The 72,089-nt window shown below is 33.3% G+C and overlaps 7 protein-coding genes and 1 pseudogene across 8 annotated transcripts in view; 5 read left to right on the forward strand and 3 right to left on the reverse strand.

The window, feature by feature from the left end:
• The first annotated feature begins 1,294 nt into the window (after positions 1–1,294).
• LOC129889639 (glycerol-3-phosphate acyltransferase ATS12, chloroplastic) lies at positions 1,295–14,760 on the forward strand. 2 transcript variants are annotated; one of them, XM_055965035.1, is made up of 13 exons: positions 1,295–1,864; positions 5,637–5,734; positions 6,663–6,749; positions 6,893–6,990; positions 8,647–8,704; positions 10,081–10,182; positions 10,271–10,332; positions 10,418–10,528; positions 11,208–11,286; positions 12,524–12,643; positions 12,720–12,830; positions 14,102–14,280; positions 14,394–14,760. In XM_055965035.1, exons 1-12 carry the CDS (start codon positions 1,513–1,515, stop codon positions 14,234–14,236), a joined length of 1,413 nt encoding a protein of 470 aa, XP_055821010.1. In that variant the 5' UTR covers positions 1,295–1,512; the 3' UTR covers positions 14,237–14,280; positions 14,394–14,760. The 2 variants fall into 2 exon arrangements, with proteins under 2 accessions (XP_055821010.1, XP_055821009.1); XM_055965034.1 differs by having other exon boundaries at positions 1,296–1,864; positions 14,386–14,760.
• Positions 14,761–18,945: 4,185 nt separating this feature from the next.
• On the forward strand, positions 18,946–22,100 carry LOC129889641 (plastoglobulin-1, chloroplastic). The gene is made up of 3 exons (XM_055965038.1): positions 18,946–19,661; positions 21,184–21,379; positions 21,622–22,100. The coding sequence occupies exons 1-3, from the start codon at positions 19,132–19,134 to the stop codon at positions 21,928–21,930; spliced, it is 1,035 nt and encodes a 344-aa protein (XP_055821013.1). The 5' UTR covers positions 18,946–19,131; the 3' UTR covers positions 21,931–22,100.
• Positions 22,101–22,757: 657 nt separating this feature from the next.
• LOC129889640 (probable polygalacturonase) lies at positions 22,758–24,328 on the forward strand. Its single transcript, XM_055965036.1, has one exon. The coding sequence runs from the start codon at positions 22,827–22,829 to the stop codon at positions 24,255–24,257; it is 1,431 nt and encodes a 476-aa protein (XP_055821011.1). The 5' UTR covers positions 22,758–22,826; the 3' UTR covers positions 24,258–24,328.
• Positions 24,329–31,045: 6,717 nt separating this feature from the next.
• Positions 31,046–34,097, forward strand: LOC129889642 (probable calcium-binding protein CML18). Its single transcript, XM_055965039.1, has 2 exons — positions 31,046–31,966; positions 33,834–34,097. The coding sequence occupies exon 1, from the start codon at positions 31,457–31,459 to the stop codon at positions 31,946–31,948; it is 492 nt and encodes a 163-aa protein (XP_055821014.1). The 5' UTR covers positions 31,046–31,456; the 3' UTR covers positions 31,949–31,966; positions 33,834–34,097.
• Positions 34,098–36,444: 2,347 nt separating this feature from the next.
• LOC129889643 (uncharacterized) lies at positions 36,445–40,196 on the reverse strand. The gene is made up of 2 exons (XM_055965040.1): positions 39,815–40,196; positions 36,445–37,277 (listed from the first exon to the last, which is right to left on the reverse strand). The coding sequence occupies exons 1-2, from the start codon at positions 39,943–39,945 to the stop codon at positions 36,812–36,814; spliced, it is 597 nt and encodes a 198-aa protein (XP_055821015.1). The 5' UTR covers positions 39,946–40,196; the 3' UTR covers positions 36,445–36,811.
• A 16,013-nt stretch (positions 40,197–56,209) lies between these two features.
• LOC129888459 (uncharacterized) lies at positions 56,210–57,559 on the forward strand. Its single transcript, XM_055963436.1, has 3 exons — positions 56,210–56,652; positions 56,728–56,772; positions 56,974–57,559. The coding sequence occupies exons 1-3, from the start codon at positions 56,343–56,345 to the stop codon at positions 57,114–57,116; spliced, it is 498 nt and encodes a 165-aa protein (XP_055819411.1). The 5' UTR covers positions 56,210–56,342; the 3' UTR covers positions 57,117–57,559.
• Positions 57,560–68,852: 11,293 nt separating this feature from the next.
• Positions 68,853–69,739, reverse strand: LOC129888460 (agamous-like MADS-box protein AGL61; annotated as a pseudogene).
• A 2,033-nt stretch (positions 69,740–71,772) lies between these two features.
• LOC129889644 (binding partner of ACD11 1-like) overlaps positions 71,773–72,089 on the reverse strand; it is a 5,411-nt gene continuing 5,094 nt past the window's right edge. Inside the window, exon 5 of the mRNA XM_055965041.1 lies at positions 71,773–72,089. This exon is cut by the window's right edge and continues 469 nt beyond it. Within this exon, the coding sequence (XP_055821016.1) occupies positions 71,983–72,089 (107 nt within the window). The 3' untranslated portion in view covers positions 71,773–71,982.

The following is a 72,089-nucleotide window of genomic DNA, read 5'->3' on the forward strand; positions in this document are numbered from 1 at the left end:
CACTCTGATAAACAAACATGTTATTGTTATTACTGAATTGTGTAATTATCATGCTGTGTAATTACCATCTAGTAATTACACCAATTTCAATTACCAGGTGGCTTTCCAAACAGTCCCTTAGGAAATTCATCCTCCTCGTTTCTAAATAATTTATTTTCCTAATGAAAATGTTTAACAAACCTTTCGATCAATCAAATATGGAAAAAATAAAAATAAAAAAATTTCTACATAGCAAACACACTAAGGTGTTGGTTGGTACACATTAAATTATGTTGGGATTTTAAGTGAAATTATAATTCATAGACTAATTTGTCCTGCCCAGGATATGGGAAAAATAATCTTATTTGGATGATAAATTCATACGATCAACCAAACACAATGTAAATTAATGTCTGGATCTCTTACTAACGCATTCATTGAGTATAACAGAGCAAATGATGGTAGAGCAATGAACATCGGTATCTCAATCTTATTCTTGAAATATTCCATCTTGTTTCGACCCCTTAATGGAAATGATTGCATCAACAAGAGTTATAGTGGAGTGAAAAATATTTTTTCATTCTTAATCAAAAATTTCGGGTTCGATCCCTTTAGATACATAATCGTCTTTGTTAAAAAGCGTTTTATCTCAATGTGGAACTTTTCAAAGAAAATTCGAATTAAATCGGACTCCAATGTGAAAATCAGACACCAGATAAAAAACCAAAAAAAAAAAATGATTGATACCGTTCTCTCATTTTTTTTTGTTAAAATAAATGGCTTAGAAGAGTTTTAAGAAATGACTTCCCTCTTCTTGTTGGGGACTTTATTTTATAAATTATATTTTTTTTCTAAATACTTAAGTAAGAATATAAAAATTTCATGTTATTTTTTATTTCTCACTCGATATATAATATCCGCATAAAATTCAACTAATCTGAATTCCTTTTGAATAGGGCTTCATTCGGGAGTAAGTTACTCCCGACTTCACATTAAAAGGGTAAGTCCATCCATTGCACCACTTGGTGGTGCACCCCAAGTGAAATGGATATCATTGATATTTAGAAAATTTATTTAAAATTTTAATTGTAATGCAAATTCTTTTATCTTTTTCTTCCCAAAGGGTTTAATTTGCAAAACAATTGAATAGTGGTAGTACTTTTCTTGTGTTGGAGAAAAGGTAGACCTATAGGGTATTGCCAAAAGAAAGGCGTATGGTTATTACACGTGTCCAGATAAGTCTAGCCTATTTCCACAAAAGCCAATGAGATAAATGAAAAGGAATACTCACATAAATAACCAAAGAAACAAAGGAAAAAAAAAGAAGAAGAAGCTCAAATAACTGTATTACACACACAATTGGGCGATGGAAAACACGTGCTCCCTCTCCTAATAAAAACACTCTCTCTCTCTCTTTCTCTCTCTCTCACACACACGCTCATATTCATTTCCCTCCTCACCTTTCTTTCCCGAGCCCCTCTCTCTCTAAATGTTCGTTCACTTTCTCTCTCTAAAATCGTCCAGTCTGTGGTGATGTTGATCCTCTCTGCGTCTTCGTCTTCTTCTTCTTCACGCATTCCGAGGCCGTTATCTTCATTTTCAACTTGTGTATCAGTAGGAGTAAGAATTGTTTCTTCTGCAGCAACTTCGAGGCTATTTCCGATTTCCTGCTTCGCCGTGAAATCGAGGAGTGTTGGGATTCGGAAGTTACCTTGTGCCGTGTTTTGTGCTTCGAAGGTACGTGGAATGGCGGAAATGATTGAAGATAAGAAGGAATCAACTTCAAGTACTGCTGCTGCCGCCGCCGCCGCCATGACAGTTTCTGCTTCTGAGAGCCATGAGCTTCCGCACTCCCGAAACTTCCTTGACGCACGCACTGGAGAAGGTTTTTCTCTAGATATTCTTTTTTCTTCGATTTGAAATATCTTGTGCATTTTGTGTTTTTATATCTCTACTCTCGCGTATTTTCTTTTTGAATTTGAAGTATCTTGTGCGTTTTGTGCGGTTTATTTTCCCTTTACTCTTGTTCGCTGTTGAAATATCTTGTGCATTTTGTGCTTTATATCTCTACTTTCACTTTTTTACTTTTAGAATTTTGAAGTATCTTCTGCATTTTGTGCTATTTCTGTGCGGCTTATTTTCTCTTAAATCATTCTCTGTTGAAATATCTCCTGCATTTTTGTGCGTAACATGTTCACGCTACGATGTCGTTTTCTTTCGAATGCATTGAATTTCTCAATATTCTTCACAACTAACAATGCTGAACAACGAGGCGCATTATTACATTCGCGGAAATGCATATTTATTTTTTATTTTTCTCATATTTCTGTTTCTCCTACTCCTGAACTTCCCTTTGTTTGTTGCTATGAAGAAAATGCGTTGAGCCCATAGTTGAGTAGAACTAATAATGCATTTAGCATGGAGTTTACTTTGAATTTTATCAAGTAATAATTGCTTTGCCACATAAACTAGTGAACTCTATGTCCAAGCTAAAATAAAACGATAGCTATCTAAGGTTTATTTACTGTTTGTTTTTTCCTAATAGTCCTATCAAATAGACTTGTAGGACAAGAGTCCATTCTAATAGATGAATTGGTTGGTTGCAAAAGCAGTTTGAGTAGTGTATTTATGAAATTGACGTGGGCATAAAATTGCAATAAGAGTACTTATTTGTGGAAGCATGCTTAACAGTTCAAACACCAAGTCAATGAATTTTTTAACCTTGATGCATCGAGTATAGTATGTTTTTATTTTTCTAGTAATCTTTGATTATATCTATTAGGACAGACTTTTACAGTAAGTTCAATGATTGTTTTGTTTTTGATGGTGAATGGGATGTGTTGGCTATGAAGCACATCAGTTGGGGTTTGTTGCTTTTAACTTTATAGAGATATCTCAAACAGATAACTAGCAAAACTATCAAACGGATAACTAGAACTACACTTGAGGAACGATGCGAGTCCATCTTGATGGAAGTGCTCGCTAACCTGAGGATGGTGAAAGACTCTAGACAATTATAGTGGATGGGGTGATGGGGATGATATAAACTGAAGAGTAAGGCGAAGTAACGATTAGGAGGTGGAAAATCTTGTTATGAACACCAAAATAAACAGGCAAATAGACTAACAACAGTGGATTGTGAAAGAGAATTAAGACGCTTAGTGGTTTCTAGTCACTTCTGCTTACTCTTTTTGGCCCCCTGTTTGGTATGAAGGAGTTAATTGCTGTGAGGTAGAAGCTATAGACTGGTTTGCATTCTTGGAGATTCTGTAACTATTCCAATGATGGGAAGTTCGAGTTAATTGAGATTTTTTCTTGTAATTGGAAGCAGTTACTAATTCATGATATGCAATGTGCATAGTAAAAACTTCATTCTCAGATTCTACGAGAACTTTTATTGATAATTTTCCAGAAGTTGGTTAGGCAACAATCCTTTTCCACAGAAGTACACTTTTGTTTTGAATAACAAGCTTTCTCTTGACTGTTTATCACATTTGACATTTATTATGAGCACATGTGAAGCTTTTAATGGTTGATTCTGGAATCACCAATTTGCATATGTCATATTTGGGACATTGAAGTCACCAGTTAAGACTATGGATCGATTTTTGACATCTGTGGTAGTATCTCGTTTTCAGCACTCTTTACAAAAAGCTATTGTTATGGATGAAAACCTTGGGTGCTTTTTTCCTTTGTCTTTTTGGGTAATCATGATATAACCTTATCGTGTTTTGTCTTTCTTTTTGGGCTGTGGTTTGTGCCTCGACAGACATCTGTAGCAGTTCTCAACCAGCACTGTCTGTCTTAGGGGCTGGTCATCTACATGAAATCTTGCAACGTAGGGTCTTTAAAACATGTCATGCCTTAGATGCTAGTCATCTACATGAAATTTTAAAGTAGGGTCTTAAATACATGTCATGTTGTTGGCTTATATTTTTGACAGGTGATTTGGGATGAGTGTAGAGTTTATATTATTTAAGGAAAAAGGCTTAAATGCCCTCAAATTATTAGAAATGGTACAAAAATGCCCCTCATCCATCTACTGGGACTAAAATATCCTTGACATCCACCTTTAAGTCTAAAAATGACCTTTTCTTTAACGGAAAAGGGCATGAGGGGCATTTTTGTACCATTTTCAATAATTCGAGGGCATTTTAGGCCCTTTTCTGTAATTAAAATTCTATTAAATAAATTTTGATTTATAATTAATTTTAAATAATTAAATTGTAACCAATAGATACCGCCACTTGTTTAAAAAAATTATTCAAATTATTTAATTAAAATTATGTCAAAGAAATTTTAATTTATAATTAATTTTAAATAATTAAATTGTAACCAATAGATGGCCGCCACGTGGTTAAAAAATTATTTAATTAAAATTATGTTAAAGAAAAAGTCGTTTTTGGACCTAAAGGTGGATGGCAAGGGCATTAATTTTCAGAATTTTATATGATAACCATCCACCTTCAATTCCAAAAATGACCTTTTCTTTAACATAATTTTAATTAAATAATTTGAATAATTTTTTTAAACACATGGCGGCCATCTATTGGTTATAATTTAATTATTTAAAATTAATTATAAATCAAAATTTATTTAACACAATTTTATTTGAATAATTTTTTTAAACACGTGGCGGCCATCTATTGGTTACAATTTAATTATTTAAAATTACTTATAAATCAAAATTTATTTAACAGAATTTTAATTACGAAAAAGGGCTTAAAGTGCCCTCGAACTATTGGAAATGGTACAACAATATCCTTTATGTCCTTTTCCGTTAAAGAAAAGGTCATTTTTGGACCTAAAGGTGGATGTCGAGGGCATTTTAGGCCCAATAGATGGATGACGGGTATTTTTGTACCATTTCCAATAGTTCGAGGGCATTTTAGGCCTTTTTTCGTATTATTTAAGGATTTGTTGGTTTTGAGGGTTAAAAGAGTTGTGAAACTGGTGCATCAGTAACAGATGTTTTTCTTTCTGCAATGGTTTGTTGTTTTCTAGAGTAAAGTAAAAAGCTAGAAAAACCTAGTATCAAGGAGTGTTTTTTGGCATTGTAAGAAGTGCCACATCTGTGGAAGGAAGAGAAAAAGGAAGGGAAATATTTGTTTCTTTTTTCCGTTTGTCAAGGTTATCGGATTGCTCGAGTCTATTATATGTTGTCTACTTAGTACTTCCTTGGGATTTGAAGTATCTGATAGGTTTTTTCGTGGTGTCTAGTTTCCTTTGGATACTTGTATGCTTTAATGTTAATGGGTGCATTGCCATCTAGAACTTTTATTGATATTGTTTACCGGTCAAAAAGAGAAACTGTGGACATCTGAGTAAGGGTTGGTATTGCAAGTTATAGTTCTAGAATGGTGGAATTGCTGCAAAATTCTAGAAAACTTTGTCTCAAAAGGTTTTAGAAACCTACTAGGATGTTTGTGGCAGTTGCAAGTGTAACTTTGCTGCCGATGCTTATCTAGTCACCTTGCTATCTTTTAGTGTCTTGATTTTTCTCGATTTTTTTGTTTGTTAAATTTAAACATACTGCTCAGCAGATGATTCCCTTGTCCTTGTGCAGAGACATTATTTTGGTAGATATATTCTAATTGTTCTGATTGAATCTTTTTCTGTCTTTCCCCCCTGCATTGAGTGTTCTATTTCCTGTGCAGACTTGCTATCTGCTGTTCGAAAAGCTGTGGAAGATGAAAAACTGCCGCTTAATATTGCTGAAGGAATGGAGGAATTGTATCAGAACTATCGGAATGCAGTAAAATAACTTTCTTCGGACTTGTGGATAAATGTACTTTTAAGTATTGGGTCATGGGTGCTTTGTTCTCTTAGATGTGTTTGCTCATATGCAAGAATCTTCTTGCATGAACATACTTTTTGGGTTATAACATGCTTTCTTAGGTTACTAAAGAACACTATATAATAGATTTAAGATGATGGATATTTTGTTTCTTTTAATGTATTTGATCATTTGGATTTTAGTGGATGGTATTATATAACTACATGGTGTTGGTATGAAAAAATAAGTTCGCGCTATAGATAAAACTCTTGAGCTGGAAAAGCTAAAATGGAGAGAGAAGCCACAATTTGGCATGTCATGACTTTTTTGTAACCAATTATGTGGAAAGACATTAGTACGGGGCCAAGTATTTTCAGAAAATGACCTGAAGATCATAGGTTACGCCCTTGTGAAGATTCTAAATATATTCTCACACTCCACATGTTCAGTATCATTTCTTCCTATAGCATGGAAGATATGACCTTGGGATGGCAAAGCAATAATAAAGATAAATCATGTTTATATTTGTATGTTTGTCTTTGCCTGATTTTTCCGCACACGTCTTTCTTGTTTCTTCTTCTCAAGTATTCTCAATTTAAATATCTAAGAACAACTCCCCTACTCGCTCCCTCTTTCCAGCTAAAATGTAGAGAATTTTATTTATTTCATTCTTGGAAGACTACTACTTTTAGACTTATCATATTTGGTAAAGTAATCAAATCAATCTTTTATACATATCATATTATCAATCTGTTAGGATTTACTTTATTCATGATGCTCATATGCTTTGCTTTGAGAGAGAACAGTTTGTTGAGACCTGGAATCATTTGGCGTTTTCTCTTTTGTTTATTTGGAACTTTTGGTGGTCATGTGCCCCTCATGATTTTTCCTGATTGTTTTTTTAAAGGTTTTACAAAGTGGAGTGCCCAAAGCAGATGAGACCATTTTGTATAACATGGCTCTTGTATTGGATCGTGTTTTTGTGGATGTGAAGGTAGTCCTCTGCCGTGTGGATTTTTCAAATTCATGCTGGAAGTTTCCCCTATATCTTTGTTTCTCTTTACTTCATCCAAGCACATGTATTCTATCAAGTTGTTAGAATGTAACATGATAAATGTAGCAATGCTCTTATTTCAGGATCCTTTTGAATTCTCGCCGTATCACAAGGCCATTCGCGAACCTTTTGACTATTACAAGTTTGGTCAAAATTATATCCGCCAATTAGTTGATTTCAGGTGAGTCTCAGTTTTCTCTCTGTAGTGTTCAGGATCATGTAATAGTTTGACTAAATTAAAAACTGAGTGTTATTCATTCAATCTGGTTAACGATTGAATTCACAGGTATTATTTGAGTAAACAACTTAAATATATCCTTTGATCCACATCTTTTTGTCACTGTAACATTTGCTTGTTGAGATCAACAAATTCAGACCTGGCATGCTCTATTTGTCCTCTTTATACCTTGTAGATAATGGAATGATGCCTATATAGATTTAGGTACAGATAAGCTGGTGCTAGTTCTATTTTATACGAGGTGGTGGATGAATATATGAGATAATAACATGTTGGAAGATTGGGTTTAGGGCAGATAGTAAAACTACTGAAATCATTTATATCTAATGGGGAAAGGGATTATGTCATGTTAGAATAACGTTCTAAACTACTAATGGCCAGCATAAAATTATTTTGATCATTGATGAAAGGGATAACTAAATCCTTTGCCTTTATGTATAGGGAAAAATAATTTTGTTATTACCCTAATTATTTCTTCATTGTGATTTAGGTATAATGATGCAATTTTCTCAATTGGTTGGGAAAATCCTCCGATCTACTTTTTTCTGAAAGAAAGAGCTAAGTGATTGAACTATTCTGATGAATAGTTCGTCATGCTCTAGTGTCTGTTCATTATTTTTACCCAGTGATGATCCTATTAAATGCCTCATTGCAATCCTGTAGTTCGAAAGGAAAGACACGATTCAAAGTACTGGGTGTCTTTTAAAGTACTGGGTGTCTAACAATCTAACTATCCATTCATCAGACCTATTCCATTGATTTTATGATCTAAATATGGATATTTGAAAACGACATAAAAAGTATTCTAGTCTTTTAAAGATAAGGATGTAATAAACCTCCTGAAAAGAGGAACAATTAGCAAATACTTACAAATTGAAGTTCTATAATCATTGTATGAACAACTTAATCACCATACAATGTTGCTGGTATTTAAGTTGATTTCTATTTGACCGTTTATTAGCTAGTTAGTCTGTGTAGCACTTTGCTGAGTTGTGTGAGTCGAGTTACACATGAAGCTTAGCTTTTTGGTGTAAAATTACTATGATGTAGGGATATATTTTACTCCCTCCATTTCAATTTATGTGTCTTGGTGTGACTGAACATGTTGTTCAAGGTAGGGAGATTTTTTAATCTTGTGATCTTAAACTAAAGATATAGGTAATGTATCAAAATGATCTTGATTCTTGTATACTCAAACATGCTATGCAGGATGTTGGAATTAAAGAGTTAAGCATACCAAAAAGGAAAGTAAGAAACATATTTTAAAACAAAGGGTGAAGTTGCACATTATTGAGTAGTGGATAGGAAATTCAAAATTTGTAATTCTTTTGGAGAAGTATGGTGTTAGAGGGTTGTTTGTGTTGTTCAAGGAATTCCCTGCTTTACCTCTGCTAGGGGCGCTGGCGAACAATATCTCCATTATGGACAAGCATACTGCTGCTATTGATTTTTTTTAATCAGCTTTAGAGAGTGCATATCAAATGTGGTTATTAGAAATTGATCTTTCTTTGGCTCTTTGCATTTTAGTAAATAGCCTTGTTCCCTGCATAATTCATGATTTACTTCGGACTCTAACCTATAGTATTTTTGAGTTCTTAGGAGTTCTTATGTTGGGAATATCTCAGTTTTCAGTGAAATGGCAGAGAAGCTTAAACAGGTTCGGCATTTGAGATTGTCAGAGTGTTTCTATTTATTAGTTTCTTCTGTATATATGCTAATTGGTATGAATAAGGATAGCTATTCCATGATCAACTGTTTAAAGTGAATCGGTTGAATCGAAACTTTATTTTAGGCATGCATGAGATCTCACTGGACAACTGTCATGAAATAATACACCAAGCATAAAACACTTCTCTTGTTCTTGTACTGGTTGGGGATCATGGTAAATCAAATGAAAAAGGTTTTGCTAATTGATGTTTGTATCTGCTTAATGTGGGTCCGCTTGCGTTGATATGGGTTGTTTGGAGAGAGAAATAGGATATTTTTTTTGTAGTAGTTTCCGTTCCCTTATTTTCTTTTGGTACACACAGAAAGTTCTTGTTATACAGATGATTGGGTGGAGTTTGTACAGAATTGTATCGTTTTGTAGATTCTTAGCTTTTGGTATACCCTTTGTGTACGACTGTTTATGACCATGTATATGAATGAAAACACTTTTACTTGATCAAAGAAAAAAGATCCGCTTAACAATTCCTTGCCTAATCAAGCAATGCTGGAAGATTTTTCTAGAGCACATTCTCAAAATTTGAGCTTAACATGACCTTTCTTTTCAGACCCCCTTACATGAAGATCCATATTTTCTTCTTATTCGCCTTATTGGATGTACCAGATCACTTTTCCTAATTTCCACTCTATTCAGCTGCTTCCTTGATTGGGGGATAAATGTACATAGGCTTTGTAACTCCTCAGCTTTACTATATTATATGATTGAACCTCAAAAAGATGGTAGAAACTCCAAAGTAGGAATATTGACATATTTCCACTTCCGAACTTCTGTAATCTTTTGCTTGGCGGTTTGTCTGTCTTCTTATTGAAAATATTTAGGTATCTTTCTTGCTCTATGCGTTTTGTCAAGGAAAGTTACTTGCCAGTTAGATGTATGTGCTCTTCTTATCCTCAAAATTATATGCTCACTATTTAAACAAGATCTACAAATAATAGTCTTGGCTCAGAATGTTGTGGGTGGACTAACTATCTCTTTATCACCTGCACGGCCACTGGTTTATGTCTAAAGGATCTTCTTATAAAGTTGAATATTCTTCTTCGATGCTGTATATCACTAACTATAGATGGAGAACTCTTGAGTGCTTACCGTACACTTTATCCAAAAAAAGAAAAGCAAAAAAGAGTGTTACTGTAGAATTTTAATTCTCTCTTGAAATTCATTTTGTTATTTCATTTACTGTTAATAAAGCTCAAATTTAGTTGTTGATATGTTTGCCCAATTCTTTTGTTGCATGGCTTTTTACACATTGTCTTGATCATTATTCCTGTTGCATTTACTGAATCACTATCTCTTTATACTAATTTCAGGGCGATAATGTTGTCTTGATGTCAAACCACCAAAGTGAAGCGGATCCTGCGATTATTGCACTCTTGCTTGAGTCAAAGCACCCAGATATTGCTGAGAACATTGTTATAACTTTTTTCTCCCTATTGCACTTTATAATATAATTATTCCTCAAGTAGCTTAATTCACTAGATTACGCTTACTGGTAAACAGATCTATGTTGCTGGAGATAGAGTTATTACTGATCCTCTTTGCAAGCCATTCAGCATGGGAAGGTGCTTACTTAGATAGCATTGTCAGCATATGTACAGAAATCATCATTTACTACTTTTAGACATTTGACAAACTTAATATGTCTAGGAATCTCCTGTGTGTTTATTCGAAAAAACATATGAATGACGACCCCGAACTTGTTGAGATGAAAAAGAGAGCAAACACAAGAAGCTTGAAGGAGATGGCTTTGCTATTGAGGTACTCATGCAGTTATGCTGCTATTGCTTTGTCTTTCTTGGAGTATTTTGGTGAAGCTTTTACTTTGCAAGTTGTAATGTTAGGCAGTCTCGGGGTTTTATTCTGGAGGCATTAGTACACAATTTTACCCTGTGCCAATCTCTCATTAAGATATTTTCTGCTTAGTTTTACCGACAAAATGGAAGATTCTCTCTTCTAAGCTCTAGGCGTATTGAACATGATTAAATGGCAAGCTAAGCCTAATATTGCATGTGTACTCTTCATCTTCTCTAGCTATCGGAAAAGCTTGTTTGCTCAGATGTATGATAGTTCTTTCATGTGGAGGTTCAACCCTACTTGATTATTCTGCATGGAAGAAAATCATAGAGCAAGTTGCGGTAGAAATGACTAATATGAATGTGCAGAAGATAATACAGATATGATAGATGGAGGTTTTCTCATGATCATGGATGTGAAATTCAATCATCATCCACTATATGCACTATATGACGCTTTATCAGATTCATACTTCCAAGTCCTAGTTAACTATTGGTTTTGTTAGCACAATTATAGAGGAGGACATCCAATGATACATGTTTTTTTGGCAATTCGAGATAGCTCATTTTTGTTCTTTCTGATATCCCACTATTGCTCTTTTGATGGAAGCATACATCTGAGGGTACATGTACTTGTGATCCAGGAGTGGATCAAAAATAATATGGATTGCTCCTAGTGGTGGAAGAGATAGGCCGGACCCTGTTACAAAAGAATGGTATCCAGTAAGATTCCTTTTTAAATTTAATTATAGTTGTCTTTCCATATATTTATCTTTTCATTCTATTTTGATGGGCGTACGTTTACAAGCATGGCCAACATCCTTCCCTTGACAAGGTATTTTCTCCGTTTCATTCATATGACGGTTTGTACAGAGGAGGGGGTTTAATATGTTAATTTGACTCTGTATTTTATTAGTGGTAGTATAGAAAAGAATTAAATAGTAGTTCAAAAGTTAGTTTGATGAAGAAAACACTGAAACAAATTTGAATTCTGGAAAGTTGTATAAACTAATAATCTAAGTGGAGTGGTGAAAACATTTTGGGAAGTCCCAAAGTAGAAAAACTATCATAATTTGAAATGGAGGAAGTAAGTGTTGCTACCTTATTCTTTTAAGTGATTCTTAATTCCTTTGTGGGCTGATGTGCTTTCCCTGCCTAAGAAATAGGGTAAGGCTCCCACATCTTCTGGATTACATCTGATGCCAATTTACATCTTAAGATTTTCTTCCACTGACTTAATTGTCTACTGTTCTTGATTACTTCTTGCTAGGTGAACTTCATTAGGGGGGTAAGTTAGAGTTGTCTGACCTGTTGTTTCAATAATATGTGTTCCTGACCAATAGCCGTTTCATAGGTGAGGTTGTTTATGACTCTTTAAGAGAAAAGTCATCTGCAGATGTGTGCTGGGGCATTTATGATTCAGTGCTCAGAATATGTTGGCATTATTTGCCTGAACTTTTAAGGGAGAGTCAATTGTTCGTATCCTATTGAGATTTTGCATGGGTACATGCTATGGTTCACAGCTTCTTCCTATTGAGATTTTGCATGGATACATGCAGTAAACTTCTCCATTGCATTTTCCTTGTGACAGTTCCAGGGTGATGTTGATAAGCTGTGATAATATCTCTTCTTCTCCAGCATAGTTCTATGTATATGATGGACAGTTAGTTTCAAAAGTTTTGGTAGTTATGCTTCGCCATGATGCTTAGTTAAGAGCCATTTTAAAAAAAATAAATCAATATATTGTTTCCAAATTAGCCAGATTCAAGGAACAGGTATTCGGTTTAGAGAACCCATAATTTGCCTTAAAAAAGGCCAAGTATTTTGCATTGGAATGAAATGGGCCTGAATGGATATAGAGGAATCATATAACAGATTCCAACTGATCTGTGACTGATGGATAGTTGATTAATTGATTTTGAGCAGCTTGTGGTTGAACATTTTGCTTGTCTTTCTTCAGGCACCATTTGATGCTTCCGCGACAGACAACATGAGGAGGCTTGTAGAACATGCTGGTGTCCCTGGTCACATTTATCCTCTAGCAATATTGTGCCATGATATTATGCCCCCTCCAGCCCAGGTTGGTCACTGTGTCAATTACTTTTGTTTCTGTAATGACTTTATGATCTTACGTATCCCTGCTTGCTTACGTACAGGTTGAGAAAAATATTGGAGAGAAAAGAGTTGTATCTTTTCATGGAGCTGGCATATCCATAGCACCCAAAATTGATTTTCATGAGGTTGCTGGTGCTTTGGAGGACCCTGAGGTTAGTTGTTACGGGAGTCCACTTTGGTTTAATACTTAAATTATTGTAAGCTTTTTTTGAAATAAATTCTGCAGCCTAATGAGAGGTTTAGTGATATTTGTTGGGGAACATGGGGGAATTCATTCTATTTAATAGAGAATGAAGGAGAAGAAGAAAAGTTGGACCAAACTCTTTTGCTTTCCATATTTGAGACCAAAATGAACAGCTATTTGACCTTTTCTGAGAGGGGGGTGGGTTCAGCAGAAATTTTGATTCCTTCTGTTGAGCTATTCTCCTGGTCGTGGAAAGTTAAGAAGTAAAGCTCTAAAGGAACTTTCAATGTGCAAGTAAAACATTCATCTAATACTGCTTTGTTTTATTCATTTTTTGTCAAGTTAATTCTATAAACTGAAGCTGAATATGCATCTATAGCTTGCTGAGGATAATTAAAGCTGTCACTATATCAGGGGAAAAGAAAATGAAGTAAAGATGGAAATTTTGTGATACTTCTTTACCTTTACAAATATGATGGATTCTTACCTTCCAATGTGCCAAAAAAGAAAAATTGTTTTCCATGAAATTCAATGGATGATGAATTTGCCCAGAGTGTTGAATTATATCGGAAGTTGGTTGATGAGACTTTCAGTAACACTAATTGCCAATATAAAGCTACCTCCTATAGGTGTAAAGTGACATGTTTGGCTGTCATCTGTGTTTTCTCCTTTAATTTTAAGCTACCTAAGCTCTGCTGTGCTTGACAGTTGTACTACTAGTTTTTCTACCTCCAACTTCTGTAGTTTCAGTAATTCTTCTCTTCCCAGACCCTTTCAGACCTTCAGCTCAAGCATTTTTCCTTTGCTTCTCTTTTTTATCATTAAATAAAGAAGATAGTTCAACTAATTTCACTGCCTTTCAGACCTTTAAGCTCAAACATTTTCCACTTGCCTCTGCTTCCTGTTGTTCACTAAAGAAAATGGTTTCACCAATTGGGTCTTCTTTCATTTCACTGTAAAAATTCTCTTTAATGTTCTATTTCCACGGGGTTCTCTATCTTAAATCGATGTCCCATTTCACAGCCACAGATTTGCATCTTATTTTTATGAGATGCTATTGGAACTTTTGTTTTCTTTCTCCCCATCTCCTCCCTCCTCCCAAATAGATGGGAAATGCATCGCGGCTGGTCTTTTTGATCAAGGAAATGAGAGATGAATCCACGAAAGCTACAAAAAACTGCACACCAAAAAAGTTAATTGCATCTAGGGTCTTAAGGGTATATACTTTTCTTAATGCAGGCTAAGATGGTATATACAAAGGCACTTTATGACTCTGTAAACCAGCAGTACAAGGTGTTAAATTCTGCTATACATGGCAAACAAGGACTGGAGGCATCAATACCTAGTGTTTCATTATCACAACCATGGCAGTAGCTTCTGTTCCAACTTTATTTTTCATACCTTGTTGCTGTAGCCAGGTATGTACTTCACTCGCAATAGATCTGTTGAGTAAATTTAAAACTGGAACAATTGGCGTCATTCCTTGCGTCTCTGATTCTTGTTTTGTGGGTATATATTACTAGTTTTGCAGATGTTTGTTTGGAAGTTATAATCAAATCACAAGGATAACACTCACAATCTTTCCACATACCATTCTTCATGTGGTTGGTCTATGCAGAAAGTTGATACAAACAAGCAATTCTCGTAGTTACAGGAAACATAACCCGAAGGAATTTTTTGGCAGGGCTTAGATAATTCTTTTGACACGAATGTACAGTTGCTTTACATTGTATCTACGAAATGTTAGATCCAAATTTGTTAGTAATGATAGCTTTCAAGTACAGTCAATTCTGACTTTTTAAGGTCAAGTGTAAAGTAGCTATCCTAGATTTGCCCATCTTGCCTTTGAAGTGGTAATCCAATTTGTTCGGAAATATAATAAATGATGCTCTGCAACAGTTCCGTTTGTGTTGTAATTTCTGTAAGCGTGAGATGCTGTTTGATGTAACATTTGACAGTGTCTTGTGTCAAATGCTGTCAGGTTTAGTGTCTACGGTAGTGGCTATTAACCTATTTCCTTCAATTGACTTCTCTAATTTACTCTACAAAGAGGTAAATTAAGGATGCAAAACTCCTGCCCCCGTAGTGCGGTTTAATGTTTGGTCCTTTTGATCAATCTAAGTCACATTTTTATTTGATCGAGTATTCACCATATCATGGTAGCTACAAATTACAATAATCCAATGTAACTCCTAATGAAAGCAGAACTTGAAAGGTCCTTCGGCATAATGCCTCCCAAATCCCAATAATTGGATTTCCCAAGATGGCCGCTACAACAAGCATATTCTTACGGGTTCTGCTGGCCCATTCTGTTCTCTCCTTTGAATTTATTTTCTTTGTAATATTTCTCCACTTACGCTTCCAGTAAATAGTCTTTACATTCCTGTTGGCTTTCCTCTTATGTGCTTGAAGTGGACATGTTTCTTCGATAACTACCTTTCGGGTGTCAGTTTCAACTGAAGATATTGTTTTGGTGAGGCTTCCATTTATTTTCAAATTGTGCTATTTTACTTTCAGAAAGAGATGAGACAGCCATATCTATGCATTCTAAGAACTCCTTCACCAGTGTATTCGTATATAAGCGCTTCTTGTTTCAACAGTGTCACTCTTTATGCACTATGATAATGATATACTCCCTCCGTTCCTTTAGATGGACATCTTATTAAAAATAATTATCCTATATTATTTGATCACTAATATTAATTAAATTTTTCTCATTTTGCCCCTATAATTAATATGATCTTATGAGTGTGAACAATTTTCAGTACTAGCTATTCTTATACTTTATGAGTTTATGTATATTTTTTCTAAGTTATTTTTATGTACGTTAATATAAACATCGGGCAAAATAATAAAATTAATCACTCTATAAACTATTTGTAAGTTACAGTGTAGCATTAAAAATGCTCATCTAATATGGTGGTGGTGGTGCCGTGGTGTGTGTTGGGTGTGTGTGTGGGTGGGTGGGGGCAATAGTATTTAATTCTCCCTCTATTCCATATTAATTGAATTTTAAAGGTAATGCACACATATTAAGAAAAACATTTAAAGATAAAATTTGAACCATATTTTTCTGTATTACCTTTTTGTTTAATCAAGTTCATAAAGATGATTAAATGTGAAATTATAAATACAAATAGTCCCTTATTAGAGTATAACTTTGTAAGTAGTGTAGTTTAACTCTTAGAAAATTACAAAACTTTATTAATGCAAAAGGTAAATATGAAAAAAGATTCAAATATTTCTCTTGAACTTTGAACAATTCAACTATTTTGAACAATAAAAAAAGTTTTAGAAATTCAGTTAATATGAAATAGAGGAAGCAATAGAAATATTAAATACTACTCTATTAAAGAGATATAGTTTCCATTAATTCGGAGAAGTATTAAATACTATTCTATTAAAGAGATATGGTTTTCATTAATTCACCTTCACTTCCTGCCCGTTGTTTTGGATCTACATTTTAAAAAAAATAAAAATCATTATGGAGAAAGTGTCATAGAAATTAGAATAATGCATTTGGGACATGTACACCCACTGAAGATAACTGGATTGTTTTATCACCTCGTAATTGTAACAATTTATTTATCTTTTTTATAAGAAAGCAAATGGATTTCTCATGGTAGTGAAATAGCTTACATGTACGTGCACTAGATATTTTTGTAGTTGAGATAAGAAACATGGACTAAAAATGTAAAACGGGATATTTTTGTATTAATTACTCTGTGTTCGGATTAGGTTATTTGTTTTTTTTAACTCTTGTTTGATACTTCCTTCGTTTTAAAATAATTGAATTGTTGGAATATAACAAAAAAAATAAAGACATAAATTAGTCACGTTTTTTTATTTTTGCCCTTTTCAAACTCCATGTTAACCTCTCAATACTCATTTAATTCATTCTTGGAACTCAATTTTGAAGTTTAATTAATGAAGGGTAAAATTGGAAAAAAAAATCAACATCTATCTTGAATTGTGAACACTAGAAAATACTCCAACAATTCAATTATTTTGAAATGGAGGGAGTATATTTTTACCTTTGATTAACACATATATTCAACTAAATTTTCATATAGAAATTTTAGACATATGCGAAAAAAATAAAATAGGAATTATTATAAATTAACAATCCTTGAAAACTAGAATTATTCGAAATGTTTTTTACTCTACTATTTTGTCTCCTTATTTATTCATTTTTCATATAACTCGAAGAAAAAATACTTTTTATATGCCAAACTAAATGATATTTTATCTGTTTTCATTTTATTTTAAAATAAATAGTGTTTAAAATTTTTAATAAAGAATCAATTTTATTCTTCTAAAATCCTTATTTTAATACATAGAGTTTTACATTATTAAAAAAATATTTTAATTTTCTATAAATAAAATATTTTTTGAAAAAAATATATACAAATTAAAAACATCACTAATTTTAAAACGGAAGGTTTACAACGTAATTTTCACTTTCCAAAATCATATGTCAAAATATCAATTTCTACCAACAATTCAAAGACTCAAATACATTTTTCAAAGATATTAACTTAATATTAATAAATAAAGAATATAATAAAAAAAAATTATCCTTTTTTAATTTGTCAAAATTGACAATTAAAAAAAAGCAAATTAGGAACGAAAAAAATATTTACTTATACATAATTAAAATTAAAATTAAAAAACATAGATATCAGTTAATGCCCATTAAATGACATACTTATTTATTATGCTAAACATAAATGTTCTCTTCCTTTGCCAGCACAACTGAACATTTCGGCTCGAATTCAAGTCCTTCCTCTGTCTTTTCTTTTTCTTGTTTATATAATGTTTTTTCCTTATATGACACTACTTTTTGCTAGAGGCGGAGCTAGACTACAATATATGAATTTATGGAAAATTTAATATTTTTTTTATAAATAATGATAGAATTAGAATTTTTATTAAAAAAATTTAAAATGAAAATAAAAAAACTTGATTTGTGCATGTTGCATGTTGGCGTGTGAAGGTAGCGATGTATTCCTATAGAACATCCCGGAAAAAGTAGGTTCAATCGGACGACAAATTCTTACGTGGTCCAAAAAAATCAATCAAAGGAAAATACGAAATCTTTCACTTTCAGTAATCAAAAAAAAAGAAAGATTTTTTTGTTAGTTTACTTGCGGGGAAGAGAAAGGAAAAGAAAAAGAAAAATAAGTAACCAAAGGAAAATTAAAGGAAATTCGTTTTCCTTTCTGTTTTCTGTTAAGAAAAGTCTATTTTTTCCCCCTATAAACAAAGCAATATGTTGCATACACTTCTCCACTACTCACCTCCATGCATCATTGCACATACCAAACAACCATTCCATTTTTTCCCTTTAAATATTCCTTTTTCTATTTGTTAATTCTCTCATAGCTATCGCTATTGGAATCAAAAAATTTTAATCATATATAAATAATATAATTTTTCGTTAAAAAAAATTCGGATAAAACCCCTGCTAGCCCCGGCTCCACCCATGTACTAGTCCTTTAATTATAGTGTGTCTAAGCTTAAGTCAATAAAATCAAATCATGTGAAAATATCATTTTCTTCAATTATTTTATGATTTTTTGTTACACGTTCGATTAATCAATAATGTCACGGTTCTTTTTTCCCCTTCCTTATTACTATTTGATGTGTGTCAAATCAATAAATATATTACGTGTATAATTCTTTTATGTACGTTCTTATTATTTTATTGTGATTTTCATAAAATAAAAATCAAAGAAAAACTTAAATATCATCAATTCAAGAAATATATTACGTGTGTAATTCTTTTATGTACATTCTGATCATCTTACTGTGATTTTAGTAACATAAAAATTAAAGAAAAACTTAAATATCATCAATTCAAGAAATATATTACGTGTGTAATTTTTTTATGTACATTCTTATCATTTTACTGTGATTTTAGTAAAATAAAAATTAAAAAAAACTTAAATATCACCAAATCAATAAATATATTACGTGTGTAATTCTTTTATGTATATTCTTATCATCTTATGATTTTAGTTGAATAATAATCAAAGAAAAACTTAAGTATCATAATTATAAATAAAATGACATGTGTCCCTCCCTGACAACAAAAATTACACAAATTTTGTGCAGCAGAATTTAATTCAAAACAAAATAAAACTTTCCAAATCCATCTCCACCATCTATAAAACCAACGGTCTCAAATCACCGTCGACAGCCACCGCTTCCGCCACAGTCTCCACCGTCCACCGCCGCAGGACGCCTATTTCCAAAAGCAATCAACTATGTCCACTCTCTACAATCCTCTAATTTTCACCATTAAAAACCCAAATATCACCCTTAAACCTCACACTTCTCTTCCTTCTTCAGTTCCGACGCCTAGGCTTCGAAGTTTTCCCAATTTCTCAGTTCAATCATCCATTTCCTCATCCAATGACCCGGAAAAGCCGACTTTTACTACACCGGACAATGATAAAGCTGACGATAAGACGGTCGAGTTCGTTGATGAATGGGGACAGAAGTCGGAGCCGGAACCCGGACCGGTTACGAAGTTAGCGGATTCGGATCCTCCGAAGTATGAAGATGAGTGGGGTAATGGAAGTCCCGGAGTTGACGTGAGTGTTGGAGAGGACGAGAAGCTTCTAGAGCTGAAAAGGTGCTTGGTGGATTCAGTTTACGGAACGGATTTAGGGTTTCGGGCTTCATCGGAGATTCGAGCCGAGGCTTTGGAGTTCGTTTCACAGTTGGAGGCAGCCAATCCTACTTCAGCACCAACTGAGTCTCCTGAGTTGCTTGATGGGAAGTGGCTTTTAGTGTGAGTTTTTGCTTCACTGCTTGATTATTCAGTTTTCATTTACTTTAGTTCCACCATTTATTACCTTTTGTTTTTGTTTTTATAATGAAAGTAGCTGAGTTTCGATTTTTTCCGTAAGCATGCTGGCTTTGGTTTGTCGAAAGAATGGGTGAGTTACAGGACAATGCGAATAACGATTTCTTATAAATTGATATTAATCTCATGGGGGCTATGTTTAAGGGTAATTGGTAGTTTCAGGTAGTCAAATTGACTTTGATTTCATTCTCTATGGGATAAGGCATTGATGGAATGAGTAGTGGCATGCTTATCTTAAGCATTGACACCACAGAGCAAGTTGCTCTCCTCCAATTCCCGGTACATGGTAGAAGTTAACCATACAATATAGGCATTGCACCCAAAGAAGTAGGTAGAACTTTATGGTGTGAGGTGCATCATAATAATTTTAAGAGGGAACTCGAGATTGGCCTCTAATTCTAAATATGCAGCTTATGAAGTGAGCTGTTAGCCTGCTACTTGTCAATAAGCTTGCTTTCGGCTATATCCTTCACTAGGATCTATTTAGTGCAAGGAGTATTGGTCCAAAATTTGGAATATTAACTGGAGCTTGAGTTCATGACTTCATGGTTCACATTCATTCTATGGTTCTCCCATTGGAGTTTAAAGCCTCCTAATTGCTGTTTCTATCTTGGGAGGAAAGTTTCACTTGGCTTTGCTCCTGTTAGAGAGAGCACTTCAACAACTAAGAATCATGTTATCACTTTACCTACCATTAAGATGTCCTTTGTCAAGCCTTTTCTCCTTGTAAAGTTTAATAATTTTCATTTTCTACTCATATCCATATCTGGTCTTATACCATAAGGAACAACTTAGGACCAAACTTGCAACATATTGTACTGAGTTATTAGCCTCACATAAGCGCAGAACCCAACCATTAGAGCATTGGTTGCAATATCACCTTTGATTTATCATATTGTTACTTTATAGATTGACATGACTGCATTTTTGAAGCTTTATTCTCGAAGCAAGTTTCTGAAAGGAACCAAATCTCCATCCTCCTTAAGGAAAAAAAAGAAAAGAAATTGCCATCGATAGTTCCCAAATTTCTTGTCATTTTAATCAACTTCTTTTATAGTATAGAGAAGGGTTTTAACTAGCTTCCTGTGAAAAGGTGGACTTCACGTTTGCTCCTATTAGACACTTCCCATTCAAAATTTTGAAGAAAGCTTGTGCGATTGTTCTCAAGCTTCCATTACATAGATAAGTTAACCACCTAAAATATGTCACCTCCTTTAATTGTACGCATTAGTCTCAATAAGCTGTCAGGTCTATTCCAATTGATGTTGATGTATATAATTGAAGGGATGATTTTGAATCTTAACCCAAACTTAAGGGACAATTTTGGCTCTTCCTCCTGAACAATGTAACCTTTCGTTGTGAAATTTCATGCAGAAACTGATTTGAAGTAAATGCTAAGTGATGTATTTGCAGCAAATAATCTTATGTTTCTTCCTCAATTTGTCAGGTTCACTGCATTTTCTGAGTTGTTACCTCTTCTTGCTGTGGGCAACATTCCTCTGCTGAAGGTAGAAAAGATTAGCCAAGACATAAATACAAACAGCTTGACTATAGAGAATGCGACTACACTATCAAGCCCTGTAGCCACCTTGTCCTTTAGTGCTACTGCCACTTTTGAAGTTCGAAGCCCCTCTAGAATACAGGTACCTTTGTTGACTCCATTCTAACCTCTTCAGAAAGGTACTTGCAGCAATATTCTGCACAGAGAAAGAAAATGAGTTAGTAGTTCAGCCAAATGTTAATTTGGAATTTAGGAACTAGTTATGCAAGACATTGGGAAATTGTTGAGGGTGATGATAGTTTTCTTGGTAAACTTCTTTAGAGTATGTTGGGAGATTTTTAAATTTTCCTACGGCATTTGGCTGACAACTGCTTACTTTTGCAGGTTGAATTTAAGGAAGGGAATTTTAAGCCTCCAGAAATAAAATCAAACATAGACCTGCCGGAAAGTGTGGATGTGTTTGGGCGAAAGATAAGTCTCTCTCCAGTACAGCAATCTCTAGGTCCTCTGGAAAACGCTGTGGCAGGCATAGCACGAGCTATTTCTGGTCAGCCTCCTCTCAAGATCCCAATTCCAGGTGAAAGGACAAAAAGTTGGCTTCTCACAACATACCTTGATAAGGATATGCGAATCTCCAGAGGGGATGGTGGGATTTTTGTGCTTGTTAAGGAAGGGAGTTCCCTTCTATATTAGTAGAGGCACCCATCGTCCTATGTTGTGATTTACAGTGGTCTTGGGAACTGTGCGGTGGTATATTCTGCTACATCGATTTATTGGGGAATGTAGAATTTAACCCACCTTAACTGTAACGTGAGACACGTCTTGATTTTATTAATGAGATTCTATTATAGCTATTACTTGCAGATTGAAGGTGGCAAGGAAGAATATCCACATGAAATGTCATTTGTGTTCGTGATATTCTCATAGAATTTGGATTGAGCAGTTAAGAGTGTCTACCTTGCTGTGCTTTCTTTTTGATGTCAAATCTGTGTTGAATTGCAAACTGGTAATCTGTGTAAGGCAGACGCTCTTTTAGGACTTGAGTATTAGTACTGAATTATCTCAGGATCAAGTTGTGAGATTTGTTCTAGTACAAGCATCTGCTGAAATAAAATGTAAAATAGCTTTGTATTTTCATATATAGTAAGTTAGCTGACGATTTCAAGTTATGAGTATTTAATCATTTAGAGGTCAATAAGTAATTTCAGCTTATACTACTACATCAACATATTATATTTTATGTAATTCCACAAGTGACATCTGAGAAGGTTAGTGTGTATGTAGATGAACTTTCGGCAGTGTAATTTCAGCTTATCTGGAAAGATGAAAACGTAACAATTACATTTGATCTGAACTTGAAGCTAATCCTAATTTGGAGATTCAGATAAATAGAAATAGTATTAGCTTAAGTAATTGTGCAGGTAAACAGAGTCTAAGATGTGTGGCACACCACAGTTTTTCTTCAAGAAAGACAGAGTGGCTCATTAGTGCAGACTTCATTTTTTTAGGGGATAAAAAGTGAATGACTAAAAACCCTCCACTTCCTTATTTCCATTTTTCAATCAAATCATTCATTTCATTCTCAAATTATGTTTCAACTTCAATTACTCCTCTCAATTCTCACTTGGTCATTCGCTATCCAATCATATTCTTCCACGTCACAATTCTCTATTCTCCAATCCAATCATCAACCAAAACTCAACCTCTTATCCATCTCTGTCACCGGGTTTGGCGCTGCTGGCGATGGCGTCAAATACGACACCGTTCCAATCCAGAAAGCTATAAACGCATGCTCGGCCGTCGGATCCAAACATCGCCGTCAATGCCACGTTATCTTCCCGCCGGGAAAGTACCTGACGGCAACAATATTCTTGAGATCCGGCGTCGTATTGGATATTCACAGGAAGGCAATGATTTTGGGAGGACCGAAGTTGGAGGATTACCCGAAGGAGCAGAGCAGGTGGTATGTGGTACTGGCGGAGGATGCGGTGGATGTTGGGATCATCGGAGGAGGAGAAATCAATGGACAGGGACTGAAGTTTGTAGAGAGATTTGATGAGAAGAAGAATGTGATGGTGAACTGGAACCATACCGGAGCTTGCCTTGGAGATGAGTGTAGGCCGAGGTTGGTAGGGTTCATCGGCTGCCGGAATATCAAGGTTTCCGACGTTAGACTCATCGAACCTGCTTATTGGTGTTTGCATATTGTACGAAGTGATAAGACATCAATCTGTGATGTAACCATATATGGGAACTTCAATTCACCCAACAACGATGGTATAGACATAGAGGACTCTAACAATACAGTTATCACTAGATGCAACATCAATACTGGAGACGATGCTATCTGTCCAAAGTCATCAAATGGACCTGTCTACAACCTCACTGCAACAGACTGCTGGATTCGAACAAAATCTTCTGCTATCAAACTTGGAAGCGCTAGCTTTTACTCGTTCAAGGATTTCTTGTTTGACAACATTACAATTGTTGAATCTCATAGAGGCCTCGCTCTACAAATTCGAGATGGAGGAAATGTTAGCGACATGACCTTCTCAAACATAAACATCAGCACAAGATACTACCACCCATCATGGTGGGGAAGAGCAGAGCCTATCTATGTGACAACCTGCCCAAGGGATGCTAGTTCAAAAGCAGGTTCAATTTCCAATTTGCTATTTGTCAACATCACAGCAACTTCTGAAAACGGCATCTTCTTATCGGGGTCAGGAGGTGGAGTCCTCAGCAATCTAAACTTCATAAACATGAACCTGACTTACAAGAGATGGACAAAGTTCCCAGATGGGTTGGTGGATTACAGGCCAGGATGTCAAGAACTTGTAAAGCACCAAACTGCGGGATTCATGATGGAGCATATTGATGGTTTGGTTGTTGAAAACGTAGTCATGAAATGGTCTAGTGATGAATCAATGAGATGGAATAATCCATTGGATTTCAGGCCAAATACTGTAAATAATATTTCTTTGCTCAATTTCTACTCCAGATCCTACCAACAACACTGAGGCTGAGGGGATAAACAGGAAGCTGCAAGTAAAAGAAATTGTTCTTCACAAAAATAAAGCTTCAAATAAAACCCTTCCCTTTCCAAAACTCCAAGGATTTATGTGCTCATTATGAATGCAAAGTGAACTTGTTTTTCCCATGGCTGAATTGTTGTTAACCAATTCGGTTACCTATTTTGACTGGCTACTTCTTAGCTACTCTGTTTAGCAAATAAATAAATAAAGACTATCTTTTCAAGAATGGGCTGTTCAAAGCAAGATTTGAGCATCTCCCTCCAGTCTTGTTTATACTTGTGGATTTGAAATGTGACTAGGAGCCCGTTTGAGGGTCTTATAGGTTGGTCAAACGGTGTTTGAACTTTAAGCCATAAAGTTTTTAAAGCAGCTAAAAATGAAAAGTTAGGATTTCTAACTTTTTTTTCTAAGTGCTTAGAGTCATTTTCGATCGTGGAATTACTTTTATATCCCTTATATTTTAACTAAATTTCCAAACTGTCCTTTTTATTCTTTTAACCCTAAAATTCACATCATTTTTCTCATTTCTTCGGCATAAACACTTTTATTCAAACACTCAACTGTTTATTTATAAAAATAACTTTTAGCACTTCAAAATTCTAAAACCACTTCATACATAATTTTTTTTTTAAGCCCATCCAAACGGGCTCTAGCTCTGAAACATGTTTGGGCATGGTCCCTTTGGATCACAAGAGAGGTTAGTGAGATAAAGTCAAAACTCAAACGTGGAGGAGGTCTCTAAATAATTCCTTAAACTTATAGATTGTTCATTCAATAGTAGATTAATTAGTCACATATTTTCCAAGATCTAAATGACAATACAGGAAAACTGAACTGTCCCCGTTTTGATAAATTTTATCAAGTGAAGCATAAAAAGTATTAAGAACATTTTCTAAAGGGTGTTGAATTGGTAGCTTTTTGATTAGTGGTTCAATGATCTGATTTTATTTTTTCTAATCCAACGGCTCTTTTGGCAGCTGCATTATGAAGACGTTGATTTATTAGTATAATTAATCGAATAGAAATTAAGAAAAAAAATGAATAAAATAGGAAGTCGCACATCACAATCATATGCTGTAGCATTAATTAGCAGCTTCATTTCACAAAATTTAGTCAACCTCACCCCCACCCCTACTCCCACACACCCCACCCAACACCAACCCCCATAGTGTCAACATAATTCTTTCCATTGTGTTGGTGTAGTTGATATCTCTTTATGCTTAATTACATGTCTGGTTCAAGCCTTTGCAAACGGAAAAAATTCTATTGAAAGTGCCATCTTGAGAAAATATGGCCCCTATAATGTATGAATTTAAATTTAATTAGATTTCAATACAAATATCGAAAAAAAAGAGAAGAAAATTCTAATCAAAAGCTACCAACAATCATAACAGTAATTTTTTTGTCAACAACTCAACATACTTAATTCAGAATCATTGAATGCTAACTCACAAACTACCAAATGTCCTACCAGCAGGCTCGTTCTGTTTGAAAACTCTCTTCAAATAGAAAACGCCAACCGGCCAATACAAGTCAAAAGCACAGATTTTATTGCAGTTCCCACGAAAATATGGTTTAATTCTCCAAAATTACCTACTAGCTATGTCCCAATTTATGTTATACTGTTCGAATTTTGACTTGACACAAAAATAATTTTAAAAATTTAAGATTTTTAATATTTGCGGTAAGAGGTGTAAATGTGTAATATATATATATATATATACACATATTAAAAAAGTATTTTATCTGATTATACAGTGTAATTTTTCGACAAAACGGTGTTGATTGTCATTCCTCAAGTAGATACGGCTCCACCATTGTACATATCTATAGATAATGAGTGTATATATTGTGTATACGTTGACCACTTTTATACATATTTTATAAATTAATTGTCTAAATTATATATATTGATAAATATCTTGTCTTCAATTATATATTGACTTCTCCTTTCGTAATCAAACTTGCCATCGACCCTGTGGACAACCTATCATTGTAACTTTTCGATCATTTGTGAAAAACATTGAGCGTTGCTTCTTCAAATTATTTGATGGAAAACAATGGGCCAAGCTAAGGTCGCAAGGGTTCACTCAAATCTCATATTCTAAAAAATTATACGCGATATATATAAAATTAAAATAATATATACAATATATATTGATTTTTTTAATTTCTTTTTTGTGTTATTTTTAAAAATCTTGAATAGGGGAAAGTCTGAGTTAGCCAATCGGTACAATCACAATCACAATCTACTTTTTTTTGTTGTCATAAAATATTGAAAAGCCAAAACAGGCCCACACGACATGGGGAATCTCCCATGCCAATCACAAAAAGGTCGTACTTCACTTGGTAATTACAATAAGAAATCTAGGCTGAAAAAAAAAATATTTTCTCCATTTGAACATATTTATCGTCCCAATTAAAAATATATATTTGTTACTTCACTTCTTCACTTTTTCGTATTAAGTATTTTTAAAATAGATTTTTATTTCAATTTTACTTGTCAATTTTAACTTATCAAAACACTAATTACTATTTTTTATTATTTTACCTTCAACATCAAGTGATAATTACCTTTGAGTTCCTTTCATAAATTATATATTGTTTTTAAACATAATTTTAATTTATTACCTAGATATACCATATTTAAAGAATATTTATCATATATAGCTATTAAAAATGAATTATATATTTAATATATATGTATTATAAATGACTTAAAATGTATTATAGTTGTTTTGATAAAAAAATTGCACTATGTATTAAAAATGAATTATGCATGTAATGTAGATATATTACACTATGTATAAAAATATTTTTGCATGCAATAAAGATGTATTATAAGTGTCTTAAAATGTATTAGATTTATTTAGGTAAAAAATTGCATTGTATATTAAATGTGAATTATACATGCAATATAAATACATTAAAATCATATAGTTATAAATGATAAATACTTTTTAAGATTATGCATCGATTAATATAATTAATGTAGTAATACATCATATTAATTATTATTTATCAAGGGCGTGCAAAGTTCAAAGTGAACGGAGGGAATATTTTAGAAGTTTAAGATAAAATTATTACTTTTGCATTTAATACATAATGCAAATTTTATGAGACATTTTTTCCTTTTTAGTCCGTTTCAAAAAGAATGTCGTCTTACTATAATTAGAAATATTTTAACTTTAAAAGTCTCATTTTACTCTTAATGAAATAATTCACAGACATAGAAATATCTAAGAATTGTTTTAGACCACAAGTTTCAAAAGTCTTCCTTTTTTTCTTAAACATCTCGTCAAGTCAAATGGTACCATATAAAATAGGACGGATGAAGTATATTTCTTTCTCATTCTATCTTTGTAGTAATTATTTTTTAAGACTACAAATACTTCAATTATGAGTTATGACACATAAATAGAGTAAATATTCAATCAAGAGAAATTATATTTTAAGACATAAATATGGATAAAATAGTTAGACATTTCTTTTAATTACTCTCAATTTCATATAACTTGATCTCTGTTGAATTGGCACACTCCTTAAGAACATCTATATGCAATTGGTAAATATGGTGTCTTAAGATATTTCGATATCTTATTGATAAATAATGATTTGCTCATTTGATAAGAACATTATAGGGCTGCTTATCGGGCGGATCGGACGGATAATTTGATTTAACGGTTTGGCCTATCGGATATTGGTTTTTAATTTACTAATCCGCTAGCCAACCTATAAGATACCGGTTGATTTGGTAACAGATTAACAATTATCGGATGGTTATCGAGCGGTGTATCAATTAACCTCTGATCTCTATGGTACATTTTTTTTGATGAACGCACCTTACAAAAAAGATGACTTATTTTCACTATTTTAAAAATAGTGAGCCAGGGACTTCTTTACGCCTATACCTCTTTTAAACTTTAGTGTTTTTTTGAGTTAGGACTAACAAAGGAAAAATATATAATTACTCTTATATATTATAATAAAATATTAAATAAGGCTAACATACCTAAAATAAAAAGTGTAAGTATGGTAATTCTTAACGGATTAACGGTTTACCCTTAAGAAAATTGAATAATCCGCTCACACACCAATAAGCCATTAACTATGAAATTTTAATCCGTTTCCAACCGTTTATTCGATAACCCAATACCAATAGGCCGATAAATTAATTTTACGGTTGGTTTATTGGTTATGATTCGATTTTGAACACCCCTAAAGAACATTGTACAAAATTATGAAAAATTGATAGTTTTCACAACTTGTAAATTATTCATATTTATGAAAAAAAATTATAATTTAAGAAATCTAACTCGTATGTCTAAATAAAAATTTAACTTATTTTAATTTTATAGTGCCTGTCCAATTTTTTTGCAAATTTGGCAAATTTTGTATTGCATTATGCATATCCAATAATCCAAGTATTTTGAGACGGAAAGAAGGGTAGGAAAGAGAGAATATGGCAAATTTAAAAGGAAACAGTTGACAAAGTCATAACGACGACGACGTGCTTTTTCCTCACGAAATTCCCGCGTTTGTTGCCGCAACTTTTTGCCCCAAAAGAAAAACCCTTTTCTTCTTCTTAAGTCAATTCATTTATTCCAAAAAATTATTTTACTTAAATAAAATAGGAATATTGACCATTCCATCCCTTTCATATTAGATGGACATCTTAGTAAAAATATTAATTTCATATTATTTGATCATTTACTAAATATAGATAGAATTAATTAAAAAAAATCATTTTACTCCTACAATTAATATGAGGTTGTTTGGTGTGAAGGATAACACCAAATAATTTTGGAATTAAATTATAGTGACACTTGGTGTTTGGTTGTAAGTTTGAGATCACTTATCCCGAGATTAATAAATAGTATCAGAATAAGTTATCCCTCCTCTTTGGTGGTAGACTAATCCGGGGATAACTTATCCCGGAATAAAATAGATAAATGACAAATATATCCCTTTAAATGTTTTTTATACCTCACTTTTTACATTTATATATATTTACCTTATTTTTAATACCATATATAAAAACATTCACTCCTTATTTTTATGATAATTTTTGATATTTTTTCTATTAAACAATTACACTATATAATATAATTTTTATTTATAAATTTATTTGACTAATTATTATGTTTATTTATATTTTGATTTCTCATAAATCTTTTTTTACTTTAACAAACTTAAAATGAAAATTCTATTTTTAAATTAAATAAGAAGAAAGTTTTATTTTTAAATACATATGGACGTCATGAAAATGCACACATAAAAATATTTAAGGTAAAGAAGATGTAAATTTTATTTTAAGAATGAATATTGAATAATTGCAAAGAAAATATAAAAAATTAAATAAAGTGAAGGATAATTTTGTAAACAAACAATTTATTCTTAAAATTTATGCAATACATATTATTTTGAATACAACAAACCAAACATTCAATAAGAAATAATCTCAGCATAATTTATCTCATCATAACTAATCCAACATAACTTATCCCATTATAAATAATTCATCATAACTCGTATTCAAATCAAACGACCCCTATATGTATATTGCATTGATATGAACAAAGAACAAAATAGTAAAGATAATCACTCTATTAATAATTTTTTAATCACCGTATAAAATAGAAAGTCCCCATTTTATATAGGACGGATGGAGTATTGTATAAACTACTACATAAACAAACTTTTTTTTTCTTTTTCCTTTTACAAAAGAAACTAAACAATCTGAAATTTTGTCAAGTGAGTTCTTCTCATATGTTGACGTGTTTGCTTCTTTTAAAAGAATATTACTCTCTTCGTCCCATTTTAGTTGTCACGATAAGATTTTACACAATTTTTAAGAAAATATTAATTAGAAATGTTATTTGACTAATATATCCCTTATTAATTCTTTAATCTTTATCAATTTATGTGACTCTTAATTCTAAAATAATTAATGCTAAGAGTAAAATTGAAAAAATATAATTAATTCTCTTTTGATTAAATTGACAATTATTTTGAAATAATTATTTTTAACATACATGACAACTAAGGAAATACTATCAATTTGTTGTAGGCAAATTATTACTAAAAGGTCTAAAACCTCAAGAATATTAGCCCTAACCACCTTAGTACCTTAACAAAGTCTCACCGACAATATTTTCATGTAATTGTCCATACTATTGAGTAACAAAATTATTTGAGTGTAAATTTTGAATTACAAATTTTAATACGATGAGTACTTTTTTTAGGAGGTTGACTCGATAAATATCACAACTAATAACCAATAGCTTTTATTATAACATAAATTATACGGTAGTTGAAAATTCTTTTTTTGTTATATAATTATACTCCCTCCATAGATCCGGAGATTTTCGAATAGGGCAACCTCTAAAATAATTAAATTATTTGAGTACTTTTTAGTGTTCAAAATAATCGAATTATTCACTATTCAAGATAGATGTTGGCATTTGTTTTCAATTTTACTCTTCATTAATTAAATTTCAAGGTTGAGTTCCAAAAATGAATTAAATGAGTATTGAGAGTTAGAATATAATTTAAAAAGGGCAAGAATAGAAAAACATGACTAATTTATATTTTTATTTTTATCTTAAAATATGTGTCATATTTCAACAATTCAATTATTTTAAAATAAAAAAAAAACAACTTTTATGTCAATATTAAAGCTCAATTAATTTAAAGTTTCACGACCAAATCAAAGTCCCCATGGAGGAGGACCCCATCGGTTAGATAACGCCAACTCTGTTTAAAAGAAACAATATAAGAAGTTTCTTCCAGGGACAAATGGGCATAATTCATCTCCAGTTCATTTGGGAAGTTGTCCATATTTTCTTTCAATATCGATCCTACAAATCTGTATAGCCTTTCCTTGTAATTCTACAAATTCATAGAATTTGGTGGATCCATCCATTACCAAATCCAAGAGAAAAAAATAATACGAAAGTGACACAAATTGAGCAGAGAGTAGTCAAAAGGTCAGTAGAACAACAAGAGAAAGAGGACGGCACGAATAGCAGAAAAACGAGGAAACTCAATTTGTAGAATCGGCTTCTGAAAGACCCAAATACCATTTTCGAAGAAAAGAAGGAAAAGGGTATCCATTGATATTGTTTTTCAAGAATAATTCAATCTGCAGATCAACTGTTTGATTTATTGCTTGACAGAGAAATATGAGCAATAAAGCACCTGTGAAGTTGGATGATGAGCAGTTGGCTGAACTGCGAGAAATTTTCCGATCATTTGACAGAAACGATGATGGGAGTCTGACCCAACTCGAGCTTGGCGCGCTATTGAGGTCCCTTGGTTTAAAACCAAGTCCTGATCAGCTCGAAACGTTGCTACAAAAGGCGGATAAAAACGACAATGGCCTTGTTGAATTCTCAGAGTTTGTATCACTCGTTGCACCGGAACTTCTTCCAGCGAAGTCCCCTTACACAGAGGAGCAATTGAAACAGCTTTTTAAGATGTTTGATAGGGATGGAAATGGTTATATTACAGCTGCAGAATTGGCTCATTCTATGGCTAAGCTTGGACATGCTTTGACTGCTGAAGAACTTACTGGGATGATCAGAGAAGCTGATACTGATGGAGATGGCAGGATCAGCTATCAGGAATTCATTCAGGCGATTTCTTCGGCTGCTTTTGATAACTCTTGGGCTTGATAGTTGAATCTCCTTTTGGTATATCTTGTCAATTTCTGATCATCTAGTTTAGATATATATATATGTTCTGTTTGTTAATGTGCTTTTTGTTGTATGTTTATTTAGTTAGTTTACTTTCGGATCGACTCTGCTAATGTCAAGATTATAGTTAAATATGCATATTATTTCAAAGGGTGCTTGCTATGGAATTTAAACTGAATTGCCCTCTTCTACCTGGCCTTTTTCTCCCATAAATTTGGCCCTATATTATGTTTTACTGGTTTCTGTGATCGAGTAATACATAAATTTTAGTGGATGAATTTGGGCTTTGAATGAACATGAAAAAGTGATCAAGTTGGATCCTGTATGTTGTTTCTTTTACCTTAACCTTTGAATTTGTGAATGAATTGAAAGAGGAAATTCTTTTCTGAAAAATTTATTTTGGTTTAATACGAATCTGTAGTTTTAGTCATTTGGCACAGTAATAGTTAATTTTACGATGAACTGCTGAGTCAACAGACAGTAGGCAGCCAATTGTAACAGTTTTCAAAAGGAGTTACTTCACTAAGTAATTTTGTTACTCTTGCTTTTTCTCCTAAGCTCTCTTGGTTCAGCCTATATATAGAGGATTCATGTAACTGTTCTAAACTAGAATGGGATTGAGACGTAGTTATAATTGAAATGATGTTGTCTGGCAGAAGAAAGGAATATGTATGCAAGGATGGTGAGGATGGGGTTAACCTTCTTCGTGCTTAATCTAACCACAAGCTCATAAATTCATACTCTCCCTGTTAATACCAACATAACTAAAATGGGACTAAGACGTAGTTAGAATAGAACGAACAATTTTCTGGCAGCAGAAAAGGCATATGTATTGCGATGGTATGGATGGTGGCATAGGGGATAAGCTTTCTTTGTTTTTAGGCCGAATTCATCAATGGCCCCTTGGCACCAACTTTCACTTAGATACCTCAACTAGGCTTTGTTCATTCTAGACACCTCATGTCGGATCCCTCTGTGTCATTTTGACACTTTTTTACAATCAGCAAAAATAAATATATGATGTGTGTGTTACACTTGCGAATGACGTGTAAAGTGACGAATTAAACGACGACATTTGTCATTTTTATCAAAAATAATTCTTAAATAATGAATTTTGAGTAAAAATAAAAAGTGACCAATGAATCAATGACACATGATATTTTTGAAAAACAAAAAGATTTAAACCATTAAAAAGTTGCAACCCCCCCCCCCCCCCCTCTTTTATTGTCTTCTCCACATACCCCTAGCCCTTTGCAGAAACATCTGCTCACACCCCCGCACCCCACCCCTCGGCGTTCTTCTCCAAATACCCCTGTCCCTTTTCATTAATGTTTTCTCCAAATATCTTGTTTTGCTGAAATAACCCCTACCCTTTTGTCTTTTTCATCAAATACCAAGTTCTAAATAGCTCTAGAATTCACCAATTTTTTTTCATTTTTCTGTAAATAATTCTTTTAAGAAAGAATTTCATTAATATTTAATATTTAAATCTTGAAATGGGTCTATTCCCATTAATTTTCACCATTTTGTTGGACTAAATCAGGTCTTTCACGCGTGGTCAACGAGTGTATCACAATTACTATGCCATGTAAGCAAAAAATGTCAAAATGACACAACGGGATTCGACATGAGGTGTATAGAATGAACAAAGTCTAGTTAAAGTATCTAAGTGAAAGTTGGTGTCAACTTTAGGGGGCCACCGATGGGTTTGGCCTTGTTTTTAACCTAATCACGAGCAAAGAAATTTATACGCTCCTTGTTAATATTAATATTTCATTAAATGTTGTAGCGATCAAACAGAGAATAGCTCAACTTATATTCTATATATTCTGATCAAAGAATTTCAATTATCTACTTGTAGCAGGCCCCTATTCTTAGCAAAGTAGATGGAAATGAGTGTTGTTGACAAATGAAGAAGAAGAGAATTTCAGATGCAGAGATGGTTTTGTCGTGCTTGCATCTTTAATGTATTGCTTCTATATGTGATTAGGGCTGGCAAAATCAACCCAACCCAACCCGTTTAAGTTTGGGTTGGGTATTGACCCGTCCATTCATTAGCTAAACTCATTTCAACCCATAAAAAATTGGGTTGATATGTTACCCGAATTGACTCATGAGAAATTTTTAAAAAATAATTTTAAAAAACTTTTTGTTCAATTTGATATGTTATATATAGTCATAATAAAGAAAAAATAATTTTATTAGGTACTAAAAGAACAAATAAAACAATTAAGCTTAGTAAAAATTGAGTTGGGTTGGATCTTCACCCGTTATATAATCCATTTTGACCCAAACTAATTTGGGTTGGGTTGGGTCTTGACCCAATTATTGTCTTAATCCATTATGACCCGTTCAAATTTGACCTAACCTATCCTAGTTTAGCATCCGATAGAATGATTCTTGCCATGAGAGAGGCTTCTTATGCATTTTCCTGTATGTTCAAATCGTTGTACTTTCGTTAGACTAAATACTGTTTGGGTGATGATTTGCAGTTATTCCATTAAGAGTACTTTTTTCATACAAGTGTTTCATTAGACATAACAACGTTTTCTTCCCAGCATAACTAAATTTACTTAATCAGAAAAAATAATAATTAAATCCAGTTAGGAACAAGCAACTGTTTCACTATAATTAGAAAGATATGCAATATCCAAGTAGTATTACACGAAATTTGTTTTCTGTAAAATAATAATACATCAGCAGCAGCCAATAAGTGCTTAATTTTGCAATCTTATTGGCTTCATTGTATCCTTAAAACTAGTTGATGAAGTGATTCTCAGGTACTGGAAGTGTGCAACCAAAAGAATTAACCCTTGCTGTCCTCCCTTGAGTTTCAGGCATCCAACTACATAATAAAGCTTGCTGAATAAATGGATGTTGGAGTAGCTGTTACGGCGTCCATCTTCTTAGATGGTCCTTTATCAAACACTAGTACAAAAAATCTCTAGCAATCTCAGAAACATTACTTGGAATCACCGCGTCTTCTTTAGGAACATTTACTGAGCCAAGTGCATCAATGGTAAACGTGGATCGGCCTTAAGGGCCTCTCTAATATTTAAAATGATAGAAATTGAAGGATAATAGCATTCTTTTAGTTAAATGTTATTAAGTCATCACTTATATAGTCAATTCATTTTAAGCAGGTTGGGTTTAGGATATGTTGGATCCTAAATAGATTAAGATATTGATTTTAATTTTTAAAATATTTTTTCCTATAAATTTATAGCTACCAAATCATTAAAATAGGTACTGAAAATATCTATATATAGCTAAAATGACCATGAAAGTCAATTATTATAAGTTGACTGAACATTTACCCATTCAACTCGATCATTTAGACAGTAAATGTGGTTTAGATTGATTTTGATATTTATTTCCCTCCTCTCTCATGTCTCTTTATATTATAAAACTAATTTATGAACACAAATTTTGCACGTGTATATCTTGTATAAGTTATTAACAATAAAGTAACTGGTAGATTATTTTTAATTGCATTAGAGATATAAATAAGATTATCTAATCTAAATCATCTAATTAATCTTTCTTTATAGATAGGTGTATTAGTATATATTACTTTCTACCATATACTTCACAACTTTATAAATTCTTGTAATCAATACTGAGAATGTTTATATTTGATGTCACTCTTGATTGTACAATTCTAGGAGAAAGATATTCTTGATATCGCATGGCCCATCATATCTTTAGTAACTATCTTTAGAGTTCAATAGGTTTAAGTTAGGGACTAAAATCCCTTTTTAAGGGGCTTAAAGTGTATTTTATATTTCTCTGAATCCTTATGTGTGTTTATTGTTATACTAGCGTCGGAAGATTGATTTGTTTAGTAAACTCAGGATGATATCACTCGTTTAGAGCTTTTTTCTACTCACGCCAAGATGTGTATCTTGTATTGAGAGCATCTTCCACTACATTGGCAGATGTCTGGTATCATGATTGAAGTTCGACTCAATCTGAGTTCGCGTCGAAAAATTTCATAATCCTAAAGTACTCCCTAACAAAGTGTCAATCATTTCAAAGTCCCACATGAACTAGCTAGACGTTTTTCTTTAGTTGACGAATAGGTCAAGTACACTAGTCCACTCATCAAATTTTGATAAGAAAATGATTCTTAAATCTAACTCAAACAAACAAAGTGAAATCAAGAAATGAGAATTGCTCTAAACTGTATAAAGAGACAAATGCTCCGAGCCCAACCAAAGTGGGACTCAACAAACTTCATGACACAAACCATGCCCCAGTTAACATTTGATTCTACTCTTTTCCTTAATAACCTCATTTTCAAAGTGATTTCCCATTTAGGGTCTTACTATTATCACGAAATTGGACGAAATAACACAAGTTAGAAGTCGACATAATTGATAAAATGATCAAGTAATTTAATTTCACTCGTATAAAATGGGATATGCAATAAAGCAAGGGAAGTATAAGCACTTCTGTATCTATTCCTATGCAAATACAAATAAGGAGAACTGTTTTGATTTTCAGATTCTTTTTCATTGTTGTGGAAGATGATTTCAGCCTTGATGCACTTCCACAATAAAGTCGAACTCCAAAGAGACCACAACAGAGTAGAAACAATACAACAATCAAGGTTGGTTGAAGTGCACACAGCGCAGAATCTGAAACGAATGTACAATATTGACTGAAAAGGACTAGGTCCAGCCAAAAGAAAACAGAAAAACAAAAGACTACAATTTGAAACCATCTTTTTCCATGATGGCACTGATCTAGTTAGCTTTTATCCGTGCCGGATATGCATCTTCTCCAGACGTTCAGGTCCACTTGTGAAAAGGCCAAAAAAACAACAAATTAGTTAATGGATTAGCTTCCTTGAATCCACTGCAATATGTCTGGTCGGATCACTCCCTCAAAACCATGTTTCGCGTGATTCATGGGTTTAAAACTAGTAGGCAACACAGTGTTTAACTGCCTGTATTGGATATTTGTTCCAGCTGGGCTTCTTGGTTTGATCATCATTGAAATGGTTGGGTACGCTGTCTGCCATGTGTTCCTAGCTGAGATAAACAGATGCCTGCTGCTGGATTCCTTGTCCTTGCCAGCACCATATTTATGGAAAGCTTGTGGCTTAGGGGAGTGAGATGAGTTCCTAAGCTGCTTAGTTCCACTCGTAATTGCATCGTTATCTGAGCCTCGAATATTAGCAGATGGCTTCATTTTGTCAAGCCATCGAAGGATCCAATTACCAAGGTTCCGACCAGCTTCAATGTCTCTTTCCTGTACCTTGCGATGCACGGTCAGCGCCACATCAAATGCAGCTCGTGTTCGCCTGGAAAAGAACGAAATATTTGAAAAACAATAATACAAGGAACAAAGCAATCAATATTGGACAGAAAAGATGATGAACAAGCATCCGACAACAGGGAATGACCATCCTTAGGCTAATATGGCAATATTAACAACCTTGAATATTTTCCAATCAAGAGGTAACAGGATACATCTCAAATATGAAGAATAAAAGAGGTTGAGAGAATGTGAAACTATCGTGTGTCAATAGAGGACCAGTAAAGATTAGACAGTAACATTTCCACGAGGTGAAGAATCTGATCTCACTAATTGCTTCCCATTACAAGAAAATTGAGGAATTACGTACTAAAACATACCATGGATCATATAAACCTCAGCAAAGATTCATATTCATGAAAAACTTGGATGGTGTACACGCTTGACATCAAATACCTAATTAAATTTTGCCAGAATTCATCTCATGGATATACTTCCATTATCAACACAAACACATAACATATCCTTCAAGGCCCTAAATTACTGATTTTTGTCAGAGAGAATATTCATTCTCAGCACATCCTGCCGGCTTCAAAGCTATATCCTACCTCATCTTCCTCCTCATACCAACAGTTGTTCATATTAAGGCGTGAACAAGAGAAATTACGCTTTTATATTACTCAGAATCATAGTTTGAACAGTATACTATTTCAACATGGCATAACATGGGCAATCTGGTGAAGATGTGGTAAGTTTGGTCATATTAATTGAGAAACTTTGACATCTACTACCAACTTGGGACAGTCAACTAACTCATAGATTTTGATAAAGAGAAATATGGAAAGTCCTTTCATTTTAGCATCCTCATTTTCCTTAAACAGTAAAAAAAATCCACTCTTTATCATTTATATATTACCTTTAAATTTCATGCCTAATACCCTCATTCTCGGACATGCATGCAAAATCTTATCCATATCCTTGCATCTTGAACATAAAGGCTTTGGCAAATCCAATACCTCAAAACACATATATGATCTAATGTATGATCTAACGTGCCTATACAAATCTAGGAAATATAGGCCGAGTGTTGCATATTAAACTGAGAAGTGCTCAACTCACCACCTACACGCATCATCAGCTCTAAAAGTATTTAATAACCAACTGTCCTGAGATATAAGGCAAGCATGTATTCTAGTCCCATTGCTTATAGAAAATTCAAGTTCACGAAATTCAAGGAACAAAAGAAAAGAGACGTACCTGTAACAACCTTATTCCAACAAGATTGTCAAATGTCGGGGGAATCCGAGAGATAAAACTAAGAAAAAGGGACATTAATCCACCATTACCATTTAAGAAAAGAGTGTTCATTTTAAACACAAAAAGAAGTAATATCAAAGCTAAGAGATACTTTGACCAATAGTTGGGAACAGAATAATGGTACTGAAAATCCATATCAACAATATTCAACAAATAAGAACATCAAATTGTCGGAGCTGGAATAGCAGATGTTTGCCGTTTTATTTGAGAGTGACTAAAAGCAGAAGATACATGGGAAGGGTATCACGTCAAAAAAGGTAATTTTGGAGAAAGAAGCGTATGGTACTATAATCAAGAACCATAACGCTGAGCTAAAATAACAATAAAAAGTTGAAGAAGATATAACTATCAAAAAATCACCAAGATCATATTCCAGCTTAGACACCTATGTGAAGTTCTCCTCTTGACAGACTCCTCCAAGGACAACTTTTCCATTTGCATTGGGAAGAAATGACAAACTTGTCACCAAGTCTTACAGAAACTATGCCAAATACCAGAACATGAAACTCATATGCATTCAAACTGGGCCCTGAAAGTGGATGTCCGCAAAATAGGCTGACAAGTCATCCTAAACTTCTTCTCTCTTTTTCTCAATATCGTCCAAAACTTCATTTCACCTTCCTTGCTATTATTTAGTGTTCCTCCATAGAAAGCCAAGTAGTAATATTAGATGACCGCTTTTGTCATTTCATTTGCTGACACATTTCTCTCTCAATTAGTTTTATCCTAATAACTCCCAATTAGTATTACCCTACTATTACTCTTCCAACGTCTCCGCTCTCTCTCTTTTCTCGTTCTTATCCTCTCTCCCATTCCTCTTTCTACCCTCCTTCCATCTCTCCTCTCTCCTTTCTATTAGACTGCTTTTTCAGTCATTAGATAAAATACAGAGACCATGTATATTAATGTCCCACAGTAACCACTCTCGAGCCTCTTGCTCTCCATTGTTCTCATTTACCTAAAAGCATGGTGCCAATGACAATGTCAGCTGCCGCAAACGCTCCAATGCTATTGCTTATTGTATGATCAATTATGAAGCTGTTTCACCAGATACTAATTTTTCATTTTCCTCTCTCTCTCTCTCTCTCAGACTTGCCCTGAATACAAATTGAGTGTGAACATTATCGATTCAATATCAGATTGAGTTAAATTGCTTATCTCTATACATTTCCAGTCAACGGATTGATAAATTATATACGCCAAGAAAAACTAAACCTAAGATATCATTAGAGATCAAAATCAGATCCAATTCAAATAACAAAATACCTTTGAGCGAAATCACGAAGCCTGGGATACTTTGGACTAATGAGCTTACGCTGAATCTTCAAGAACAGCTTGTAAGTTCGTTTCAGACCCAAGAAATACGCCGTTCCCAATGTGATCTCCCATAGAACCATTTTCTTTCTAGAACTTTCTTCTTCCTCTATCAGTCTCTCTTCTTCAGGAAAGAAAGTTTCTGTTTTTCTTCTTAAAGTTTTATGAGAATATATGGCGTTTTCGTTTTCAACAAGGCAAGTTAAAGTTGTCCCTTTCTGGATAGCCGCCAGAAAGTACCAGCAATTTCAACCTCCCGCATTTTCCCCTTCTGTTGGCTTTCTGCCTCTCTCTCTCTCTCAATAAATTTGGGCCCATTTTGGGCCACCACAGACTCAGTTCGACCCATCCCAACTATTATTTTGATTCGACAAAATTTCGTTGCACCGCCTATTTAACTCATAGGAACTTTCAAAATTGACTATAGTTTGAATTTAATTGGAGATTCATAATAATAATTTATTTTATTACGATTTATAATTATATGTTAGAAAGAGGAGAGAGGCGAGCGTGATTGGGAGAGAGAGGAAGCTAATGAGATTAGGAGAAGGAGGAGAGAGACGAGCGAGATTCAAGAGAAAGGATGAATACATGTTGTATTCGTTGTTTCATGTTGAATTCAAGGAATAGGATTATATCAAGTTGTAATAGATTATATCAATGATTACGATTGTATCAAATGTATATGTCCCTTGTGTATTCACTTTGTATCAAGTGTATCAACGAATACAATTGTATCAAGAGTATCTGTTCCTTGTGTATTCATTTTGTATCAATGTATTTTGAGTGTATCTACCGACTATAGATATGTATCAATGTATTCAACTATATTTTGTCTTTGGTATACATTTGTATCATGTGTTGTATACTCTTTCAGAATAAGATTAATATAATATTGTATCTCTCCCTCGTTAAGGCATACTAGAAGTTTGAATATGAAATCGAAGAGGAGAAGAGAAAGAAGAAAGGTTCCCACCATCTCTCGCTTGATTTGTATTAGAGATACAGAGGGGTGCAAAAGAGGAGAGAGAGGAGAAATTTGTTATAAATCCCTAAATATAGCTATGTAATGTAGTTCCTTTAAACTATTGTTGGGTAATATAAATACATAGCACATGTTGAACTTCTCTGAGAATGAGTGCACAGATACACATCAATACACAGTGAAGAGAATGAGGATGAAGATGAAGATGAGAAGAATGAGAGAAAGAGAGAGCTCAAAATGCATTTTTCATTTTGGGGCTGAAAATGACCTAATCCTTTTTACAAGATATTATTAGCTATATATATACACAGCTAACTAAGTGGTAACTAACTAACTAATTCAGTTAGTTAGTTCTAACTATAACACTGTAAATGACTAAACTGTCCCTATCTCTAACTACCTACTCCTTAACTATCTTAACACTCCCCTTCAAGCTAGGAGGTGCAAATATGTTCAAAACTCCTAGCTTGGACATTAGATGCTCATGTTGAGCTCTGGACAATCCTTTTGTCAATATATCAGCAGGTTGTTCTTGAGTTGGTAGGTAGTCGACTTTAATCATGCCTTGTTGCAGCTTTTCTCTAATGAAGTGGCAATCAATTTCTATATGTTTTATTCTTTCGTGATACACTGGATTTGCAGCAATTTGAATTGCTGCCTTGCTATCATTGTACATCTACACTGGTATCTCAACTTCAGTGTCACGACCCAAATTCGGATATGATGGCACTCATCTCAACCCACCGAGACAAGTCAGTCTAAAACTCAACGGAAAGTAAATACGGAAGTAATTGAGATAAAACAAGGTTTAATTTAGTCAAAAATAAATAAATAATCTCCAAAATCCCCCAAGACTGGTTGTCACATATACAAGCCACTAATATATTATCGAAGTACAAAAGAAAATACAGTCACAATGTCTTTGTCTCTAGAGTAGGACTAAAATATAATAAAAGAGTAAGAGATGTCCGCTAGATGGATGTAACAGCTACCTCAACACTCAAAATTGATAACCTCGGCTGTAGTGGAAAATAGTATAAGATCAAGCAGGTCCGAGCTCACAACCTACACAAGTGTGGAAGCAAGGGGTGAGTACCAAACAACACGGTACTCAGCAAGTGGATAGCTAAAACTAAGCAAAGCTTAATAGATACAAGTACTCCTGTCCTCCCAACCGAACCTCCTTAACTACAACCTGCATAAAATCAGCCCAACTCTACACTTGTACAATAACAACAGTAATACAGTCCACAAATACTCATCAATAGTCTCGTCAATGAATCATACCAAGTCAAGTTCAGCACACAGAGCAATATGGGGGTAAACACAAAGTCACAAATATCAGAAGGGTGCAATGCAGTGCAATGAAATGATGCATGTCTATCCTATCGGTACACATCCGCTGAATCACAGTCCGGAATCCATGAGGGACATTTCTGTCCATGTAACCTGCCACGGAGCGTGTGGCCCGTCCCCTCAATACATATATCCTGCCACGGAGCGTGTGGCCCGACCCCTTTATTTCATAATATCTGCCACGGAGCGTGTGGCCCAACCCCTTTGTTTTATAATACCTGCCACGGAGCGTGTGGCCCGACCCCTTTTGTTTCATATCATTTTCAATCTCAACACAATATGTCAGAGCCAATGCAATCAATTCATGTTCATATAATTCACGATAATAATATGACAACAATCATAATTTTTCCTATCTCACATCAACATAGTCATTTCACATGTCCAAAATAAATCCACAATTATAACATATCAATTCCACCAATACATGTCATTAGATCACTATTTTCTACCCCTCATCTCCATTTTTTTAAGGTCAATCATATAGTCAATAATCCGGTCTAATTTTCATTACTTCCTAATACACATAACACAGAAATACAAGCATCTATAAGCTTAAACTGAGTTTTAGAAATTCACTTGCCTTAATTAATCAAGCAGTTACTCTGAGACCTGAGCCTTCCCCTTTCGTTGGGTTTCCAAATAAGTATGATCTAAATAAATAATTGACCACAATAAGATTTCGAAACTAACAACACACATGTCTAGCCTAGACCCCAAACTCACACAAGTCTATAATCAAGTTCCCAAATCTTGATGCCAATCAATAAATCAAATATTATATTTTCTAAATTTCAAGCCTAGGGTTAAGTCTCAATTTAATCTAATATCATAAATTTAATGAAATTCATTTAACAAAATATATCTAATATTTAATTAGATTTGCTAACATATCAAACTTTAATAATAATATGATATCATATGAAAAACTTCAATGCAATGCCCAGTTAATGAAACATCTAAGTTTGTCACCACTGAAATACTAAAAAAAAAGTGCAGTAGCTAACTTTTAAGGCTATTTATATTCATCATTATGCTTCATTACCCTCTCATTGGCTAATTCCATTAATTGTCCACTCAAATTTTTGAAAAAGAAAAAAAAAAGACAACACCAACAACTATCTCACTCCCTTAAAAAGAATTAATATAATACTAAGAAAACTAATGCAACACCTGCAACCATTTCATTCAAATTGACCACAACTACAATATCCTTCTTATACCCTCATATACCATTGTTCCATCATTACACATCGTTATCTAATGATTTTTTTTTTCATTCAAAAACTTACCTGATTTACCCGTGATGTCGAGTGTTTATTGCAGAAGCAGCACACCAATTTCCTTCAACTTTTCGTAGGGTTTAGAAAATAATAATAACACTAATCCCTTTTTAACTTAATTTAACTTATGAACCAAGTGGTATAGGAAATTAAATAAGTTAACACTTTAGCCCATCAATTAACTTAATTATTTAAAATTATTCGTCAATTAATTAATTGTAGTTATCAAAGAGTCCAAATTTCTAATTTAAATTTTACGGAGAGAGTATTTTATGGAAGAGAGATGACTCATTCTTAAAATGACCAAACGGGTCATTACATTCAGCTTCCACCTCCTTCAGCATTCCTAACAGCCAAACTATTTCTGAAACAGTTGAATCCATGCTTCTATATTCAGCTTCGGCTGAGCTCCTTGAAACTGTGGTCTGTTTCTTGGCTTTCCATGAAATCAATGACTTTCCCATCTTGATTAAGTAGCCTGTGACTGATTTTCTGGTGAGTGGACAAGCTGCCCAGTCTGCATCACAAAAGGCAGTGATTTGATTATCTGAGTGATTGGATAGTAGTATACCTTGTCCAGGTTGCCTTTTTAAATATCTGACTACTCTTAGTGCAGCTTCCATGTGAGACTTCTTTGGCTGATTTAGGAACTGGCTAAGTGTCTGAGTGCTGAAGAATATGTCTGGCCTGGTCATATTAAGATATAACAGCTTACCTATAAGCTTTTGATATGCTGCTTGATCTACTAGAGGGTCATCTTCTTGCCTTTTATTCACATGGTCATCATATTGCTTTGATGTTAGTTTGAGATTGACATCTATGGGTGTTCCTGCTGGCTTGGCTGCTGTCATTCCCACCTCTGCTATAAGCTCAAGAGTGTACTTCCTCTGGTGCATGAGTACTCCTTCTGTTGATCTGGTGAACTCAATTCCCAGAAAGTATCTGAGTTCCCCTAGGTCTTTCATCTTGAAGGCCTTTTGTAGTGCATTCTTTGTTTTCTCTATCAGTTTTAAGATGCTGCCAGTTATCAACATATCATCTACATATACAAGTATAACCACAATACCTTCTGCTGATTTGTTGATGAATAGGGAGTAATCATATTGACTTTGTTTGAACTTGAGGGAAATGAGGGCTTCAGTGAGTTTGTGGTTCCACTGTCTTGGAGCTTGTTTGAGGCCATAGAGGGACTTTGTCAGTCTGCATACTTTCTCTCCTTGATTGACAAATTCCTGAGGGAGTTGCATATAGATTTTATCCTCCAGGTCCCCATGTAGAAAAGCATTGAAGACATCTATTTGATGAATGTACCAATTCCTGGAAGCTGCAATGGATAGCACAGTTCTGACAGTCACCATTTTGACCACTGGAGAAAATGTTTCTTTGTAATCTATGCCTTTTTGTTGACTATAGCCCTTAGCATCTAGTCTTGCTTTGAACCTTTCTACTTCACCTGTGGATTTGTATTTAACTTTAAAGATCCATCTGTAGCCATTGGGCTTCTTCCCTGTAGGTAAAGATTGAATCTCCCAGTATGATTACTTTCTAAAGCCTGAATCTCTGCCTGCATAGCTTCAACCCACTTTGGGTCCTTGATTGCTTCTGCATAGCTTGTGGGTTCTCTCACAGAGGAAGTAGCAGCAATAAAGCACTGATAAGAGGGTGAGATATGAGAATAACTCACATAGTTGGATAGGGGATATTGAACATCCTGCTTTGCAGTTAAGGAAACAAAATCCTTCAGCCATATAGGAGGTTGTTTAGCTCTTGTAGATCTTCTAGACACAGCAGCTTCAGGTCTGTCAGAGCAAGTTCCATCAGGTTCAGCTTGTTGCACATCCTCATGTTCAGGTTGCTGCATATAGTCATGAGCCCCACCTGTATCAAGACATTTCTCTACTCCTGATGAAAGTGTTGATGAATCATTACTTATGATTATAGGATGAGCTAGGTGATGTATTTCTTGATCAAATTCACCTAATCCTTACAGATTGTCCACAAATATCTTCTGTTGGGCAGAGTTGTTAGCTTGGGCAAAAGGGAATATGTCTTCCCTAAAGATAACATCTCTACTCACAAAAAATGAGCTGGTGTGTAGATCAAATAAAATATATCCTTTGTGTACTTCAGAATAGCCCATGTGAACTGCTGACCTTGATCTGGGCTGCAGTTTGTCAGATTCTGTGAGATGTTTTGCCATGACTAGACAACCAATAGTCCTCAAATGAGTGAGTGATGGTGTACTACCATACAGTCTTTCATAAGGAGTCTGAAACTCAAGCACACTACTAGGGTTTCTGTTAATAAGATAAGCTGCTGCCAGGACACAATGACCCCAGAACCTGATAGGTATTTTTGCTTGAAACCTTAAGGCTCTGGTTACTTCCAATAGATGTCTATGTTTCCTTTCAGCCACACCATTTTGTTGAGGAGTGTAAGGACAAGATCTCTAATGTATAATGCCCTGTGCTTTAAACATGCTATCACAGACTGAGTTAACAAATTCAGTACCATTGTCTGAACTTAGGACTTTGACTACTTTACCAAACTGAGTTTTAGCATATTGTAAAAACATTTTAAGAGAGGCACAGACATCTGACTTTTGTCTAAGTAAAAATAGCCAAGTCATTCTTGAGAAGTCATCAACAATTGTGAGAAAGTATTTATTACCATCAAATGTAGGTGTATTATAGGGTCCCCAAATGTCAGCATGTATCAATTCAAAACAACTACTGCTTTTGATAGTGCTGGAAGAAAAACCAGGCCTGGTTTGCTTTGCAAAAGGACAAACTAAACATTTGATCACCTTACACATACTGTCTTTATTCACATTGAACATCTTAGTAAGAACAGATGAGGACACATGTCCTAGTCTTTGATGCCATAGTTCCATGTCTGACTCCTTTCTTGGTGAGTGAGCAGTGTCAACAGCATGAGCAGAGTCTCTATTATTAGTTGAGTTACATTGGTTGAGTTGTCTCCACAGCAGATACAGGCCTCCTTCTTCTCTACCAACTTTCTTCACCTTCCCAATGTAAAGTTCCTGGAAAACACAAAAATCAGGAAAGAAAGAGACTGAGCAGCCTAATTCCTTTGTTATTTTGCTGACAGACATCAAGTTGTACTTGAACTCTGGTTTATGGAATACATTAGTGATTACACTTCTAGCTGACAAACTACAGGAACCAATATGAGTTACTTGTGTGCTACCCCCATTTGGCAAATATACATACTTAGGACTGTCAAGCTTTAGCACAGACTCTTTTTGCAGCATATCCAGTTTAGAAACTATATGGTTTGTTGCACCTGTATCTATAATCCACACATCACTGTTTTCAGTAACAAATAGGGCTGTACCTGCAGTGTTTGCCTTATTATAGTCAGAAGTGTTAGTTCTTGATCCTGATTGTTGACTCATCATCTTAAGAATGTGTTCATATTGATCTTTTATGAATGTGCAGCCTTGAAGTAATTGTTTGACATCCTTCTCAACTTGAGTTATTGTTACATTGGAGTTAGAAGATTCAACTGACCCTCTGTCTGCAAGATGCTGAGTTGTGATATTCCTGTCCCACACTGAGTTATCAATTACATTTGTATTCAAGCCATATGAGAAATTAGCCTTAGCTGATGCTGATTGCTGTGTCTGACTGGCCAAGTCACTGGTATCTGCATAAGCAATGTTTGCACTTTGGATCTTCCTCTTGGACTTAAAGTCTAGAGGATATCCAACCACCTTGTAGCAGGATTCTTTAGTATGACCTCTACACTTGCAAAAGTCACATATTAGCAGTGTATTCTTCTTGAACCTGTTACTGACACCTGAGCTACTGCCACCTCTGGAATACATTGCAGCTGAGTCTATGATGGAAGAATGTAGTCCCAAGTTATTGTTGCCTGTAACAACAGATTTTTGGCTCTCATCTCCTACTATTATAGCATATGCTTGATTTATAGTTGGCAGGGGATCTATCATGAGTATCTGACTCCTAGCCTGATGATATGTGTCATTCAATCCCATTAGGAATTGATATAGTTTTTGTCTATTCATGTGAGCTACAAATCCTTTGGACTTCTCACAGTTGCAGCAAGGTAAGGGCACTAATACTTCGAACTCATCCCACAATGCTTTCAACTTTGTATAATACACTAATACAGAGGAAGTACCTTGCTGTAATGAGGTAATTTCTTTGTGTAGGCTGTAAGATCTTGATCCATCAACCCTATCAAATCTCTCTTGCAGATCAGTCCATACACTTGAGGCACTTGAGGCAAACACAATTCTACTTAGCAAACTCTTTGAAACTGAGTTCATCAACCACGACAACACAATAGCATTCACCCGTTCCCACTGTCCCCACAGTTCTTCAACATACATCTCTTTTCTGCATGTTCCATCCACTAATCCTAGCTTATTTCTCCCTAACAAGGCAAGTTTAATCGATCTATTCCACAAGGTGTAGTTTTCCACACTTTGCAGCTGAAATGAAACGAGACTAATTCCACTCACATCCGTAGGGCTAAGGAATAGAGGGTGATTGTAGTCAATACCTTGCCCAATGTTGTTTGTAGAGCTTGTAGACACAGGTACACCAACTCTTTGCATATTGAACTGATTTTGATTGAGGTTTTGACCTAGATTTGGAATTGTGGCTTCAACAGGCATTGTTTCTTCAACTTTTTCTTTTGAGTTTTGTTGCGAAAAAATACTTGTTGTTTGCAGATTTCAGCTTCACTGGAGCTTAGATCCACAAAATAGAGTTTTTGATCGAACAAATCTTTGACTCTTGTCTAGAGTCTATGACTCAACTAAGAACACTTTTCATAGTGTTCAAGGCTCTGATACCATGAACTTCTCTGAGAATGAGTGCACAGATACACATCAATACACAGTGAAGAGAATGAGGATGAAGATGAAGATGAGAAGAATGAGAGAAAGAGAGAGCTCAGAATGCATTTTTCATTTTGGGGCTGAAAATGCCCTAATCCTTTTTACAAGATATTATTAGCTATATATATACACAGCTAACTAAGTGGTAACTAACTAACTAATTCAGTTAGTTAGTTCTAACTATAACACTGTAAATGACTAAACTGTCCCTATCTCTAACTACCTACTCCTTAACTATCTTAACACATGTGTTGCTTTACATGTAAATTTTTCTTTAACTTATGACCAACTTAAAAAATTAATTACTATTTGATAGACAGTGTGTAGATAAATTTTAAATAAAATTATTTCTCTTATGAATCAGGAAAGCAGTAATTAAAAACTAATGACGAAGTAGAACTTTAGTTCTTGCAAATCAATTATCAAATTATTAGAGTTCTACATGAATGTTAAATTCTAAAGTAGAATACTACTCATGAGAATATCAATTAATTCATCTTTTATCTGATTTATTTGTCATCAACCCACTATTACTCATATGAAATATAAACCGATTAAATTATTATTCATTTTATATTGCCTCGTTATTATTTTCTCAAATTTAACTAAGTCCATTCATTTATCATCACTAATTGAAATTAATATTCATTTTTTTCTTATACTATGATCTTCATCTTGATCCGATTATAAGAGCAATGATTGGCAGCAGTAGATAAGGCAAAGCGACAATTCATAATTAACACATACAAAAAGTTAACCACCTTAACTAACTTTATTTAAAAAGTGGAAGAAAGCAAAGTTCACTTGCCGATTCTAATTGTTTTAAGATAGCTTTAGCTTCCATCTTAAGCAAGGAAATGGTCCTTTTCGTATAAAGCCCCGTCATTTACTTGACATTGGGCCGGGGAGGGAAGGGGTGATTAAAAGGGAGTCGAAAGTGTTTGGTCATGAAAAAATATATATATATTTTTTGTTTGAAATTTTTAAAGTTGGAGTTGGTTAGAATAAAGTGAAATAATTTTTTGAAAAAAGTGAAAAATTCTCATGGCTAAACGAGTGTAGTTTTCAGAATTAGATATCAAAATTGAATTTTAATCGTGAAATTGAATTACCTAGTTAATTGTTAACAAATCCATGCAATTACTTTTAGATTTTGACCCATTAATCCAAAAAGAAGACTTTGTTGATTAAGAATTGACTTTAACCTCAAGGCATTCTAAAATTATGAAAGTGGTTTTAAGTCATATAACCTTATTTGAGTAAAATATAGATTATTTTTTAAAAAAAATGGAAAAATATAGATTTTTTTTAAAGAATATTTTACTTATTAAATTGAATCTTCTCAAATTAATCCTACCCAAAAATGAATATGATACCTACTAGGTGGGGAATAAAATCCACTTTTCGGAAAGTAATTCCTCTTATTTCGCTCACTTATAAGCAAGTAAAGTATACTTTAAATTCTTTGTAGGAAATGTACCCAATTTTTTTATGATGGGTACCTATAATGCTCATTGCTTGTTATTTTTTAACATATTGCAGATTTTAGAATAAAATTTCTTCTTTTTATGTGATCCCTCTTCTTAAAGACTATATAGATATTAAAATTTATGTTATAGATAATAAAATTATTATTAACAATAGTTGGAATGGGTGCGTCCATTGTCACGTAGGGATCAGATCCCTAAACAGAATAATCATGAAACAAATAGCTAATGCAAGTAATGAATAAGACAAGATTTTATGTAGAAAAACTCCTTGCTCAAGGGAGAAACAACCACGACCTGTCCAGCAGAATTTTTCGATCAATCTTTACTAAGGTGCAAGAGCAAAGTTATCTATTACAATCTATTGTAACTAGATACTAACCCTCTCTACCCTTCGGCTTGCAATACCTCTATTACAAAACTTTGAGTCTAAGCAATATCTCTATTGCCCACTACCCCAACTAACTCTAGTTGACGTAGACTTTGAATACGCCGATCAAGGCTAACCCTAGCAATTACTCGGAAACTAAGCAATAAAACTATTGCCCACTACACAACTACCCCTTAGTTAATGTAGACTTCAACTCACCGATTCAAGGTCAACACTTAACCAAGAACCAACACACTTATGATAAACAAACTGATCAATGTTCCTTTATAATGTAGGAATTAATCTTACAATATTTACCACACAAGACTCAATATTACAACAAAACAACAACCTAAAAAATTATTTTTCAATAGTAGCTCGATCAGGTACCTTGCTGCCTTGAGGAAATTGTTCTTTCTTTTGAGCGCACACACATTTTTCCTTTTACCTTATAAATATGATGTATGAAAACTAAGTTGTTTCATGTTCTAAAGATAGTATTTAGCATATGCACAAAACAACCTAGTACCTTCTGATTGGCTGGACGTCTTTGTCCTTCAACTGCTGCCCACCAACCACAGCAAGTGGTGACAGCTTTTACAGCTCGTTTCCATTTGATATGTGATGCACATCATTCATGGGACCAGGTCGATTAGGTCTCCCGATCAGGTCTCATGGTTTGTAGTCTCTTCTGATTTTCCTACCAACCACAGCAAGTGGTGGCAGCTTTTACAGCTGGTTCCCATTTGGTCTGTGACACACATCGATCATGGGATAAGATCCGCCAATCAAGTCTCATTGTTTGTTGATGCATCAAAACTTGAATTATAACAACTATCAAAAGATGTTTTTTATGATTAAAAGGGGAAAAAATCAAATCAATTAGATTGAGACGAATGGTGTATTAGAGTTTAGAGAAATTAATATGTAGGATTTTCATAAATACAGGGGACTAAGGTGTCTTTGCAATACGAAAAGTATCTTTTCAGTTTCCACTTGTGTTGTTAAAGTTACGAGTTTTTAGTGTAAATTACTACTCTCTTCATTCCATATTAAGTGATTTTATGAGACAATGCACACATATTAAGAAAAACATTCAAGAACATAATTTGAACCATACTTTCCACTATTGCCCTCTATAAAATCATAAATATAACTTTGCAAGTAGTGTGATTTATCTCCTAGAAAATATAAACCTTCAATAAATAAAAGGGCAAATATGAAAAAAGTTTCAAACATCTGTCTTGAATTTTGAACAATGAAAAAATCCTAAAAAATTCATTTAATATAGAATGGAAGGAGTATTATTATGGCACAAGTGTATTCCCAAATTTAATGGCATTATTTGGTAATAAATTTCCTTACCAATTTATAATGAGCGACCATATTTCAATAAATATAAAGTATTCAAATGGTTAGAAATTGAGTTTAGGTGGTTAGGTAAAATTAAGGGTGGCAGCGGAATCGAAATTTATTGGTATCGGTATCAGTCTATTCCATCTCGGTCCGATAAGTCACGGTAGGGGTAGAGGTAGGGGGATCGGTTTGTGTCAGTACCGATCTGAAATTTTCGCCAAAAAAATTAATTTTTTTATTATAATTTAGCCGTTATATAGCCTTTGGGAGGGCCCACCCCAACGGCTATATCACCCCATCAGCCCCCTAAACACCCTCCTATTCCCCATTTTTTTTATAATACCCTAAAGTTTATAAAAAATACAATAAATCCTATTTTTTAACTATAAAAAATCTCCCCCCTTTACAATTTTTTCACACTACTTTCTACTCTCTCAACTCTCAACTCTTTCAAGTTTCATTACTTCTAAAATACTTTATTAAGTGTTCTTAAATTATTTAGTTAGAAAAATTTTGGTGGATTATTTTGGAGCATCTTCAAGCTTCAAGTTCATCAATTTTAGGCTTTTACGTCTGTTTTTATGCAGACGTTCGGTACATTCGTTTCAACTTATAATTTTCATCTATTTCGTTCTTATTAGTTTACTTATTTATTTGTTTGTGTTTAATTTACGTAATATATTTAATTTGCATATTTGTAAAACTTTAATAGTTTACTTATTTAGTCTTCACTGGTTTACTTATTTATTTGTTTGTGTTCTTTTGCATTATATTTAATTTGCATATTTATAAAATTTTAATATGAATTTTGGAGACAAAAATATTTCTAGAAAAGGTAAAAAATCAATTTTGGGTAGTGTTACTAATGTTTTAACCGAAAAAACTAAATTTGGTGGTAGTTCTTCTGAATCTAAAACTAGACAACCACCCTTACGTATTAATACAGATAGGGCTGGGCGTTCGATATTCGGTTCGGTATTTTCAAAGTTCAAGTTCGGTAATTCGATAATCGATAATTCAAAGTATATATCAAATATCGAACTTTCAAACTTCGATTCGGTAATTCAGTAATTGGTAAATCAAACTTTGGTTCGGTATGGTATTCGGTAATACCATATTGAAGTCGAAGTCCACTAAACAACAATGTTAATTTAGATGTGTTTAGTAATTTGATGCTTCTATTTTAATATTCTGTGACAGTCATCTATGGAAGATTGTGAGATATGGAATACAAGAAAACTTTTTTTGAGATACATGTTTACGATGATATGAGCATATGGCGCATTTGCTTGGAGCTTGACATCAAAACTTTCAGTGGTTAGCAGCGTACGTTGCTTTCTCAGTCACTCAGACAATTTTTTTCAAATCATTCACAGTTTTAACCCAATCTCATTTCTAAAGTCTGAAAATGTTGGTAGGAAAAAAAATGGTTTGAAGAAAATCCACGGATAACAAAAACATGTACCACACCTCTCAAAAACTAAGTGATGTTGCCTTGGAGGCAGAAAATACCATTGTTTTTTTCCACAAATATTTGCAGACCAACTGTATGACCTGAACACATCGGCATGAAGAGGTGTCCATGTTCCTGCATCCATTTCTAAAGTTTAAACGCTTCCAAAAGTACTAGGTATTTGATTTAAAAACAAACTAATCTATAGCTAGAGCCATGAAAAATAACAATTGTGTCTTACAAGAAAGAAAAATATCACGAGAATTTAATTTCGGTATTTGGTAAATACCGAATATCGAATGGTATAATTATAAATCCCGAATATCAAAATCAAAATATCAAATTTTATATTTCAGTACCGAATACAGAATCGAATTACCGAATACCGAAATACTGAAATAGACAATTCAGTTCGGTAATTCATTTTTCGATATTTTATGCTCAACCCTAAATATAGATGATTATACGCATGTAAATGATACTTGTTTTGATATTGATAGTAATACTCAATTAGACCATGAATATTTAGATAGAAGAAATGATAAGTTTGATGAATCACTAGATGATGATGATGATAGTAATATAGTTTCTCCCTATTATATTACCCACCCATCACCACTCGAACAAAAAATAAAGCTAAAAAAAGAAAAAATGGGGAAAAAAACTTGAAAGTGCCATCTTTTCAAAGTTCTTCTGAATCTAAAACTAGATAACCATCATTACGTATTAATACAGATAGGGTTGGGCGTTCGGTATTCGGTTCGGTATTTTCAAAGTTCAAGTTCGGTAATTCGGTAATCGATAATTCAAAGTATATGTCAAATATCGAACTTTTAAACTTTGATTCGGTAATTCAGTAATTAGTAAATCAAACTTTGGTTCGGTACGGTATTCGTTAATACCATATTGAAGTCGAAGTTCACTAAACAACAATGTTAATTTAGTTGTGTTTAGTAATTTGATGCTTCTATTTCAATATTCTGTGACAGTCATCTATGAAAGATTGTGAAAAATAAAATACGAGAAAACTTCTTTTGAGATACATGTTTACGATGATATGAGCATATGGCGCATTTGCTTGGAACTTGACATCAAAACTTTTAGTGTTTTGTACGTTGCTTTCTCAGTCACTCAGACAATTTTTTCTCAAATCATTCATAGTTTTAACCTAATCTTATTTCCAAAGTCTGAAAATGTTGACAGGAAAAGAAAAATGGTTTGAAGAAAGTCCACGGATAACAAAAACATATACCACACCTGTCAAAAACTAAGGGATGTTGCCTTGGAGGAAGAAAATACCAGTGTTTTTTTTTCACAAACTTTTGCAGACCAACTGTATGACTTGAATACATCGGCATGAAGAGGTGTCCATGTTCTTGCATCCATTTCTAAAGTTTAAACGCTTCCAAAAGTACTAGGTATTTGATTTAAAAACAAACTAATCTATAGCTAGAGCCATGGAAAATAACAATTGTGTCTTACAAGAAAGAAAAATACCGCGAGAATTTAATTTCGGTATTTGGTAAATATCGAATACCGAATGGTATAATTATAAATCCTGAATATCAAAATCAAAATATCGAATTTTATATTTCAGTACCGAATACAGAATCGAATTACCGAATACCAAAATACTGAAATAGCCAATTCAGTTCGGTAATTCATTTTTCGATATTTTATGCCCAGCCCTAAATATAGACGATTATACGTATGTAAATGATACTTGTTTTGATATTGATAGTAATACTCAATTAGACCATGAATATTTAGATAGAAGAAATGATAAGTTTGATGAATCACTAGATGATGATGATGATAATATAGATAATGATGATATTGATACTTTTGATGATGATGAAACTGAGTCACTTACGGATATTGATCCTTTTCCTGCTCCTGTTTTCGTTCCCACTCCCCCTGTACATTCTAGTAGAGCTAAGTCTAAGTCTGAACGTAAAAAAAATCTGTTGTTTGGCAATTTATGATTCAAAGCGGAGATAAAATTAAAACAATTTATAATAAATGTAAATATGTTATGAACCATAAAATTGCGGAAAAGGCTGGTGGTACAGGAAATTTACGAAATCATTTGATGGGTTGTTGTAAAAGAAAATTTTTGGAAGCTAACACGATAACGGATACAATAAAAAATGGTACGCCCCTTCTTGATGCATCTGTGGGAGTAGGGGGTTCTAACATGGTACAATCGACATTAAACCCTTCTAATGTTTCTGGACCTAGTATATAACGATCATATAGTAGAGAAAGAGATCTAGAAGAATTGGCTAAAATGATTGTTTTTACTTGATTGCCTTTTAGTTTTGATGAAAATTATGATTTTATTCATTACATTAGATTAGTGTATAATCCATCGTTTAATGATTTTTCAAGAAACACTATTAAAAAGACCATTTTTTATTATCAAGGCCAACATTTTTATTATCTTCATTGTTTATTTAATTATAATACTTGTAGAATAGCTATAACTTCTGATATGGGCAGTAATGTAAATGGTAATGATTTTTTTACAATTACCGATCATTGGATTGATGAAAATTTAAATTTACAAAAACATATTTTGAGTTACAAAAGTTATGAAGTTTCAAAAATCGTTGCTTATATTGCTCAAACTATTTTAGGAGTTATAGATTTTTTTGGAATAACTAATAAAATAACGAGTGTCACTTTAGACAATGCTTCTAAAAGTCCAAAATTTGAATTTTTAAATTTTCCAAGTTTAAAAGTTGAAATTTAAACTTTAAAAATTTAAATTTCTAATTTTAAACTTTAAAAATTAAAAAAAATTAAATTCTGAAATAGCGATTCGGTCCGTCCTGATATGTACCGGACCAGGACGGCCATTATAGGAATTATCGGTCCATACCGATACCGGTTCGGTTCGATTCCGGACGGAACCACCATTTTCATGGCCGGTTCCAATGCAGTTCCGACAGATATCGGTCCGGTTGTCCCGATTCCGGTACCTGCCACGCATAGGTGAAATACGTGGACAAACTTAGGAGGCAATGTGTAGGATTTAATTAATATTGGGGACTAAAGTGTTCTTGCAATAAGGGAGGTATATTTCCACCTCAATCGTTAGAGTTACGGGTGTTTAATGCAATTTATTATAATTATTTTATTTTTGTACAAGTGTATTCTAAATTTAATGGCATTATTATTTGCTAATAAATCCCCAGAATAATAAATTACCTCAACAGCCACCAAACACTCTCTCCGCTTACTCTTTCTGAATCGCCGTTTCTCTCTCATTCTCGAATCTCCAGAATCCGGCCAACATGCATAGGCAATCACTCGGTTCACCGGGATCGAAGATTCACCTCGCACATGGAGTCGTCATCGTCGGCGGCAGGGACGACTCCGCCGTCGTCACGGCGGCAGAGTCTCAGAAGATAATGACGAAGGATCAAGCATCTCCGTCGTCACTCTCTAACAACTACGATGAAGAAGATGAACAAGTTCGCAAGTCAATCAAAGCTCTTAACAAGTCATTGTCCAGAGCTGAGAAGTACATTCATCTCATTCCTGTTCTCACCTTTCTCTGCTTCTTCATCCTCTATCTCTTCTCTCATAGTCCGTCTGATAAAGGTACACTTCATTTTATTCTCGTGATTCAGAGAAATAAGGAACTCGCTTCCTGATTTTCGTTTTTTTTTGTTTCAGATTTAGCTCAATTTCATGGATTTGAAGGTTTCGCCAAGCGTATAGGTATGTATAATGCACATTCTGTTTCGTCGTTTCGCAATTGATTTTTTCAATTTATATTCCAGATTTAATTCCATACTTCCATTATACTCAAGTATTCATCAATTTCAATCAAATATTCGACTCTAATAACTTCTCAGATGCTTTATCCGTATTTTGTTTGCCTTAATGAGTTCTCTTCTCCTTTTTGCTCTGTGTACACAGAATCAGCAAATATTGACGAGTTGCAGAGAGTATTAGAAATTGAAAAACCCGATGTTTTAGCGATCCGAAGCGTAAGGAACTTGCAAGAGATTGATAGACAGGATACAAATCATCGGCTCCACCGGAAACTCGCCGAGTTTTAAGCCGCTGTTTGTGCTTCTCACTCTTCTTTATTCTCCTTATATTACTCCACCACCTATTCACGGCGAATTCACCGTCGGCGGAGCTTTCTCACGTGCGTAACTCGTTCCCTGCCAATTTTACCGTTTCTTTACTTCAAAAAGTATTTACCACGCGTCTGTGCATGTGAATTTCTTATACTAGTAATTTTGGTTGTTTCTTGAACAAAGTTAAATTAGCCACGTATGTGCAGTGCTTTGTAAATATTTTACTTTACTTTATATGATGTTACCAAAAACAAAATATTCACTTCCAAGTTTTGGGTACGTCAATGGAAATTCCTGAGCTGGAGCTGAAAACTCAAAAAAGGAAAATTTTAAAAATTTGTGTATGTATAGAGTTATAAGTTATAACAAAAGATTTTGGTGAAACCGATAGTTTATTTTTCCCCCAGTATTAGCCATTTATCGTGTGTTTAAGTTGATTTATTTGGTCAACAAAACTGTAAAGTAAAAGATTTGATCAATCTTTAGTAATTTAAATCAGTACAATAACAGAGTATCAGTGATTGCTTGTAGTTGTGTCTGGTTTGAGGAGCGAGAAAAATTACTATACTAATGAGTTATGCCGGTTTTAGTCGAATAGCAATAACATACCCTGAGGAATTCGATGTGACTCGAATAGAGTAGAGTGTATTACTATCTTTCTAAAAGCAGAAAAACTATCTTTCTATAAAGATGTCGGTCTCTTAGTACTTGAACTAAAATGTATTAGCAGGACGAAAATAACTCTTGTATCAACAATAATATATATATTTATGATTCATGGTAAAGATTTTCTTATTAGCTTTCCGCTAAAAAATAAAATAAAGAAAATTTGAGGGTAAAAAAAGTTGTTATTGGATATTGGATAATAGGGAAGAGGGCAAAAGCCAAAATGTGAGGCAGGAGTGATTGTGGGAAACAGCTGGAAATTTCGTACCGTTAAGGTGCCTCGTGTTTCGTTTGGAATTTCCAGCTGGGAAAGACTTATTATACGTTGGTCCTATTTTAGTTGTAATGATAAAATTTTACATAATTTTTTTAAAAATATTAATTATATATTAATTATGAACATTATTTAATTAATTAATTTTTTAATTATATAGTTAAAAAAATATAATTAATTTTTTTTAATTATTTAAATTAATAATTATTTTTAATATACGTGACAACTAATATGAAATGGGTGAGTATATTAATATGCTAAATGCCCTATTGCCTTCTTCCCTAATTAATTATCCATTCTATTTTTACTTTCTCATCCACAAGTTCATCTTTCCTATGTGCTACTCTACCTCAGCTTAGTACACTTTTTCTTATGCCTTTCTCTTCTTTTTTTTGCCACTATTTAAGTTTTTCTTATGCCTTACCTATATATATATATATATATATATATATGATTTTTGAATCAGTTATTTTGTTCTAAATTTTAAAATTCATAATTTTCAAATGATGGTATTAATCTATGTTTATTTTCGAAGTGATTTTTTTCTAAGATTCAAATTAATCAAGTTTTGAAACGAATATGAAATAGAAAACAACAAAGTACACTTCTCAGTATAAATAACCCCTCCCCCCCTTTTTTTTTAGAGTAGAAAAAAATACTTTTAACATTTTCCTCAACAACTTGGAAGAATTTTTCTTCTGCAATTTTTCCATAAAATTTCATTGTCCATATGTAATGGGTGGTTGTTCATTTCCATTTTCCAATCTCAGACCTTGTCATATAAATTCTTCTATGTTTGGTAATTTCCCCCTATTTTTTATTTCTTTTGCGGACATATTAGGTGATTGAAGGATCAACATGTGATGTTTGGTCTAAGGCATGCTTTTAGTAACAATTTTTTTTTTATATATAAAATTATATGTGATCTTCATGTTGTCCATTGCCAAAAGTTCTTCTGTGCCTCTTATGCTAAATTATTTATATCCATGTTCCAATTTATGGAGTAGTATTTATGTTGGTGGAAAGAACAAATACTCAATGTATCATTAAAGTGTGTGCCTCTCGAACACCATCGTTATTTTTTTTTTAAAAATGACGACATAATCCATGTCCAGTTATGTGGACTTTTTAATTTTGTGCATAGACGAAATTCATAAATTCCAAAAGTAGTGAACCAAATCATGCTTAGCTAAGGAATTTCGTTTAGTTTGACGACAATGTTTTTTTTTTAGTTCAAAAAAAAGTTTTGAACTCTTATCATTTCAAAAGCTTGTTATAGTTCAGTGGTAGAACCTTTAAAAATTGAACTTGTTAAATTAATTAAAATTTTAAATTCACTTTTGAATAATACTTGTCCAAGATATAGCAAACTTGGCCTATTAGTAAAAGTCCAGGAAGCTGTCGTCGACTGCCCTTATCACAATAAAGAAAGCCATCACTCTTTCATAGTTTTTTTTAAAAAAATTAAAAGAAAAAAGAAAGCCATCAACCATTAATTTGTTTTCAAAAACAAAAGGTTGAACATTACATGAAAATACTTTTAAAATGATATATTTTTATATTTAATAATAATTTAATTTAAAACTTCTTATTTTATCTTAAGGGGATAATTTATAACATACAAATTAAATCACAAATTTATATTAAACTCTTCAATCAATTAAAAAATTTCACATAAATTAAAACAAAAAGAATTTTATTTTTGTTTCACAAAGTTTTTAATAGTATAGTGCTATAATATTATACACCAACAAAAGGTAGTATGAGAAAAAGTATATCACCAAATAGTCGGTGGATAAGTAACACAAGTATTCTCTCCTCCTCCTTGAGGTTGCAAAATTCTAACAAGCCATTGCGATAGGACGAAGCGTTTGTGTCACTACCAAAACTTAATTAACCTACCTAGCTGTCTTATATTCAGTGATGATTTTTGGATAATCTTGATTTTTTCTTTTTTGGGCCCATCCAGGCATGGGAGATTGGGGACCCCACTAATAAACTTTCGTGATTACACCTTTTCTTTAAAGCTGAGTTTTGCTACTTTTACCAATTTGGATACAGTGAAAAGTGGTTTCAGAAAGTTCCATTTTCTAATTTTAGAGGGAGGAGTTATTAGGGATGGAAATAGGGTGGGGCTGGACAAGGCAAACTCCAAATGGGGCAACACAAGAAAACTTCTAAATGGTATGGTATGGGGCAAGATAGGACAAAATTTTGTAAATCGTTAAGTGGGGTTTTTATGATTCTATTTTAAGATATGAGACTTGAATTTCACGGAGCTGATGTGGACTTTATATAGTCTTGGACCTCTTTACTTTAATAGTTAGTTTTTAAGACGTGTTTCTTCTTAAATTGTATTAGAGACAGAACTTCCTAGCAATTATAAATAGTAATGAACGAAAACGATATTAAAAATTTATTAAGGGGTAAAATGAACAAAAAATAGCATAGAAAGTTGATCACACCTCATAATCTGAATCATATATTTTGACTCTCCTAGCATCAAAGTTTGATTGAATTGCGTTAGAGCCATGATGGAATGTTCAAACAAATAGGGTAAGGACACTTATAAACTGAAGTTGAGCATAAATTGGACAACATTCAATATGGATTTTATAAAGTGAGATTTGGAGGTTGATTAGATTTGTCTCACTGGACTTGTCCATCTCTTGTTGGAGGATTTGTCTCACTGGACTTGTCTATCTCTTGTTGGAGGACACTCATAATTTGGCTGCACGGCTGTAATAAAACCCCTTTCACTGTAGCAACTTTGAGACGAAAAAAAACAAACAAACTTTGAGACAATTATAGATGTTCTTTTTTTCTTTGATGTATGGATCCGTAAATAGTAAAAGAAGAAAGTTAAGCCACCTCGAGTACCAGAGCTATTATGAATATTTTATCGCATATATTCAAGTGCTCAATTGAAATTAGGGGTAACAAAATCAAATTCAATTTGTCCAACTTGTTTAAGTTTGGATAGGTTATTGACTCGCTCATTATTGGCTCAACGGTCAACCCACTAAAAAATGGATTTTGTAACCCAAATTAGCTCATGAGAAATTTTGTCAAACTATTTTTACAAAACTTATTAAATTTTTTTCATATGTTATATATAGTCATAATATAGAAAACGATAATTTTGTTAGGTACAAAAATATTTTAAAAGGACAAATAAAATAATTAAAACTTGAGTTGGATTGGGTCTTGACTCATTTTATGACCTGTTTTGACCCAATTAACTTTGGATTGAGTTGGGTTGGGTTGAGTCTTGACCATTATGACCTGTCCAAGCATGACTCAACCTACTCAATTGCCACTCCTAATTGAAACAAGCTATAATTGAAATGTCTAAATGAAATTTATTAACAAATTTAAAAAATTATAATGTATTAAGACTATTAAATTCATGTGAATTCAGAAATTACCAGCTAAATTTGTCTCTGACCGCTGCACCACCTGTTGATATTATGACCGTGTTGGTAAATATGTTTATGAGGAAAGTTGAGTGGAAAAGTATAAGATTATAAAAACTTAATTTCCAAGGTGTCAAATGGTATTGGCTGTAGTTTTAATAATTGAAGTAATGATGTAGAATTTCTTTGTATTATATAAATTGAACCACCTGCTACGCTATCCAAACTTTTCATCATCCATCATTAAAGAAATGGTTAAATACTCGTAGTAGGTTGGTTAATTATGTCCTAATCCCAAACCATTTACCTTTTCTTTTATGGGGGATTGCAGACTTGCAGTAGGAATAAATGATGAGAGGTCCACTATTAATATGAAGTACTTATTCATTGATCAATTTCATGTTTGAGCTTTAAATATAAAGTCGTTTTTGATATATATTATTTTACTTTTAAAATGAGGGTTCAAGATACAAATTTAAATTAATCGGAGATCAAAGCAGATATCGAACACAGAGTAAAATGAGATAGTGAAAGGAGGCCATTATTTCAGGGACACGCCCTAGTTTTTTGTATGCCAATTTCTGGCCCTACTGATTCTTGTCACAAGTAAAAAAAGGTTTACTTTCAGATAAGCATCCTATGAATGGAGCTACTGTTTCCTTTGCTTGTGGAAGGATTCTTGTGTTTTAAGTCTTCTTTTTTTTTAAAAATAATAATTAATTAGTGTTTGAAATCTGCACTGAAGCCTTAATTAAATTTAGATCGCGTATTATAACGTCTATTTAAGGGTGATTCTTCAAACAAGATTTTCTCCATACCCAAGACTCATTCCCGAGACCACTAATGTAAGAGTGAAACAATCCACCATTGCACCACAATTCATTTTTGTTCTTCTGTTTTAAGTCGCAAAGATGCCACTTTCGAGTTTTTTTTTTCCTCTTTTTTTCCCCAACTTTTCTTGTTTTATCTTTATTTTTTGTTCGAGTGATGATGGATGGGTAATATACTAGAGAGAACTATAAGGAAAAGATAGAAAAGGGGAATTGTTATATGATTGGTCAACACCTATACCTAAGTAGCATAATATAAACCTACAATACAATTAAAATTCCAAATGGTAAAAAAAAATCTTTGAAAATGTTAATTATACATGTGGGGTGGGAAGGAGTGGGAAGGGGGTGGGAAATTAAAAGATGAGAAATTCAACTCCACCAACAACGTGATAATTCCATTAGCTAATCAAGTAACCTATTATAATTTTCTGCTCAAGGATTATACAAGGAAAGTAAAATTTGAGGGTTTGTTTTGCGGTTCATTTTCTTTTTTTTCTATGTAAAATTTGCAAACAAGTAATTTCCTAAAACATTTTAGTTTCTAGAAAGTATTTGGATCAAATTTCCTTTAATTTTTTAATTAATTATTATTAATTAAGTAAGTAAGTAATTGAAAAAAATTTAATCCGTGACCCGACCCGTTTCTTTCTTTCCCGGATTAATTTAAAACATTTCCTGCCTTTTTTCCAACGGATTTTTTCACATGCACCTTTTCTAAAAAGTTGCAAGCAGGCTATATATTTCTGTTGATCCTTAGAATTGTTCCTAACGAAAATTTCTGAAAAACATCGTCCTCTTCTTCTTTTCTGCACTTCCTAAAAACTCGTGTGATAGACAACTTTCGAGTGGTTCACAGTCACCATAATTTGTTGTACCACTATTTTGGTGAGTAAATCGTTCTATCCTGGGAGGAAAGATTCCAAAACCTTAGGTACATTGAGGGGAATAATTTCTTTAAGGACACACTGTACATTCAGCGGACTCGATTTTTGTTCTTACATAATTTTTCAAACACTATTCTTATTTTCAGTTTCTGCCCAGAAATTATTGTTACAGTTTCAACGTTTTTTTTTCTTTCAATATAGTTTTGTAACAATTAGTTATGGTAAATATTTATTAGCACTCAATTTTTTACTAATCAATAAAAAATGGCACATCTCTTAATTAATGTACATAGTTTAGTGCTTGTCGAGACAAAAAAGAATTCTTTAATATTTTCTATTTTAGCTTATTTTTATTTGGCTTATTTATTAATACAATCTAATTAAAAATCGAAGAGAAAAACTATTTGATTTACATGATTTGCTTACACATTACAACTTAGTTAAAAGTCCAAATTAGTTTTCTTTCGTAAAAGGTTAAGTCTAGGATAAGGATTTTTAAGTGTTAATAATAGTCCCACGGTAAATAATATAACTACAATAAATGTGAAATTTTAAAAATCACTAATGACAAAGTAGTTTTTATGGTGTTAAGCAAGACGTGGAAACTATTTAAAACTTTTAACTAAATTAAATACTAGAGTATCATGTTAATTAATATTCAAAGCCAAAATATACTAAAACTAAAAGTAATCCACTAATTTTTTATTTTTTTTAACGTAAATCAAAATTTACTGGAAACCTTTTGTATATAAATAATCAAATTAGGATTTTTTTTTAAAAGAAACGTCCTATTGTTTGAGTCGGTTTAGAACTTTTAAAGTGAAAAGAAAATGAAAATGCTCCAAACTTGGTACTTAGGTGATATAGTTCAGATTTTGAAAGTCAAAACTTTTTTGTTTTGATAGTGTATTAGGACATATAATTTTTAATTTTTTGAAAAATAATTTACTCATAAAAAATACTATAAATTATAAGAATTTACAATTCAAAATATTTAAAGTGGCATACACATAAATTGTGATCAAAGATTTTCTGGTTTAACTCTTTAAATTTGAATAATGTCATAAATTGAGACAAAGAAAAAATCAATAAGCAATTAGGGAAGTATAATAATTCAATTGATTAGCTATTAAAATTTTCACGTTGTTGATTGAGTTGAATTTCTCATCTTGTAATCCCCGTCCCCTTCCCAGCCGACATGTATAATTAATATTTCCAAAGAAATTTTTTACCATTTGGAATTTTAGTTGTAGTGCAGTAATTGTAGGTCTATGTTGTGCTTACTTAGGTATAGGTGTTGACCAATCATATAACAATTCCTCTTTTATCTTTTCCTTATAGTTTCTCCCTATTATATTACCCATCCATCATCACTCGAACAAAAAATAAAGATAAAAAAAGGAAAGTTGGGGAAAAAAAACTCGAAAGTGCCATCTTTGTGACTTAAAACACAAGAACCAACCTGAATTATGGTGCAATAGTGAGATTGTTTCACCTTGATCAGAGGTTTCGGAATTGAGTCCTGGATATAGAGAAAATTCTGTTGGAAGAGTCATCCCTAAATGAGCACTATAGTGCACAATCTAAATTTAATTGAGGTTTCAGTGCGAACTCCAAACGCTAATTTAATTTTTTAATTTTCTATTTTTTTTTAAAAGAAGACTTAAAACACAAGAATCCTTCCACAAGCAAAAGAAACAGTTGCTCCATTCATAGGATGCTTATCTGAAAGTGAACCATTTTTAGCTGTGACAAGAATCAGTAGGGCCAGAAATTGGCACACAAAAAAATTGGGCGTATCCATGAAATAATGGCCACCTGCCCACCTCTCACTATCTCATTTTACTCGGTCTAGAAATATCTTTAATCGTCAGGCAGGTGACAATGAACAGGTCGTAGGCATAGAAAACACCTTTACCAATCAAAGTCTTTTTTCTATTGCTTGACTTTCGATTAATTTAAATTTGTGTTATGAAACTTTACTTTAAAATTAAAATAATTTTTATCAAAAATGATTTTATATTTAAAGCGCAAACATGAAATTGATCACGAATGAATACTTCATATTAATAGTGGACCTCTTATTATTTATTCCTACTGCAAATCTGCAATCCCCCATAAAAGAAAAGTAAATGGTTTGGGATTAGGACATAATTAACCAACCTACCACGAGTATTTTAACTATTTCTTTAATGATGGATGATGAGAAGTTTGGACAGCGTAGCAGTTGGTTCAATTTATATAATACAAAGAAATGCTAATCATTACTACAACTATTAAAACTAGAGCCAATAACATTTGACACCTTGGAAATTAAGTTTTCATAATCTGATACTTTTCCGCTCAACTTTCCTCATGAACATATTTATCAATACTGTCGTAATATCAACAGGTGGCGCAGTGGTCAGAGGCAAATTTAACTTGTAATTTATGAGTTCACGCAAATTTAATAGTTTTAATATATTATAACTCTTTAAATTTGTCAATAAATATCATTTAGATATTTGAATTATAGCTTGTTTTAATTAGGAGTGACAATTGAGTAAGATGATTCAAATTTGGACAAGTTATAATGGTCAAGACTCAATCCAATCCACCCAACTCAATTCAAATTTAATTGGGTCAAAATGGGTCATAAAACAAGTCAAGACCCGATTCAATTCAATTTTTACTAAATTTTAATTGTTTTATTTGTCCTGTTAAAATATTTTTTTACCTAACAAAATTAACGTTTTCTCTATTATGACTATATATAACATATCAAAAAATTTAATAAATTTTATAAAAAAAAATTGATAAAACTTTTCATGGGCTAATTTGAGTTACAAAACCCAATTTTATGTGGGTTGACTGTTGAACTAACAACGAGCGAGTCAATAACCTATTCAAACTTAAATAAGTTGAACGGATTGAATTTAATTTTATCACCCCTAATTTCAATTGAGCAACTGAATATATGCGATAAAATGTTCATAATAGCTCTGGTACTCGAGGTGGCTTAACTTTCTTCTTTTACTATTTACGGACCCATACCTCCAAGAAAAAAAGAACACCTCTAACTGTCTCAAAGTTTGTTTATTTTTTGGGATAAAGACATAAATATCTTCTTAAAATATGACCGAAATTTTAGTGACACATATAAACTTAACAAAAGTTCTATTATTCTCTAAACTTTTTAAAAACAAAATAAATATCACCCTGAAACTAAATAACCAGATTCTTGAGTAGGGAGTGACATACACGCTCCTTGTCAGTCTGCCACGTATATTTTCTAATATTTTTTCTTATTCCATTAGATTGTTTTTTCGAATCCGCGCATATCTGGAGCTGAAGTGACTGAACTGTCTTTTTTTTCATTCTCTTTATTCTTAAATTGCTATTTTCCCTCCGTTGATGCTAAAAATTGAAGTCATTGGATTATGTGGTCATTCTGGAGCAATTGATGCTAAAATCAGTTGGAGTGTATTGTGTTAAGTTGGAAAAATGAGTTTAGGTAGAAAAATGAAAAACGAAAGTGCAAAAATTTCTTAGGCAGCCATTAACGCAACTTCAAGTTCGAATTGGGTTACCGCAAATGAACTTTGTTTTGAGTGGGTGATGTTTCAAAAGATTCAGAGCATCTTAAGGAATTCATATCTAAAATTTGGGTTGATTTCATGAAGATTTAAGATGGATTTGATTGAAAGAAAGACCACCATTAACGAAGCTTCAAATTTAAATTTTGGGTTATCGCACATAAACTCAGTTTCGAGTGGGTGATATCTCAATAGATCCAAAAAATCTTAAGAAAATCATATTTAAAAGTTGGGTTGATTTCGTAAAAATTTAAGATGGATTTGGTTAAAAATCAAATTTGAGGTTGAAAATGAATTTTATTTTCAGAACTTTCTAAAATAGGTATTTTGTAGCACAATTATAACTATCCACTTTTTAATGGCCAAATTCCTAATTCAATTTTAAATATGACATTTCCAATTTGTCGCCGGAGTTCATTTTCACGGAGTATTTCGTTTTTCCAATACGAAAGGTGAAAGGTAATAGAAGATAAGAATAAAAATAAAAATAAAAAATAAAAATAAAAAGTAGTAACAAATACATTTAATAAAAATCATATTAAAAAAAATATGCTTCTCGCTCTTTCAAAAAGGATGAAATACTCTCTTTGCCACCTTAGCGGTTAGGGAGGTATTTATTCCGTTTTAAAATTATTTAGGGGATAATTGAACTCTTAGATAAATTTAGGTGTATCGTTGAAATTTTGGATGTAGTTCCGAATACTTGTGCCTTATTTTTTTTTAATTTTCTCAAAGTTGCTACAGTGAAAGGATTTTTGTTACAGCAGTGCAGCCAAATCATGTGTCCACCAACAAGAGATAGCCAAGTCCAGTGAGACAAATCTAATCAACTTCCAAATCTCACTTTATAAAATCCATATTGAAGTCTAATTTATGCTTAACTTCAGTTTATAAGTGTCCTTACCCTATTTGATTAAACATTCCATCATGGCTCTAACGAAACTCAATCAAACTTTAATGCTAGGAGACCCAAAATATATGATTGGGATTATGAGGTGTGATCAACTTTCTATGCTATTTTTCGTTCATTTTACAACTCAATAAATTTTTAATATCGTTTTCGTTCATTACTAATTGCTGGGAGGTTTTGCCTCTAATACAATTCACAAAGAACCACGTCTTAAAAACTAATTATTAAGATGAAGAGGTCCGAGACTATATAAAATTCACATTAGCTCCTCACTAAATCGACGTTAAATTGAGAGTCTCTTACCAATCATAATAACCCCAATTAACGGTTTGCAAAATTTTGTCCTATCTTGCCCCATCCCATCCCATTTAGAAGTTTTCTTGTGTTGCCACATTTGGAGTTTGCCTTGTCCAGCCCTACCCTATTTCCATCCCTAATAACTCCTCTCTCTAAAATTAGAAAATGGAACTTTCTCAGACCACTTTTCACTGTATCCAAATTGGTAAAAGTAGCAAAACTCAGCTTTAAGAAAAAAGGTATAATCACCAAAGTTTATTAGTGGGGTCCCCAATCTCCCATATGCTTTTGCCTGGATGGGGCCCAAAAAAGAAAAAAAATCAAGGTTATCAAAAAATCATCACTGAATATAGGACAGCTAGGAAGGTTAATTAAGTTTTGGTAGTGACACAAATGCTTCGTCCTATCGCAATGGCTTGTTAGAATTTTGCAACCTCAAGGAGGAGGAGAGAATACTTGTGTTACTTATCCACCGACTATTTGGTGATACACTTTTTCTCATACTACCTTTTGTTGGTGTATAATATTATAGCACTATACTATTAAAAACTCTGTGAAACAAAAATACTATCCTTTTTGTTTAAATTTATATATGACGTTGTTTGAGTTTGATTTTAATCAATAATCAATTCAAATTGAATCATGAACACCCCTAAGCATGATGATAAAATCACTTATAAAAATATAAGTTAAATGTTTACAAAATTAAATACCAGTTGACATGAATATTTGATCATCCTCATTAAAATGTGACACAAAAATAATTATAATTCATGTGATTATATATAGAAAGAAATAGAAATAAATTGAGTGTACTAAAATTAAATACCAATATAAAGTTACCATTATGTGGTGAGCACTTTGTGGCACTAAGTAAACTTCTCATATTTCGAAGAATTGAGAAGAGATCGATCCCGGATCATTCATGTGGATGACCACTCTCTAAACCAACTGAACCATCCGAAAGACTACCAATGTAAAGTTACCAAATTTTTTAAAAAATAATACCAATATAATTAATATATCATCACCAAAAGATACCAGAGTACAATTCCAAAAGAATATAAATCAAACAAGTTTAAAACGATTTACATAGACAAAGCTTAGCTTGAAACGACTCAACATCTTCAATGGAAATAATAATGTTTTCTCTGGTTCCTTCCAATTGTTCTTTCAACATTAAGAGTTGATTCAAATTTTCACATCCTTCAACATTTATACCCTCCACCCAATTACGGAGAGCATTTCTCCTCGGGGTCGATGATGATTTCAACCTCGAGAAGGAGGATTCACCAGAAACAACAACAACATCAGAAACATCAGAATTTGAATGATGAAAATTTAGCCCTGACATTGATTGTTCAGTACATCTACTACTACTAGAAAAATTCCTCTTTATAGCAGAATTAACGTCTCCGCAAGTATAAGGCCTTCTAGTGGGTGAAAAAACAATCGAAGCAACACGAGAACCCGTCACGGATTCTAGTTTTTTTTAGCTTTTTGAAAAGCCCTTTTCGTCTTTTTGAGAATGTCACCATTCTAGAAGTTTCCTTTGTGATTTTCACCATCTCTATTTTCTTCTTCCCTGTGCCCATTCTCCTTAGTTTCCCCTCTGTTCTTCATCAAGAAGTAGCAGATTTTTCTTTGAAATTAAGAATTTGGTGTATGTTTATTTATATAGAGAGATTGAAAATCACATGCCTTTTAGGTAAGGATTTCTAAAGCTATAAGAATTGGTAGTTTCCTATTGAAATTGGTTCTCTTTAGTCTTTACCATGATTGCTTTCCTAATTTTTCTGTCTCTCTCTATATATATAAAATAAATCAAACTTCAGCTATATCACTAACAATTTCCAGTCATTTTCTGCATACGAAGACTTTAAAAAAAAATCATCTCCCTGGTCTTGTTAAAGAAGAAGGAACCCATACAAAGATTAGGAAATTTGCGAGTTTTCTTGATTTTGAAGGCTTTGAGAATGCTAAGATTTTACAAGAGATTAAAAGATACAAAAAATAAAAACATGAGCATTTACATGGAAATTTCTCTCGTTGCTTATTTTTTCTCTTAATAATAAATATTGAGAGTGAAACATAAAAAAATTATGTTTTTTCTTGATATGCAAGTAATACATGTATTAATAAATGATACTTTCAAGTACCTTCTTATCCTCAATAACTCCACTAAGTTATATATCCAGGGTGTCATTGTGACATCTAGTGTAATAAAATATCATTCAATGTGTATATGCTGAGGATTCTTCCATGAATTTATTCATATATTAAAATTAACATAACTTTATGCATTGTTTGGTTACCAAAATGATTGAGCGTGGGGGGCATCTCCACATAACATCTAGCATAGGTTATACAATGATTGGTTGGGTTTTTCTCACATAAAACATAGCATCTATTTGGTTCATGATTTTCTTTCCGCATAACTACTAATACATGTTTAAATTATGATAGAATTATGTATTATTTTGTGCAGGGTAAAAGGTGGATTAAATAAACATTACATAACTAATCCATACATCACTTATACCTACATAACTATTCTTTGCATAAATACCTATATAACTCTTACCAGCAACCAATCGGCCCATTAGGACCAACCGCAGCCTTAGAAATTCAAAGATAAAGGGTCCATCCCTCTACTCTTCTCTACTTAAATACCTTGCTTAGTTCACATGGTGAAGAACTCGACCTAAGCCACAATTCCCTCCACCTTTATCAGTTGAACTAAGTCCTTAAGGCGTTTTCCCATGAATTTATATCTTGGAGACCAGAATCAAGGAAGAGGGTAGAAAGACTCATCAACTTTATGCAGGGGTTACTATTTGTGACTTGACTTGTCCCCTTACTTACCTAGTCACTAGCAGTTGAATCAAGGTTCAACATAACTACCACCCAAAACCAAAGGCTTCAAAACTGAAGTCATGTCATTCCTAAGTTGTAGAACTAAGAGTATCAAATAGACGAGAGAAGAAAATGGTAGTGATTAAATCCTTTGAGCAACGTTGGGTCAAGAAGTGGGCATGGTGATTGACATAGAATTTCTAAATATGTAACACAATAAGCAAATCTATTTGAATTCCCCGCAAATAAAAAAATACACAAAACTTGAAGCTATTATAAACTTGTATAACAAAGAATTCTTAATAGTCTGAAATTTAAAAGGAAGCAAAAGCACATACTTAACATAGAATATTAAACCAGGTTGTATGTACTCATGTGAAGAACATCTGCAGAACTTCGACCAAACATTTAAAGCAAAACCCGATTCAGATATTTGTAGTGTAGACTGCAACATAAATGTTAAATACCTGGAATAATTGGGCATTCCCCAGCATAGATGAATTGAACCACTAAAATATAAACACATGACAAAATTTCATTAGATTTTCCTATACTGCAATCTTAAAAAATTACTCCACACACTACTAAAAAAGTGCCCTGCTTCAAATTTGGCCGGTACAGGATGCCCTTTACACTGATAAATACTCTGCATTTCGCACCAATGAACTGAAAAGTATGCTAAAACTGCCAAAAGGGAATCTGCAATGCCAGTAAAAAGAGTTGCCCAGCAACCGCCTCACTCGATGTAAAACACAATTTGAATGTTAGGTCACTCACTCTCCAGAAATATCCTTCAATACAATCTATGGAAATTTACTGAAGTCAAGAGGGATGTCTAATGCAACTAGCAAGAAAGTTGAAGAACCTTTAAGTGCAAAAGGGTGGGAGCATGTGTATGTTTGTCAAGGCATAACACAAGAATTACAAAAATTAATCTACTAGAAAATATCATTGATATTCAATTCAATCAAATTCTGTAGCAGTAAAAAGTACAAATACAAAATAAATCATCTAGAAATTGTGTATTGAACATACTGTTTTACACTTGCCATTTCTTTATAAACCAGTGGATTGCAAAATGAAATGTAGTAGGAGGTGTAAGTCCTCAAAGATACTTACAGGGCCTTCAACTCAAAGGACTAAACCTTGTGCTGGTGCAGGCTTGGCTGACTGATGCTCCGTGAACTCAGAAGCTTTTGGAGACTCAGATAAATGAACCTGTGCAAAATCAGTAACCA

Source organism: Solanum dulcamara, chromosome 5, assembly GCF_947179165.1.
Source record: "Solanum dulcamara chromosome 5, daSolDulc1.2, whole genome shotgun sequence".
Taxonomy (NCBI): Eukaryota; Viridiplantae; Streptophyta; class Magnoliopsida; order Solanales; family Solanaceae; genus Solanum; species Solanum dulcamara.

Excerpts from the sequence above, each read along its gene's own strand:
- LOC129889639 (XM_055965035.1), top strand. The coding sequence starts at position 1,513 with ATGTTGATCCTCTCTGCGTCTTCGTCTTCTTCTTCTTCACGCATTCCG. Across the intron at positions 6,991-8,646 it reads CGCCAATTAGTTGATTTCAG|GAGTTCTTATGTTGGGAATA; the intron begins GTGAGTCTCAGT and ends TTGAGTTCTTAG. Across the intron at positions 12,644-12,719 it reads TTATGCCCCCTCCAGCCCAG|GTTGAGAAAAATATTGGAGA; the intron begins GTTGGTCACTGT and ends GCTTACGTACAG.
- LOC129889641 (XM_055965038.1), top strand. The coding sequence starts at position 19,132 with ATGTCCACTCTCTACAATCCTCTAATTTTCACCATTAAAAACCCAAAT. Across the intron at positions 19,662-21,183 it reads GATGGGAAGTGGCTTTTAGT|GTTCACTGCATTTTCTGAGT; the intron begins GTGAGTTTTTGC and ends TCAATTTGTCAG. Across the intron at positions 21,380-21,621 it reads GAAGCCCCTCTAGAATACAG|GTTGAATTTAAGGAAGGGAA; the intron begins GTACCTTTGTTG and ends TTACTTTTGCAG.
- LOC129889640 (XM_055965036.1), top strand. The coding sequence starts at position 22,827 with ATGTTTCAACTTCAATTACTCCTCTCAATTCTCACTTGGTCATTCGCT.
- LOC129889642 (XM_055965039.1), top strand. The coding sequence starts at position 31,457 with ATGAGCAATAAAGCACCTGTGAAGTTGGATGATGAGCAGTTGGCTGAA.
- LOC129889643 (XM_055965040.1), bottom strand. The coding sequence starts at position 39,945 with ATGGTTCTATGGGAGATCACATTGGGAACGGCGTATTTCTTGGGTCTG. Across the intron at positions 37,278-39,814 it reads CTTCGTGATTTCGCTCAAAG|GCGAACACGAGCTGCATTTG; the intron begins GTATTTTGTTAT and ends GTTCTTTTCCAG.
- LOC129888459 (XM_055963436.1), top strand. The coding sequence starts at position 56,343 with ATGCATAGGCAATCACTCGGTTCACCGGGATCGAAGATTCACCTCGCA. Across the intron at positions 56,653-56,727 it reads TCATAGTCCGTCTGATAAAG|ATTTAGCTCAATTTCATGGA; the intron begins GTACACTTCATT and ends TTTTTGTTTCAG. Across the intron at positions 56,773-56,973 it reads AGGTTTCGCCAAGCGTATAG|AATCAGCAAATATTGACGAG; the intron begins GTATGTATAATG and ends CTGTGTACACAG.